Source organism: Manacus candei, unplaced genomic scaffold (assembly GCF_025592945.1).
Source record: "Manacus candei isolate 608988 ecotype Guabito, Panama unplaced genomic scaffold, ASM2559294v1 h1tg000017l, whole genome shotgun sequence".
Lineage (NCBI taxonomy): Eukaryota > Metazoa > Chordata > Aves > Passeriformes > Pipridae > Manacus > Manacus candei.
The window spans coordinates 25,839,132-25,900,079 of NW_026138065.1; the positions used below are offsets into that span (position 1 = coordinate 25,839,132).

Genomic DNA, 60,948 nt, shown 5'->3' on the forward strand with positions numbered 1-60,948 from the left:
GATGTGGACACTGTCTCTGGGACAAGAGTGTTAAAAAACAACCAGAGAGACCAGAAAAGAACAGGACCTGGTGGGCTGGAGAGGTGCTAGTGCATATCGAGGCCTATGAGGGACATAAGAATCAGGAAGAAACCCACAGCTACACTTCCATGGTGAGGGGGTGGATACAGAACAGAGGCGCTGATTAAGGCCACACAAGAACAACTCAGGAAGTTACGACTTCATTAGCGATAATGACTAAATGGAAAATCATATTTAACAAATCTGTTGAGCATGGATTTTCCAGTTTAATTGGACATAAGAAATGCTCTTTTAAATGCAGTGAAATCTAATAAAGAAGTCTGTTCAACGAGGAAGCACAAAGGGGCAAAGGTTCACAAGTAACTAGAGGAAGGGTTTCTTAAGAGAGCAGAAACTTTGAATGTGTACAGACAAAGCACTAGGACACTTAGGGTGAGACCATGGGATTGAATCTCCCAGTCTCTGATGACATGACTGGACAGTTCCCTACAACCACATCATTAATAAGTATTCCAGCTGGCTCAGCCAGCATTCCTATAGAACCCTGGGGAATCATACACTGCAGTGAGATTTTTGCCAGCTATTCATGACACAGAGCCCAGTGTATATTTCCTCAGTGTAGATCCCTAGGCCTCCTTTAGCACAGAGAAATCACTTTGGGATGGAGAGAGCGACAGGCAACTGCAATCTCCCTGGGAAAAGGAAAAAAAAGGTTCAGATTAAATTAGGCAGTTTTATTCAGGAGTAGAAAACTGCAGGCTGTTCTCTCTCCCTCATCCTTTGAAAACCAAAACCAATTATGCTATTCGTTTCTTAAGATCACTATATTCCTCTGTTGAGCTCTGTCTAGCTGCTGCCCCTTTTTGCCTGGAAAAGTCAGAAATGTCTCCACAGTAAGCACTACTTTCAGGGTTTAGGGAATACTTCCTGCCTAGTCCCCATTGCACTTGACTCATCTCTTTAAATTGATGTACCAGGTATAAGCTTCCTGGGGGTGAGAATAACTCACAAAATCAGCAAATGCAACATTAATCCCATGCTAGATTAATAGGAATTCAAGTATGTGTTTTTTTATGCCAGAAAACAATTTAAAGTAATCTTCCAGCTCCAGCAGGAAAAACAGGAAAGAAGTAGATGTATCTCAGGAAGAAAAAACACAAATCTTAGCAAAGAGTGGTTTACTCATAATGCACTGATAGCACAAAAAGTCTTTTACAGCTGGATAAATTGCTAAAACAAATGAGCCAGCTTTCCTTCCCACATGTCCCTGCTTGAGTCCACTTACAACAGGACTTGCAGTTCCTCTGCATGCTGCTAATGTCAGTTCCCATTGCCTTAGCAGCAGCTTCTGTCATTATTACCTTCCTGACTATGACAACCTTCACTTTCACATTCACAGCTCTTGCCAACATTAGTTGGGTGCATTAAGCTTCAAGTCAAGTTTTGCAATTTCTTTTTTTGCTGAACAAGCTTAAAAATATCATTTTTCTCCTATTTTAATTCCTAATAGCTGTGGAACATTGCTACAATCTGTTGTATGTCAATGCAGCATTTACAAAATGAGCGAGTACAGTTTCAGAAAATTAAGTCCCCTACTCGCTCATAAGAGAAAGAGACTTGGCAGCATCAGAGAAAGTTCATATTGCAGTGAGTACTTGACAGTGCATAGCTAAAACTTCTCCCTCTTGAGCATAAAAAAGCCTCCCCCACAGATCACAGTGTGCCTGCTCATAGCCCCATTCCTGCTGGAAATCTTGAAGTCCACTGTGTTATATCTTAAAAAAATCCAACCCTGAGATCCTTACATTTCACAGCCCATCAGCAACCTCAAGAAAGCTGTCCTCAGTCAAAACCCTTCATCTGTTCTCAGCAAGTCTGGTTGAAACTGATAAACTCCTGGTGAGGATCTTTACACCTTGGAACAGACCAGAGACCTGCTGCTGTCCCACAAAGGGCTGGACAAAATCTTCAACAGGGGCAAGAGTCCAAACAGCCATGCGTAAGAGAATATAAAACTTCTTATATTCCATGAGCAGCACTTCCCACCCCACTGAAAATCCCTGAGCTAACCCACAGTGCTTATGGCTTACACCTCATCCAACGTGACCTGTGTCACTGTAGCTGCTGATTTCCATCCAGCTGAGACTACAAAACTATGGGCAAGTGTAGCAGAGAAACAAAGACTGAGTAACTCATACTTTCAGATTTCTAATTTTTAATATCGGTCCCTCTGGATAAGGAGTAGAACAGCATGAGGAAGAGAATGCATTTCTACTGTTCTTGTAATGGTAAACAGAAGATTTCATTGCTCACAGCTGTCAAATAGATGGGTACCTTTCTCCAAGATCAAAATTTTTGTATGCCAGCAAACCAGCCTCTGTGGGCATCGTGATTCAGGCAAGTCTCAAGAAAGGGGAACAGCATATGTTTTCCTATTTCACAGCTTTCCAAAAAGGCTGTCTTACAAAACATAACATTTAATCATGTCTGAACCAGCTTTTATCAAGAAATAAAAAGTATTATACAAATGGCAAAAAATTTGATCTGAGGAGTGATTTCTTTTAAGGCAGAGCATGACAGCTTTGCACTAGTTTACCTGATAGACTGATGTGGTTCTCAAGTCACAGAGCATAATTTGTCTCCCTCAGACATAATCTGAGAGAAACAGACTGTACACGAAAGGTTCCCAACTCATCTCACACCCATACTAGAAAACATGTCGAAGAATAATAACCTCGAGGGGGTCAATCCAAGTGTTCAAAGAAGAGAACCTCATCTGACAAAATATTGCTTTAAGTTGTAACTCAGATACCCCAAACCCACTCAGATCCACCCAGTAATCCATTCCCACTTACTTTTTAGGACTGTTAAATCTCTCAGGCATCAGAATTTAAAGGTGCCAGAAAAAAAGATATTTCCTTTTCACATAATTTTACTTGCTTGCTGCTGCTCATTAGTGTTCCTCCATGGATTTGGTATCTCTCTCCCACCTGCAGCTCTGTAGTGGTTTACTTCAGGCTTTTGAACTCTTCCTGGGTGCCTCAAAGAAACCATGATCAGAGTATGGTAGTAATAGTATTCAGCTTTTAAATAATAGTCTCTGGTAAGACATACTCCCCAGGAAACTGAGCACACAGACGCTTAGTTCTACTTTGTGTGAAGTGTACTAAACCATTACATGTTTGTCCCCCAAAAAGAGAAAAGCGGAAAGGATGCAAAATGGATGAAGATACCTAACTTATTCTGCAGGTTTTTCCCAGGATTAACTGTAAAAATACATGCTCAGCTTAAGTAAACTGAAGATCTGAGGATCTGCCTCTCCACCAATTGCAATATGGAACTTGCACGACTGTGTTAGGTAAAGTAGATTGTTTTGGATGAAGAAGCTTAGATGTGATGGATCAGATTTGTGGCGCTTCTAGACTGCTGTAGATGGACCAGAATATGGCAAAAGAAAAGATAAAATTGAGCCTGTCCTTTCCACATCCTCCTTCTGCACACTATCACACTGTGAGGAGGAAAAAAGTTCTTGAAGAGGAGAAGGAACAGGCTCTCATCTTGGCACACAGCGGGAATCTGGCAGTGCTTAAATAAGGCTGGTGCTGGAAGCTACAAGGCAAGACAGAAAAAGGATTCATTTTGGGGAGATACTGGGACTGGTTGGGCAAGGAGATTCCCCTCAGCAGAAAAGAGGGGGAAACAAGGAGACTGTATTTTGTGAGGTGTAGGAATAGACCTGGAAAATGGAAACAGTTTAAACCAGAAAGCCTTGGGCATTTCCAAGCACAGTAATTGATCCATTGAACCATGGTATAAGAGGACTGCATAATACAGAATACTACGTTGCAAGAGTTAACTCCTAGAAACTTTGTCCTGCCCATACTCACAAAAAGTGAATACCCTGGAGCATTACATAATGCCCGAGATAATAATTAGTTCATGCTGGGGAGAACTGCTCAAATCAAAAATGATGGATGTGCACAGGAATGCTAAATCAATAACAAAGTGCTATGGTATGCTACAAGTTAGAAAGTTTCACGCAGAAAGGTGCTATAAAAGGGGGAAATGGGGTTACGCCAAGAAGAAAACGAAACTTTTCAACAGTTAAAGTGAATCTCCATAAGCTCAAATGGAGACAGAGGCATTCGAGACTACTAAAAAAATATAATCAGCAGCAAAACAAATGGCCAGTGCCACAAGATCACCACCTGTGACACTGGCAGCTGCTGGTGTTTGTAGCCTTCCTGACGTTTTCCATAAGTATGTGTGTTTCAATGACAAAAAAAAAAACAAGGAAAAATATAGAGATAGCATGGAATCAATGGAGTAAGGATCTCCTTTCGTATAGATTGTGGTGAATGTTTGGATGTGAATTAAGATCTGCCTGTAGATTTTGTCATTCAGGTTCATTCCCACCCAAAAGACTTCATGACAGGGAAGAATTAAAGCAAGACTGGGATGAAGAACATTATTTCAGTAGCAGAAAAATATCAACAAGATACAATTCAGAGGAAAGGACTTAAGTTTGGTGTTAGAGGACAAGCAGGGTAGAAATTGATTCTAGTCGGGTTATCTTTATCTTACATGATGCAGCTGCCTGACACTATTGAAGGTTTCAGTGCAGGTTAAATCTTTGTTAACCTGTAACATTCACAGGTAAATTCTAGAATGAATTTCTGAATCTTCAGATGGTTCTAGAGGTGCTGCCAAATCATTTGGACAGATGACGATTGACAATAAGCCTAAGCCATACTAAGCTAATACAGCAACCCACAACTGAACTGAAGACAGACCCAAACCTAAAGCTGGGATGCAATGATCAATAGATTGAGCTCCAGATTTCCATTCATATCCCACATTTCTTGGAAAACATGGAATGCAGGAAGACAGAGACTAGAGAATTTAAAGTACCCACCCTGAGCTAACTGCTCTAGCTTAAGATCACCTCTCTTCTCAAACTCCAAGACAACCAACATCTAACTTGCTGTCAGAAGGCATTTTCCATAACAAGACAGCACTAGACAGGTCTGATGTGCTTATGTGGGAGGAGCCCTTGTGGCTGGCACTGGGCTTCAAAAGTGATGCACAGCAGAGGATAACCACATGCAGTATCACTGCATATTTAATGCATGCAGTTTTGTCTGGGCTCCTTACACAGGGAGTTGCAGCCATTATGAGACTGGGGTATCCACTCTACTTTTTGGTCAAGCGTGCATGACTCAAAAGAGGGGTGGGAAAAAAAAGTTTGGGCTTGCAGAATTGCTTTGGGCCACCACAGAGTGTCTGTGTTTCTCTAGTGCCTGCTCTCTCTCCTCACCTATCTGGTCATTGTTATGATAAGGACAGATTTTCCTGACTATCTTCTCCCAGTTTCTGTGTTGGGAGAATTTACTTACTGTGGGTTTTCCCTCTCTGAGCTATACAATTCACACTGGGCAAGGTTAGGGGATATTACAGAGCCAGGCACAGACACATGGGGTCAATACATAGCAGTCCAATGCTGTTTGGAGGAAGAACAACTGCATGAACACTGAGTCAGGAACAAAGAAAACCAGCTACATGCATTAAAACACGCAGACCATCACGATGAGATCCTCATGTTTCCTAGAAATAACTGCAATTTGTTGTGCACAGGCTGTAAAGATGAAGGGATGCTGTAACTAAAGCCTGGAAAGGAAAGCAGAAGCCAGGGGAACAGATTTGTCCTGGAGTCCTAAGCATTTCTTAGTGATCTTCACAGCATCACATACTCTCAAGACATAGCAGAGTGCAGCTGTAAATACCACCATTAACAGTCTTAATCAAATAGAAATTTATGGGAAGAAGAGGATTTCCTGTTTGTTTTTTCATAAACTCATGTAGCAGAAAATGAATTAATAAATATGAGGCTACTATTGCTCCCACTGAAATCAATGCAGGATTTCCACCAGACTGGACACAAATAATGTTTTTCTTTTTTTAAGTCTGTAATAAAACTAGTCTGGAGTCTTGTGTGGTCAGGATATACCCACGTACCGTGCCAGCTATAAGTGTAGCTCTCATTTGCACCAGAAAAAGCTCCCTGAGTCAAACCCAATCTCATGTGACTGTCTGACATTTATCAGATGAAAACAATTTATGAGGTCTCAGTGCCATGACCGTCCCAAGACTCTATTCTGACATGGGCCACAGGTGGCACTTAACAAATAAGCCATTCCTCTGCACAGAGCTGCATTTGTCTCTGTGAAGAGACGGGGCTTAGTCCTGCCCCAATTTCAGGTGATAAGATGGATTTTCTAATAACAGACACCAGCAGTCCAATAACTCTAGTCTCCTGCACATGAACAGAATTAATTGATCTTTTCTGCTAGGAGAAAGCTGTACTCCTTGAACCAAGCTCTGCTTTCAGTCACGATGCATGGAGCCATGCTGGATTTACACTGGTGTACTGGAGTGCAGACTGCAGGGCTCCTCCTGTCCCCCAGGAATTGTTAGTGAGCAGTAGCTCTGCTTGGCTCCTTATTGTCTCTGTTAATAACACTGCTAATGATTTATGTTTGCATCTATTTTTGTATTTCTCTTAACATACTTGTAGGATACTTAAGACTCTTTTGGAAAGGACCCAAGCTTGAGAGTGGGGTTTATTTAAAATAGATGAACCCCTGGTTACTGGAGGTATGTCACTGGTATTCAGCTTGCAGATTTTTTCCCCTTTCCAAAGTCAGAGGCAAACTGTGGTGTGCCCAGTCCTCAGAGCACTGTAACAGGGAAGCACCATCCCTTCCTTTTGCAGGATTTCTAATTCTCCACTGACTGCATAAAAACAACTCAAATACTAGAACCAGCAGGGAAAGAAGAAAACAACTGTAGGGCAAACTCACACAACCAGCTGATCTAAAGTTCTCTTTGACCTGCCAACACTTCCCTTACACTTTAGTGTATAACTCAAAGTGTTCATACCTGCAAAATCTTTGAAATACAGCTTCATTATCCACTGTGGAAACCCAACAAAGGGCGAGACTCCCACTATACAATCTCATATCACAGCTCCTTGAAAGTCAGCTAGTGACCATAACAAATACCTTCTGCTCTCAGCTGGGAGATTAGCCTCCTCTGACTGGGTGGTTTGGTGGCCATGAGCCACACATTGCAGGCCTGACTCATATGGAAGTCCAGCATCTACTTCCCACAGCAACATCCACATGCAGTGTAACCAACCACAAGGGCTCCACAGTAAGACCACCAGCTTCTGTCAATCAGAAAGTCCATCTTAAGTCTTGACAGCATTGAGACAGGACTATTTGACAAACAGGTTCTCTGTTGATGCTTGCTTATCAAGGACCTGGAAACTACAGGTGCTCTTTGCAAGACTGGAGGAAGCCAGAGGCCAGACTCCTCTGGGTTTAAGAGCTACAAGATTGTAGAAGGCTCACCCACCTGCAGGAGGTCCTGCAGTCTTTTTGCTACCTGGGCCAACACCAGCTACTCTTTCCCCAGACATCCAGGAGATTAAGGGATCTCATCTTCTCAAGTGCCTGCCCTTGAGGCACAGCAGCAACTGTTGCCTTCAGTTTTACAGCACTTGTGTCCTGAAGTACTTCTCCAGAGAGAAGTCTGGAGGGGGATGTGTACCCACTCTTATGGGTCAGTACATGCTATGCCGGTGTGCCCTGGGAGTTCCATGTTCTGAAACTGCACTTTGGATTCAGGTTTGTTTTGTTTGTAGATTTTTTGAGTTTGTCTTTTTTTAAACCATTTTTTTGTCTCTGCAGACAAATAATGTATATCAGTTCTGTGAGCTGTTTTCATGCTGAGAAGTGAAATGAAAATGTTAAAGATCAAATCTGAAGAAATATGAGTTTTCTTAATAGTCATGCGTTTTTATAAATACTCATACCTTTTTTATAAATACTCATACCTTTTTATAAATACTCATACTGCTTTTTATAAATGATAACCTTATTTTCATTAAAAAAAAATAGTCAGCCCTGGGTCACATTTTTTGCCTAGGTCCCAGCACACCTTTCATTAATGATTGTCTTTCCCCATTTAAGCTCCCCAGCACATAGAGTCCTGTCTCCTCAGTCACAGTGAAGCATGCAGCACACGAGATGGTTTCCATGTCTCTCACGCACCGCTTGGGGAGTGTGGAACAATCTAAGCAGAGTAACATTGCCACCAATTCGCTTGTTTAAGAAAAGGTTGGAAATGTCACAACTTGTTACATGATGGCATCCTTAATATACTCTGAGGCAGTCATAACTTTTGCCTTAGGCGCCTGAGAACTTCCATGAGCACTGGCAGGGCAGAATTAATGATGCGGTTCAGTCTAGAAGCGGTTGCACTTTAATAGTGGGTAGAGGAAGACTCACATGTTGCCAGCTAATCTTAAAGAAGCAAATGAATTAAGTCACATTTGTCAAATGCTTTGAGATATTCCAAGGAAATGTTCCATAAAAGCACAACCTGTTATTAAGCATTTCTGACAAAATATTGTTTTAATTGATCTTAGTCTTTGATCTTCTATTTGGGCTACTCTCACAATGGCCTTTTGCTTGCTTTTACTGTAGGTAATGTGGGCTCACCCACACACGATTTTGAGAACCTATGGAGAATGATATCACTACGAATTATTGGATAGTGTTCCAACTGTGGATTCTGCTTTGTACAGGCTCTAATTAGCCCATATTCATACCACAAAGATTTCTCATCTGACTGTGGTTTGATCCAACAGCACAGAAGGTTAGACTTCATAACAGTTACATCAGATCTTACCAAGGGAAAGGTGCAGCCCTCCAATAGCTTTGTGTCTAGGGGATATAATAGGCTGTCATGAACTATTTTGGTAGAAATAAATGTCACCATAAATAAAAAACCACCAAGAAAAAAAAAACGGGTTGGTTAACATGCTCTGGGAACCTGTCTAAACTGTGTGGTTAATCAAAAAAGTCAGAAGATTTTTTTGGATAAAAGGCAGTCTGAAAATAAGCAAAGAAAACTTGTTAAAAATATGAGATTTTTACATGGTGTGTCTATGTTTTTATGGTTCAAAACCCAGTCAATAGAAAAATAAAAAATGTAATCTAGAAAGAGGATTCTGGATCTCTGTCATTTAGTTTACCTAATTTTTTCTTTGTACTAATTTGTATTGGAATCTATTAAACTGTTGAATCATGTATATGCCAGGTGGCATCCCAGTGGCATATATGAAGTAGTTCAAGATTTCCTTTGGAATCGAAATTCCTAGCAGGAATTCCTCAGCAAAACCACAGCTTCGAAATGCGCAATAAGACATAGACTATCCTCTCTCTCATGCAAAGACCCTGTATACGTGTCACACTTACATTTTATATCGAGATTAATGCCTTTAATATTTTTCCTGTTTTCTCTGCTGAACCGTATCTGCAATGACCAGCCTTGTCATCTTTTTTAGCTACAGACAAGCTCAAGTTCTGTTACTATTTCAGCCTGTGAACTGAAAAATAATTACCAGCTCTACAAAGGCCTGTTTTCCCTCGTGGCGCCGGGGAAATAAGATAGATTTTCACACCGTCCCAAGCTGCGATTAGCTCTCCAGGGATGTATTTTCCTTTACCTTCCAATTCTTGTGGCTCTCCTCCCCTTTCCTCCTTACCACAGGGACTTTTAAACAATAAACGTGCGGGTTTAATTTACACCTTTTCTCACACCTTCTATTTTTAAAAAGCGCACGAGGCGTTAATTCACACCTCTCCTGCGCTCCCTAACACGGAGCTGTTTCCCTTCCCAGAGGGAGAACGGGACAGCTCCTTGCCCTCTCTCCTCCCTGCCCAGGCGGGACAGGGTGATCCGCAGCCTGGCGCGGGGCGCGCAGCTCCAGCCTCCCGCTCCTCAGGAAGCGATCCGTGAAAGAGCACAGATCGGAACGCTCCCGGGATCCATCCCAGCGAGGGGCGGGAGGAGAGAGGGGAGGGGTCCGCGCGGGGGGCGCGCAGGCGGGGCCGCGCGGCGGCGGCGGGAGCGCGCAGGGCGGCGGGAGCTGTGATCCCGCCGGGCTCCGCCGCGCCGGCCATGGATCCCTCGCCCAAGGACGGCGAGAGCGCGGCGGCCGCGGAGCCCAGCCGGGGCGGCGCGGCCCCTTCCAGCGGGGTGGTGGTGCAGGTCCGGGAGAAGAAGGGCCCCCTGCGCGCCGCCATCCCCTACATGCCGTTCCCCGTGGCTGTCATCTGCCTCTTCCTCAACACCTTCGTGCCGGGGCTGGGTAAGGAGCGCGGCGGGAGGAATTGGAGGGAGGGCGGCCGGGACAAGGGGTCCCTCTCCCCACCTGCCACTGCTTCGTCCGGTGCCGGACCCCGCCGCGCCGGCAACTTTCCCCGACGGCGTCGCGGGAAGGGATGGATGGATGGATGGAGGCAGGCAGGCAGGCAGGCAGGCAAACAGGCAGCGAGTCTCTGCGCCCCGGCGGAAAGTTTTGGGTCGAGGGCCGGGGCAGCGCCCTGCGGGGTCCTCGGGGAGCCGCGGCCGCGAGAGTCGGGCTTCTCCCCGACGGCAGTCGGGGACCGGGGCTGGGGCACCCGCCCGACCCCGCTCCGTTCTCGCCCGCAGGGCAGCGCTCCGTGACTCTGCGAGGCAGGGGAAATGAATTCCCCGGCCCCGGGGGCTGAGCATCCCCCGCGCGTTCCGGCCGCTCCGTTCTCGCCAGGCGGGGAATTGTGCGCTTTAGGAGAAGGGCTTCGGCTGTTCGGGCTCTCCCGAACTGTGATTTTAGTCAGAGAGGACCAAGGCTCGTAGTGACCGCATCGCTCGCCAGCTAAGGCGAGCTTTCAGAGCCCACCTTCCCGCGTTTCCTAAGGAGATCTCTGAAAAATGTTGGAACTGTTTCCCCAGAGAAACTGTGGATGCACGGCTTCTCAATACTAAATCACTGGTGAGCGGCTCAGGTAACACGTCCCTAAGCTGTGGCTACAGTTCCCTCTATATTTCCCTTTCCTCCTTTTTAATTAGGAAATGCTTGCTGCAACAGGAGCTTAGAGTTTGAACACTACAAAGGCACCTGGAACACAAGGCTAAATACAAGTATTCTAGCTGCAAGCAAAGCAATCACATTTACAAAACTCCAGACAAAATAAAGCCCTCATTAATCCGTACCTTGAGTCTCTCATAGTCTATTCCCGGCTGCTATTTCTGCTCCTGTGGCCACTGCAGAAGCCTTCCTTGTGATAGGGGAGTATCCCCCACCTAGACCTGCTTTTGAAGAGCTACTGCCCTGCCTTTATTTGCTTCATGTGTTTCAGGTGGCCTAATTCTGTAACAAATACGAAATTCTAAAAGTTCTTCTTAAGTAATTCTAAAGTATTACCTAAGTGTGAGTGGTACACTATGTGCAACATATAAAAACCATTGCTGTTCCAGTGTGCTTGCTCTTAACCTGTGGATGTATTCCAGAGGAAAGCTTGTACCTTTTGAAATACCTCCAGAGTTTTGCTGTGGAAGGACTGGCATTGCTGTATGTGCTTCCAGATGCAATGCATTGTGCTCGGATTTGTTGTTTGCACACCCCTTGTGTGCAGCCACCTGAAGAACCCGGAGTGATGAATCAAAGAGAAACTCTCGAGTTGAGTGCTTTCATGGGGTTTTAGGTTGTTGTTATTTAGCACTTACTTTCCCACCATCTTCAGATAGAGATGTTCAAAGCCAGAGTTTTCAAAGTGAATGTACTTTTCTGTTGGCATTGAAGGCGCTACATCTTCACTGTAGACGTACAGGAAAAAAACTGACTTACCATGCCCTTTTCCTCCTTTGAATGATCTTATACTTCATACTGTGTGGCTTTTAACAGCACACTAGAAAACCCTCAATGTTCTTCCTTCAGCCCAGTAGGGTAGGTGCTCATGAGACATCCTCATGTCAGAATTGGCTGGAAGTGTGGTTATCTGCCCAGAGCTCTGCTCTGGCTGCTGCTGCAGCTCTGCTGGAAGTAGCAGTGTTGTGCCTTCCCTCACACAGAAGGGGTCTAAACACATGCAGATAGCATGTCCTTGCTACAGGTGAGCATGTAGGGTCCCAGTCCATGCTGGCTTGAAGAATTGAGAGTTGAATCTGGACTTTGCAGCCATGTGGTTGTGCTGTCACTGACTGGCTGGATCACCCTAAAATGGTTTTAATTCCTTTTTCGTTTTTTTTAACTGGTGGAGATTTTTATTAAACTTAGTTTGTGTTTGGTACGCTGATTTCAGTAGCACTTTCTGGCTGTCTGTACCACTGTTTCTAGTTATACCCTGTTGAAAAAGTAGCAAAACAAACAAACTACAAATCAAAAGAAATCCTTCCATGTGGCATTCCCACAGGCTGGCAAAATGCAGTGTTTTGGGGATGCATCCTGAGCTCTGTATGCAAAGCATGGCACTTAGTTCATGCATAAATGAACCATTCTCTTAAAGAAGCTGCTAATAGCGTATGCATTTTGATAGAAAATTTACTCTGAGGTAATACACCTGCTTAGAATGAAGCTGTTTACAATCTCAGCCATATCCTGTCGTATATCACGTAGCCTACACACAAGGGGAAACAGGAGGAACACAAATCTACTGGCAGGAATATTCAAGGTAAAAAGAGATCTTGTGCCATTTGTTGCATTTCAGCAATCTCAATGAACTGAGCAACATTTATAAAAATAAATAAGATTTGCAGTGGTGGGAATTATTCACATCAAGGTTATGAGCCTGTTCTCTGTGAGGTAAATGACAAAATTCCCATCAATTCCAGATTTATAACATGTCAAAATGATGTTTCACTGGTTGCTGTATATTCTGCCTGCTGAAGTAGAGAGCGTGATTGTGTTTAGGTGGTAATGGAAGTTCTCTATTTTTCAGTCCCTGAATTCATCCCTTATCATTTTGCCTGTAGTTGTCATTCATGTGTAGACTCTGCAGTGCGATTGCAATGAAGGGTCAGAAACCATAGAAATAAGGCAAGAATGTGGTCAGCACTGAATAAACCAAGTTTTCCACTGCTTGGAGACAGGTGCATTTGAGGTTTCATTAGTGCCCAGTACCTCGGACCAGTGATATCCAAATAGAAATTGTGCTCTGATTCAGGCTACCAAATCCTCAGGCACTCTTCTCAGAATCTGAAAGTCTCTACTTTTTTTAGTTAATTTATCTTTCCTATTTTATGGAAGTCATCTATGAGGGTGAAATCTGAGAATTTTTAAATATCCGGTTTATTTTTCCTTTTTGCAGTAGTGCTCCATTTGGACAGGAAACATAACACTTTTTCTTTGTTTATAGTAATTTTATTTTTTCAGTTGGTTAATTTTCAGAGTTTTATGTAGTAACCCAGAATGGCAGTTTTTGAGATGCATTGTAAACTGGGTTTTAACTACTCTTTCCATATATGTTACTAAAGACTCATAGGAATTTGTTCATACCCAGAGGATATGTTAACTTTTGCCTTGCCAAAACTTAAAATTCAGACTAAATACAATGTAAAAAAGCTTGATTAGCCCATCTACTTGTAATCTGTTTTGCAGAACAGCCTTGAAATTACGCTGTGCTTCCATTCACTGCGATAGAAGCAAGCCCTTGGAGATGTTCTGGATCAGTTTTCCGTGGTCCAATGTGGTTTTTCTCATCTGTGTCTTACAGGGCTGTAGGGCTGAGCTGTAATGAAGGTGTCCCTAGCTCAGGTTCATGAAAAGAGCAGATAGTACAAAAGGAAGAAGAGGCAGGACTCAGCGAGTCCTGTGGCAAAAGCCATCGTGCCTTGGCTACCAGCGTTCCAGCTCTGCCAGAGGCACCCTGAGCCACAGACACTGTAACCTCTGCTTTGGCTTTGGGCTTCTGGACTCTGAAGCATCAGGGCCAAATCATGCCATGATGAACTCTGGAGAATGGAAGATGATGATCTCAGCAGCGATAAATGGTGGTGTACCCGGTTCCCGCAGGACTGAGCAGTGTGCACCTCCAGCCGGTACGTGCTGCAGATGGCAGCTGAGAGAAGGGGCTGGCCATGCCCTTTAGCTGGCAGACTGTGTTCCCTTGGAACTGCCGTGTGCCAGTCAGCGTGGGAGAAGATCTGGCTCCCTGTCGTTCCCTGAGCTGATACATGGGAATCTTGCCCTCCTTCCTATCTGTTTTTCCTTCTCTCGACATCACGTGTGTGGGAGGGGGTAAACGAAGGGGGAGAACTTGAGGGAAATGTGAGAAGGGAGTGAAATTGTCTGAAAGTATGAGGTATTCTCCAAGATTAATCCCTCCTGTCAGGAAGGGGGTGGACTTTTGGATCACAGCCTGAATTATACATGTGTACTATTTTTATGCAGGGAGTAATTGAAATACGTAGCATGAAATTATGTTAGTGCAAGATAGGAGAGCAGCCACCCATGTGCCATGAAATAGCCGGTGGAGGAGATCATGAGTGACAGCTCCTCACAGCAGCTAGAGAAAGAAGGGGTGATTCCCAGCCCACTGAACTTTTTTCTTCCACGGTTCCACAGTGCAACTCTCCCTGTCCCTGAGTATGTCAGCTCCCTGTCACGAGTCTTCTGCCATCTGTTTATTCTACTTTGGTCTCGATAGAGTTCAAGGACTGTACCTTCAGCTCTGTGAATATGGCTCTAATGTTCGATTCATGGAAGCCAAGCATCTTCTCATTAGGCACCATTCCTCTCTCGAGCAGAATGAGCTCTCCAAAGAGCTGAACAGAAGTGCAGAACACAACAGTTGAGAAAGTTGCAGGGATAAGGTCTGCATAAAATTATCAATACCCATTTTATTTTTGTGGTTGGAATGGTAAATAGATGCCTCAAGCAAACATCCATCGCTTTCATTACTGAAACAAAGAATTTCAAGGGAAAAAATAGATTTTCTTATCTACAGTAGGAAAACACTGCAAAAAGAAATTGGAGCTTTCAGACATCTGTGCATTAAAATCTCAAACTTGCTTTGGTATTTATGATCCTTTTCAATTATTTTTTTCTTATAGACATGCAAACCAATGAATCTGTGTGATTTACAAGCTCATCTGAGGAAAACAAAGGTTTTTCTCAAGTCTTTATATGAATTTGTGTTTGTGAACTTTACTGCTGCAATTCTTTAGCTAACATTGCCCTTTCAGCCTGTGATGTATAGACTGCTGGTAATCTGCAGAAACAAGCTATTTATTCGTGGAACATAATTAAACAAAGCAAACCTATCTACCAGTAGACTTCACTCTGTTGGGTTTTGTATTTTCCACTGAAAAGGTCAAGAAGTTCTTTATGGTAATTTGTTCATCTGCTTGTGCAAGGTGGAAAATGAGACCTGTGTTAAAATGTGTGTATCCAGGTTACTGCTCCATTGGTGGTAGCAGTGTTATCAGCTGTGCAGGAGATGATCCTCAGTGAGGTAAAGCTGGGCACAGGAACAACTGGATCTCAGGTTTCTGCACCTGCAGGGCCTTGTTCTTGTCAGTATGTTGAAGGCCATTGACTTCCTCTTTTTTTTTTTTTTATTAACAACAGAGATTTAAGCAAGAAATCTGAATGTCTTCTATAACTTACTTGGCTGATGGTGTTGAACAGTCACTCAACGAACTTGCCAGTACAGGGTAGTCTGGAATATTTTTGTGCCATGAAGTGTCTGGACCATCTAGAATGATAAAGAAGCTTGGAAAACTCAAAAGAGATTCACAGATAATTTGTGATCTCAATAAATGCCGAAGTATTTCAAGTTTGTAGCTCCTTGGTAGAGACAACTCCAGCCAGTGTACTTGATCAGCAGAAAACACCCCCAAAACCAGGTACTATCTCTGCTGAGGGACCTGATCTGGCCCCTCGGTTTTAATCCAGCATCCAATGGCATGCCCTGATGTATTTTTGTAAGAAAGCTGCTTTCTGCTTTGCCCACACTTGCCTGAATACTTAATATAATCTTATTCCTCCCTCTCCTTTGTGTAACTGTGGATTCCTTCCTTGAGTTTATCTGCTTAGCCACAGTGGTCACACAAGTATGTGCTGTCATACTCATCATCCTCCAGTGAGCCTTGCTTTACAAATGCATACACAGCAAAAGCACAGCAGGGCCTTGTTCGTGACCACAGCCTCAAGTCACACTCCAAATATTTAGCACTGTTTATTTCCTTTGGTTAGTTTTTGCTCTTCACTTGTTACAGTTGGTAAAAGTCAGCTGTTGAGCTCCACTTGCATTTAAAATGACTTTTTGGTTCGTTTCACTGTCAATCTGTACACTAACCTAGTGCTGCTGCCTTTGAATTGCTGTCAGTGCCAGACCAGCTAAAATGCAAAGAAGTTTATCTTACCTCCCTCGTGCCTTCTGTTTCCATGAAAATAGAAGACAAAAGAGATGGCCAGGGACATTTTTGTTCAGTGCTTTTTGTTCACTGCTGTGGTTGAAGCAGCTCTGTGGAGGAATTCATTACTTAATGAACACGTAAGGAGACAGGGTTTGCTCAGCATCTTGTAATCGTGTTTGTCATTTAATGCAATTTGGACAGATGTACTTGAAGATTAAGAGTGAAGGTGAGAGCAGACAGCAGAGAAGAGCTGTTAAATGGCCAAGTAAACCAACTGAATTTTAAGTCTAGAAAGCTGTTCCAGATGAAGGGTGTGACATGGGGGAAAATAGAGAATCAAGTCCAGGAGGAGAAAAGCACATTCACAGAGATATGGTGAGAAGGCAAAAGAACTGGAACTTCTTGCAGCAAGAGAGTAAATGAATGAAAGGATTTAAAGACAAAAGTAACTTGAATGAGGAGAGTGCTTTTACCAGGTGAATTTTGGCTACTCTGGGTTGCAGGATAGAGGTGAATTGTTCTCCTCCTCTGAATCAGTGGGTGTGATTTACGAAGTCTGATAAAGCACCATTGCCTGCAGCATTTTGCTGCCATTTATTCTCTGCACCATGAAAAGAGCATTCAGAGTTTGTGGAGCTGTTCAAGATCATCCATGGATGAGTGGGAAGCAGAAACCAGGTTCCTCAGGCTCTTTCTTACCCATCAAATTGTGTGCAGTGCCCTGAGCACAAACACACCCGTAGGTGGCAGTGGCTGGCACAAAGCACAAAGGTGAATTTTAGAATCTCTATCCAGTTTTGAATTTTGTGGAGAAACAAATGATTGGATGGTAATGGGATTCTAAAACAGGCCTAAAGTTTTTCAAAGGGACTGGAGTTTGCAATTGATTTATGAAAACTTATATTTAGAGGTAACCTGGAAAGGAAAACAGGAAAAGAGCTTCTTTTCTTACTTTCTATGAGATATAAAATCAAGCTGATATATAACATTCCTTCAGAATTTGGAATTCTGAATTCCTTCAGTTTTTGGACTGACTTCATTTCAGAACTTTACAGCTTTAAAGTTATACAGTTGCAGCACTGCAGTGGATGCCTGTGAACTTGGTTGGAGCGCTGTGCAAAGATGATGGTCACAGAATCACAGAAGAGACTTTCAGTTCTAAGTGATGTGAAATGATCATCTTGTCCAACTGCCTGACTGACTCAGGGCTGACCAAGTTAGAGCATGTTATTAAGGCCGTTATCCAAATGCCTTTTAAACGCTGACAGGCTTGGGGCATCAACCAACTCTATAGCAAGCCTGTTCCAGTATTCGACCACCCTCTTGGTAAAGAAATGCTTCCTAATGTCCGGTCTGAACCTACCCTGGTGCAGCTTTGAATCATTCCCATGCATCCTATCGCAGGATCTCAGGGAGAAGAGATCAGGATCTCCCTCCCCACTTCCCTTCCTCAGGAAGCTGTAGAGAGCAATGAGGTCACCCCTTAGCCTCCTTTTCCCCAAACTAGACAAGCCCAGAGTCCTCAGCTGCTCCTCACAGGACATTCCTTCCAGACCATATCTGAAAGAAGGTAAACCAGTTTAGAGTGTTGTACCCATGTCCAGTTTTTGGGATTTTATTAGTATAAAAGTTCTGGCATCTGGCAAACCTTACGGGCAATTAAAAACATCTGTGCCTTACACAACTTCTGCTGGAAGTTACAGCTCCAGCAGCAAGGGAAGCAGGAGGGAGTGCCCACCTCTGCTGCAGCTACTCCAGGTCAGTCCAACATCTTACTTGAAGCTGCAGTTAGAGCTCATTTGCCTTTCAGATATTGATCTGTGACCTGGAGCAGTTGTGGTGCTATGCACATGTAGGAAAACTGGTGTGGCAGCAGCTCCTTAGCAAGGAGCTGGAGAGAGCATCACACAGCAACCTTAGGCATCACTGAGTGCAAGTCAGACCCAGGACATGGCATCAGCACGGGCCCAGCCTCACCTGAGAAAGAAACGTTTGTGTTCATTGAGCTTGCTTTAGGGATTGCAGGAATGTGAAACCTCAGTTTCCCTGGTTCTGCTGAAGGTTGGGAGCTTTTTTCATTAAAGGAAGGAATTAACCCCTCTTCCTCTTCACAGGGTTTTTGAGCATTTATATTAACTAGGGAGCCCCAAAATGAAAATACTGTCAGAACTTGAGAACAATCACATGCTGTTCTACCTAGCTGTATTTCACTTGTTGATTTCTGATGTTATAAACTTAGGTTTCATTCTGTGTAGAGTCAAGGAAAAAATAAGTGGACAGAACTTGAATAGTTGATTTAAAATACTCATTTCCACGGTTTGTTTTCTCTCCATTTTACCACTTAAAAGCTGTTCTCACGCTCCTTCCTCCAACAATGTAGTCCTTGTAATAAAGGCAGTTCAAAGCTCAATGTTTCCATTCCAAAGGAGTTACAGACCAAACAAATTCTAATTACTTGACAGCCCCTCAAAAGGCCTTGCAGTGCAATCCTGAATAACACAATATTTGGTGTTTCCTTAGAACCCTGTCCCCTGAGGGTCTTGATTAGATGAGAATCTCTGCTTTCAGGAAAAGAAAAAAATGTAACTCCTATGGCTTTGGAGCAGGAAGATAATGATCCTGTCTCAAAAAAAAACCAAAAAAAACAACCAAAAAACCAAAAAAGGGAAGGCTGGGGGAAGAAAGAATGAATTGACTTTTTTTTTTAATGATCTCAGTTTTGGAAAACCTGAGTCATGATTTTTCAGCACTGAAGGATGCCAATATTATATCGAGCTTTTAAATTAAAAAAAAAGGATACGTTGTTAAGTAACTTACAATTCTGCCCAACTAGACAAAACCATGGACACCCATGTCTTTGAGCATATGATCATGAAATATCCAGACTAGTAAATACAAATGAGATGCGTGATGAAAACTGATGGGCAATACACTAACTTAAATTAAAAATTCCAGTATCAACATACCCAAAGGATATGCCTGGAGTGGATCATGGTCAAATCTTGTTAGAGGAAAGGGTGAATACAATCGATAGAGGAACTCTTGGAAACATAATCACATTCTCTGCAGGGGTTCATCCTGTACATTTCCAACTTCAGTAATAATGCTTATAGAAGGAACTTTGCAGGGGTCTAAGGCTGCCATCCTTTAGAACATGAATTTAAACAAATGACAGATCATGATCCAGCATCTCACCAGCTTGTCATTTGTCTAGGCTGAACTCTTAGTTTGCCACAAGCATTGAAGAATATCCACACAAAACTTACAAATTGTGGATAACAATTTTATTTCAGTTAAAACACAAGTAAGTGCTAGTGTCAATAAGCCTTTGAAGAACGAAGATTTATTGAAGAATAAGAGGTAGATTATAATGAGCCATTGTTTGAAGTTCACTGTGTTAAAAAGTTGAGTCATTTTACAAAATATGAATCATTAGGTTTTTATGAAAATATTTTACCTGAAATAAGCCCCAGTGATCACATTAGTATGGCACTGTCCAGCTGAAACAGTTTTGCTGTTTAAGTCTAAAATATAATGCATATCTACTCCATGTGCCAATATGGTGAAGTGAGATGACAGCTTTAAAGGAAAGCCTTATGTAGGTAGAAAACTCTTTGTTGTATCTGTTTAAGTACATTCATAAAAGAATGGGGTTTAGATTTTATAAATTGGTTTTGTTAATTTGCTATTTTTAAAATACTTGCAAGACCTCTTCTGTTGCCATGACAATTTGATTTCCATAAACATGATATTTTGTATATGACTATACAACATTGTATTTGCTATGCTGTGTGGGGAAAGGAGATGGCAACTTGACACCACAGAAATCAATATGCAGAGAGGCCCATAAAGTCAGACATCTCACCAGTAGTGGTCTGGACTGGGTTCTTTATACTGTGATAAAATAAGCTCTTGGATCAAGGTATATGTATTTATATTTCCTGTATTTTTTTTTTTTATGTCTTCTTGCAAACACTGTTTTGGATTCAGGTAGCTTTAAGTTTCCTTTCCACTGAAAATTGGTTCCAAGAATCTGAAGACTAAATTCCAGTTAAAAGTAGAGCTGGACCTCCTTGGATCTACATGTACAAAAGAGCTGTAAGGACATACAACTCTCATAGCTCTGCAACACACTCTGGAGTTGCTGTCTTAGTGGGAGGGGTTCACAAAGGATTTAGAACTGTGAGAAAGGACTGGTCAAAAATTGAGACATTTGTGAGGTGTAGCCAGAAGAAAATTCCTTTCTAGCTCTGGCACTGTCATGGTTCTCCATACTTTCCTTCTGTCTTTGTGAAATGATTGCAACAAATCTGACCCGTTTCCAAACTCATTTGCACCAGGCCAGTTACCAAGTAACCCATCGAAGGAGTTGGAACATTGATTCTGATGTAGTTAGACAATTTGATTAGTGTGGATTCTCTGGATTGGCCATCAAATTACCTCTCTAGATCTATTTAATTGTGAAAGCATTGCCAGATCTTCCGACCTGTAGTGCAAGGATGATAACGCTTTTTTGCTGCATGTCTTTCTTCATTAGCTCTTCACCCGACAAACTAATCAATACCAGGGAAGGCTTAGCAAGGCTTTTACAAAACAAGCACTAAACTTTTTTAAAAACAATGTTTTAGACTCAGCATCACGAGATTTTTTTTCCCCTCCTACTGAAATTTCATTGTGGCTGCAGAGAGCTGGTGGGATGGTTCCTTGTCTCATGTTAAAGAGAGAAAAGAGCACAGGGACTACAGTCATTGTCAATTGTGAGTACAAAAACACTCTCTCATTTTCTCTTTTAAAAGCCAGAATGTAATTTCATACATTGACTTGCATCTGAGTACTTATCTCACTCAGTCCCCCTGCTCCTCCCACAAAACCAATGTGGAAATGGGTTCTCCTGACACTCCTTTGGAGCTGACTCCCCGTGGTGATTTAACTTGCTTTTTGTTTACAATGGTCAGCTGTACAGGTGACCTGTTTTTTTTGCCTTGAGGCTTAGCCCCTCACGTCTGTGCATTGCCACAAAAGGTCAGCCTCCTTTTACACCCACACTGCAGAGGTGTAGCCAGCTGCACACGTGCAGAGCAGAGCAGGAACCAAGCCGTGAGTGTGGACAGCACAATGGGGAGGACTCTGTGCTCACCAACCCATCTTGATCCAAATAACACCTTATGCACAAGGGTGCCCAGAAGCAAATGCTTGTTTCCAACAGAGTTAAGCCTCAGTATTTCCGCTTTGGATGGCAGATTCAAGGCAATGCAGTTAAAATTAGGATCTGTCTCCTTGTGCCGTGTGCAGCTGACGCTTAGAAGAAACCCGTGGTGGAGCTGGGAATGGAATTTAGACCAAGCATTAGTTCCCAGGAACCACTCTTGCTCAGAAGCTACGCAGGGAATCCTTCTTTCACTGAAGCTGTGATGAATAAATGGTAACAGTCTACTCTTAGTATTACTGACAAGGAACCAAAGATTTTTCTTCTGCATATTAACTAAAACATGGTGTATGTTGCACAAGAGAAAATCTGTCCCATATGTGTATATGTTCTGCTCTTACATCAGTGCTTTCAATCCACTAGATGTTCTTCCTGTGCTTGTTTACTCTGTGTGCCAAGGCAGAACCTGGACAGAGAGGGTGTCCCCTTTCTAGTTGCTCCGTAGATCCCAGGTCGCATTGCTTGGAACACCAAGCAGTCATTTGAACCAGTGCAAAACAGGTATAAAATGTTCCCATTGCAAGCTTAACTCACTTGTCAGAACTGAGAATCCACAATATGCAGAGCAATGTGGTGTTGAGCCTCTAGAACTATTTTGTCTCACCTCTGCTCACCATTTTTGCTTCTTGTAACATTGAGCTGGCCCCTTGAGGTTGCTCCTGTGAATAAGTATTACTTACTGTAAAGAAGAGTTGCAGAGCTGAGCTCTTACATTGCCCTTTAAGCCAGAGAAGACTCTTGCCAAGTTGCAGTACCAAGCAGGACACCCGTTGAGAATTGTATTTCCCAAATTAGCCAGCAAACAAAGCTAAAAATAAATTAGCTTGCATCCTAAAACTTAATCTGCTTTCTCCCCTACAAATGTGGGTTTGTTTTAAATATTTATGACACTTCATCGCAGACCAGTAAATGTTCTTTAGTACATTTTGTAAAAGGAATGATAGGTAAATGACATGATAGACTTAAATCACAGTCACTGGAATAAGTTTTCTCAAGAAGTCCACTATTTACTGGTGTGAGAAATGCCAGGAAGGTAGTCAAGCAGGGCTTTGCTGATTATTTCAGTAGCACTGTGGAGTGCTGACGACACTAGATCTATTATGATATAGAAGGGAACGTTAAGATATGAATGTTATGTCACACACTTAGACTCTTTGCAGTCTGAATGGAGAATTCAGAGGAGATAAGCAGCTGAAGGTTGTCTGGGAAGTTGGTGGCAGAACTGGCAAGAGAATCTCCATGGACTTCTTGCAGTTCAGTGCCTCAAATAATGCAGCCATACTTTAGTTTCCATTAATCTCTTCCAAGAAAATTGTTATTAAAGAATTACCCCTTGGACTTTGTGTTCTTCAAGAAGCAAAGTGTTGTCTGTGCCATGCATTAATGAGAACATGGTAAACACATAGGATGGACAAGACAGTTTTTAGTTTGGGTGTGCTGGTTACTCCCTGGCATGTTTCTATGATCTGATTTATGCCTGTGAAAGCTACACACTATCTTGTATGCACAGAAGGGACTTCAGCATGTTTTAGTTAGTATATGGCAAAAAAGAAAACCCACACCAAAACCCCAAGCCAAGCAAGCACAGATACACCCCAGATTCACCATTTGAAAGAACACTGATTTATACTATGCTATAGTTTAGTATTAACCAATATTTGCTCCACTGTATTCCTTCTTGTTTGCACCACAGTTGTGCACAAAATGGGGCCTTATTGTGGTCTTTAAAAAGTAGTTTTAAAATATATTATTTATACAACTATGTACGTGACCATGGCACTGTACAGATGATGGGAAAAGAATAAGTCCTATCCCAGAAGGCTGTGATAATAATTTAACCTCAAGAGTCAGAGCCTAGTTAAAAGAAATCCTAATAAAAACACACAATACAGTGTAATAAAAAGAAAAATATTTCCTTGAGTTGTATGTTTAAAGGCAGTGTTTTAAAGGCACAGTTGGGACTTGTTTCTTAGCAACAGGGCTCATCTGAGCCCTACAAACACTGTCAAGTTGGAAAAAGATACCCTCAAGAAGAAAAGCAATATGAAAGGAGCTAGAAACATCAAATTTAGACATCTTTCTGCTGTTGCAGCAGGAGCATTTCATCAGCATTGCAAGAGCCTCCAGGCAACGACAAGGTCATTTTGATACACTGTAATGATCAGAACTAAGAACTCATCTGTACTTCTCTTTATCATCAGGGAAGAACAGTAGAAATATTATTTAAAAATAGGTGCACTGGTATTACCATAAACCACAGTTTAAGTCCTGTGATCCTTCTGTATCCATAGTAACATGGCTGTATTCTACCCTGAGGGCATAGGAGTCCTGCAGAACAAAGTCCTTGCTCTCTTTTACCTCATGCTGTGTCCAGTACTAGAAGTTTCAGAGGAAGATCTGTAATGAACAGAGTTAAAAGCACTAACTGGCCTGTAGCAAAAGCTCCTCCTAAAGGAGTTGATTAGCTGGCTGATACACCAAAGCAGGAGATAATTTTTAATAGTATTATTTACCCAAAATAGCTTAACAGCAAACATCATTTTTATTGGATGTATCAGATAGGATCCATCTATCTACCTGTGCATCTGAGTTGGTTGGCGTTGTAGTTTGTAGGGAGGAATTAGGCACTACCAGCATGTGACTCATCTCTTTAAAATAGGTTAAGTGAATCACACCCTCTGGGGGCCTCTGTCTCTTTTTTTCTTTTGGTTTTTTTTTTTTTTTTTGCCTGCAAAGGGTAACTGGCTCAGATTGAGACACTTCCCTTGCAGATATCTGAAGTTAGATCAGATCAAAGCTACCCATTAACTGTTTGGCAAAACAAGGCATTTGCTTTAATAGTTTCAAAACACATCATGCACTGCCCACACATCCTTTTGGATCTCATCTTGTCCCTACAAGAACTCAAGTAGTTCTGACCTCCACGCTGTTTCTTAGTGCATGTGCATCTACCATGTCTCATGTAAGTTGTACATTTTTGAAGCTTAGACCTCCTCTCTTTCTCTTGAGTCTGTAATTTCCATCATTGCCCTTCCCCATAGCTCTCTGCTAGCTCTTTTTCAAAGTATATGAGTGTTGGGTGTTTGTAGCAGGGTTTGGACAGCAGAGCACTGCAGGGAAGGAGGGGGACACATCTTTGAGAACATGCAAGAGAGACATGCATGGAGAACCCATGCTGGACCATAACTCCTGACAGGAACTGCAACTTGTGGAGAGCCCATGCTAGAGCAGATTTATCCCAAAGGACTGCAGCCTGTGGAACAATTGGCACCAGACCTGGGGAAAAGCATCGAGAAAGGAGTGGGAGAGAGGAACTGCAGAGAACTGACCACAAGTCCTGGCATTCCCCATGCATCCTGCTCTGTTCAGAGTGGGGCAGAGGTAGAGGAATCAGGAATAGAAGAGTGAAGCTGAACCTAGGAGCAGGGGGAAAATAAGGGGTGAGGGTGGTATTTCGTTTCTCACTATCCAAACTTATTTTAATTGACAGTAAATTGACTTTCCCCAAGTCCAGTCTGTTTCACCTCTGGCAGTAATGGTAAGTGATCTTGTTATTTCTCTCAACACACAAACTTTTTTTAATCTTATTTTCCCCCTCTGTCCTATAGAGGGGAAGGGGAGTGAGAGAGTGGCTGGGTGGGTGTCTGGTAGCCAGTCAGCTCACCATAGCACATCATTGATTTCTGTCCTGCTCTTCCATAGCATTCCTTCTTAGCAATCTAAAAATCTCAACAGCTTTGCTGACTGTGGAACACCTTCAGCACATGTTCTCACTGCAGAATGTTTTTTGGGTTTTTTTGCAAATAATATTTGCAAATTTAAATAACCATTGCAAAATGGTGCTTTTAGATCCCTTCTTTGAAGGATGTGCTGAATGTTCACAATGTTTCTTCCTTTTTGCGTTATCTGAGGAATATAAAATATGAGAGAGGTCCTTTCATGCTCTGTAGCATTGAGAGCTGCTATATTTGGGAATGGGGCTGACAGGTGAAGTCAGATGAATCTTGAGAACTGGCTGCTGCCTCTCCTCACTTTTCCCCAGTCAACCATGATGATGCCTGGCAGCAATTTCTGGTTGTGATGACTAATGTAGAGAGGTTTCCCTTCTCACTTTTCTGGCTTCTGGGACATTGACATCTCCATCAGAAAATTGATTGTGGCAGTTTAAGCAGCTACAGCTGAAGTAACAGTATCTGTCCCTTGATCTTAGCTGGAGATTGCATACCTCCAATCAAGAGATGGCAGAGGGAACCATCTGCTAATAACTCAGTGCAAAGGCATGCTTAAAGCTAACTTTAAATATAGGAAAGCTTTGGTAAGACTTTGCACTGAATTTGTTGTGACTCAGATATGTGTTCCCTTCTGTTGACTCCGATACAGGCTTATAACCTGTACTAAGAAGAGATTAATTGCCTGGCCACTGTTCCTCTTCAGCCTGTAAGCCCTCATATAGTTGCTTTCCTCAAGTCGTAAAAAACTCAGCCAATATCATTCACACTGCTTAAACAGGAAGGAATATAAACTATGACAGCACAGGAAAGACATTTCAGATGAACATTCTTTACTATCCTGTAAATATACTCATTTTCTGATACATACTCATAATCCTAATCTGTATATTTCACTTTCAGTATAGCCAAAAGCCATGGAGGGCAGTGAGGCTAAACTGGGAAAGCCAGAATGGGATTAAATATCCTGATAGCTCTTTCACTATGGCTGGAGGCATGATTTAGCCTGGAATTCTTTGATTTCACTGGGAATTTGGTGGCTAAGTGTTTTCAAAAGTCCATGCTTTAGCTTCTTTGCCTTCCTTCTATCATTCTTCAACAGAAGGAAGAGAACATTAGCATACGTAATTACAGACATGCACTGGGGTATCATTAGTACTTATAAGATGCTAAAATAAAGAGAACTAGATGAAGTGCTGTTCTTGGTCAGTATGGACATTAGGAGAGAAGAGACAGTATGTTCGAAGCAGAGTAAGTAGAAAAATAGATGCAGTTACTTGCATATGTTAAATAAAATACTGAAGGATTATAAATAGTTTAGGGCCAGACGTTTGAGAAGGATAAGAACTATGTTTGTGTTCTCTCCCTGCTGAGCAGTTTGGCTCAGCTGTTAATTTTCACTAACTGGAAAATAAAAAGCACTTTTCTAATAGACTTGTATTGCTTTAATCCCAGATCTAGAAACGTGATGTGTCACATGGATCCCACGGATAGTGCAGACTGCCTGCCTTGTATGTTTGCCACTCAGCTAGCAATGATGAGGCTGAACTTTCCCACAGCACCAGGCAGGTTCTTCTTTGTATAGCCAATGTGTCAGCAAATGCACCAGCACCTTCTCCAGATACTCCTTTCTTCCTCAAGGTATTCTATGATTTAGGAACTTCCTACCCCACAAGTTGTAGTTGCATCCCAGTGTTGTAGTAGCCTTCAACTGACCTTTCTTCTGTGTGTATTTTGATCAGTATTAGTTTAATTAATACTGAGGAGAATTAACCACAATTTTTACTCCATCCAGTCCTCTTACCACCCCAAATCTGGTCTTGCTTTCTGTCAGATGCAACAGTTGAGAAGAATACAGAGCAAATTGCAAAGGCAAATGCAAAGATTTCCAGAGTCCCTGCGCTGCCTCTAGTTTCTTGCAGGGGAACACAGTAGAAACTGCCAGGGGAGCACTGCAGCCTTGAGCTCACTGTGCTTAGTGATCCTTCATGAATCATACATTTAGGATGGTTTGTTCCACCTACACCCCAGGTCCACCCAGGATCCCAATTTTGCCCAATTTTCTACTTGAGAAATATTTTCTGGGCGAGACCTCAGGCAGTCTGCACAACCCTGAGGAACCTAAGGAGTTCGATCTATGCATTCTGAACTTAAACTTCCCTTCTGCCCTGCTGTCCTGTGTACCAACTTGCTATTGCTTTTCCCTGCAAGGAGCTGCTGTAGGACAGTGGTTCCCTTTGTAGAGCACAGTGTAATCATTATGGATGTGAGATCCTACAATAAACCCTTCTTCGAGTATTGCGCTGTCTTAATCGCCCTCGTACCTGAGATGGAGATGTGTGCCTTGCTGTGGATGGCTCTGATGTCCCAAAATGTTGGTCCTGTTACAATCTGTCTTCAAGAAAAGGAATAAAGTGCAGTCTGTGATGTGGTCTTAATGCATTGACATATTTGGATTTTGCGTGGAACAGCGCTAGAAAATACGAATTGTAAAATTTAAGGTAATTTTTCATGACTGCATCTGGTTAAACAAATGTTCCTTTGAATGACAATAACAGGCTTCTGCTATCAGATCGTTCTGTGTAGCACAGTCACCTGGAAATACATGCTTATTTTTTTTCATTGCAGGCACAATAAAAGATGGCAGAATAGCTCTAATGTGTCAGATTGTTGCTTTTGTACAATACTGTACTAGAAATCTTATTCCGTAAAATGTGAGGGAAGGAAAAAATGCTACGTTTTTATCACTAAAATTAAAAGAAAAATGAATTATTTTAGCTAGAAACATGGGGTTATTTAATGCTCAAGTGTAGGAAGCTATAATGACTGTAGAAATACACTTCAGACACCTGTAAGGATTAGCATAGAAAAGTAAGGAATTCCTAAGTGGGAGGAGAACACTGAGGTGTAGAGCAATATATCAGTGGTCCATGCTTTCAGAGAGCACATAGTAGCCCATGCTTTAAGGAGGAGTGTGGGGCGACTCACCATAGTTTGTGTTAGTGAACAGCTGTCTCTCTGCCCCTACTTACTGAACTTTGGGCAGGAGAAAGTATAGCTGCCTGTCATTTTGGTAGTTAGAACTGCAGATATCTATGTGTGCAAGAGAATTATCAGACCTATTGGTTAGTCTTAAAAAGATAAATAAAAAACCAAAGTTACGCAACAATGGTTTAACTGATCTAACCTTTGCAGATTCCTACTACGAATGGGGACATTTATTAACTACGGAAATAAATTGTTGCAGCAAGTAACCTTCTGTCACACAGGAACTAGGACAAACCCCTAATTCAAGGTAGGGGGTTTGTGTTGCAGGGTGTATGTAAATGAGAACAGCAGTAGGTGTTCACCAGATCTGAAAGCCTTAGAGTGAAAAGCATTTGATGTGACCTGTGAAGGGGAACTCTGGCTGGAGAGTAAGCTCTAGTGATTGGTGATATAAGGAAGGAAAAAACATTTAAGTTTGTAAGAGAGAGAAAAAGAAATAGTAGTTGCAGTGACCTGAGTGCATGTGAAAAGGAGAGGGAGGAATTAAATACATAATTATCCTCCTTTTCTCTTTACTTGCAAACCAGATTGATGGAAAGGTGGTTGGTGGTGTCATCAGTAAGAAACATTCACTATGCAAAGAAATGGAGTTTAACTTTGCCATCTTCATTAAGACGAGAGGATGTCCAAGCAGAGATACCAGGAAGAGCAGGCAAGATGTGGGAGAAATGTCCTGAAGAGGTACAGGAGTTTGAGTCACCGGCACAGAAACAAAGGCTTGTATGCAGATGAAGTTTAAAGGGAGCATGGTATGGAGGAAACAGAAGACAGGGAGAAGGGAATTGCAGAGATTCAATCTGTCTCTGTGAAACAGGAGGAGAAAGATGGCAATGTAGAGTGAGAGATGTTGGAGATATGGTAGGAGAGAGAAGTAAGACAGATGGCAAGACATCGAAGAGCAGAGAGCCCCTAATGTAGTCCAGAGCTAGAAATTCTGCAGATGGAGCAGAGGTCCTGACACTTATCCAACTATTTGCAGGCCTTTGTGAGAACTATTTCATCAGAGAGGACAAAAACTTCATTTGTGAAAGAAAACTGAGGCAACATTGCAACATTTCCAAGACAAAGGGAGATAGGAAGGGGCAGCTCGAGAGACAAGTGGAGCTGCACAACTTACACAACTCTGCTACCTAGGAGACTTACAAGAGACCTTTTTCTGTAGTGAGGTAAAGTGTAGATCTCACTTTAGTTTCAGCTATGCAGTCCCATAAACTGAATTCACATTGTAGTGTGAATGCTGATACAGTAAATCCAAGCCAGATACAAGCTTAAACCACAGGCAGCTACTAGAAGCTGCAGGGTGACAGGAGCTGGACAATTAGTCTCCCAGCTATAGGGCTTCTGGGCACAACACAAGCCCAAAGAGCCTGCCAGGATCACCAGGCACTGTGGTCCTGCTCAGCTAAGGAGCAAGGAGAGCAACACCATGTGCTGTATGGAGCCCTACCTGATCCTTGTGCAGCACAACAGAACTGATAAAAAGTTAGGAAAGTGCAGTATGCATATAGAATCAATTTTCTACAATTTCTAATTCTGCTTGAGTATGTATCCATGCTATTCATGTTAGCCCTCTTAAGTTCACATTTGAATTTGAGTTATCAACCTCATACTGAGCAGCAGGCATATACTGTTTGCCATGGCCTGTTACTATTATTTAAAAGTACTGTCTTTCTGCTGTTTGCACTTCTGAATTGCTGCCAAGATCAGGTTAGACCTCATGTGCCAAATTAATCCCCAGTGTAACTCTGGCAGTCAACTGATCTGTGTCAGAGATGAATCTGGGTCCAATATAGACGTATTTTTTGGCAGAAGGAAAAGAAAAACAATGGGGGAATGAATAAACGTTAGATAGATGGTCCCTCAGTTGTGCCTGCCCTTCTTGAAAGAAGTGTTTTCCTTCTATGCCCACTCCTTCTTTCCAAGAAAATGCATTCCTCTGCTTTCCTTGCTGCTTGCTCCAGTGTTCTGAACCAGGAGCCATGCAAGGTGGAAAAGGCAAAACTTGGTGAGTGGGAGGTTATGAAGCTTTTTGAGCTGCTCCAGAGAGCCATAGGCTCTTCAGAGACACAGTACACAACACCAGTTACCAAGAGGAATAAGGGAGGAGTAGCTTTGGGGATATTAAAAAACTGCAGTAAGAGCTCTTTGGCACAGGGAGAGTCTTCTGGGGTGCACACATTGCCTACCACACGAAGGTGCTGGCTCTGGCTGGCACATAAGTAGCAAATATGAAATCCCTTTCTTCTGCAGGACTGGTACTCCCCCAAACCCAGCCTTGTCTACAAGATACTGTGGAAAACTGGGTAAAAACTGACCCTAGTGAATTCCAGTTAGTCAAACTGGAGGACATACAGAAGCAGAGAAACAACATCTTTGTTTAGGTTGTGAAGTCTTGTGTTGCAATGTCACTGTCAGGGTTGGTCCCCTGCCCCCAGTCTAACAGCATCTCAGCAAGGCAGGAAAGGATGTTTAAAAGTCTGAATCTCTTCTCAGCTGCCCCCTTTAACAGCGAGATAAGTGCTTCCAGCGTGGGAGTGTTAAACCATGTTACCATTGTCCCTAACCTCATTATAACCTATTCAACATGAGAATTAGAAAAAAAAGCACAGAGAGGATGAAACCATGATAATTTCCAGTTTTTCTGTATAACTCTTTCCCTTATATGTCTCACTCTATATGAATCTTCTCTAAGCTCTGAAGAACGGTGTCTTCCAATCATTATATGATATAGGTATTGCTTTCCATATTTCATTCAGAATAATTATGTGCTATACTGTGATGTTGGTAACTCAGTTCTTTGTGATATGTACAAACCAATGCACATGCATTTTTATCTAATGCTGACCAGTAGCTAGGTGGCAGATACTGGAAATTATTCGGTCAAGGGAAAATTTGCCTTTTGACAGAAATATATGTAAATCAAATGCTATTTCCTGCAAATTGGGAACACAGGAACTCCTAGTGATGAGGTAGGGGGGTGCATTCAGATAAAATGACCATATATAAAATCTCACAGGCACACTTAAAGGGCTGTGCCTCTGCAGGCCTTGCTGGACACAGCTCAGATGGCCAAGAGCCATTAACTGTTTGTGGATGACCTGGCACCCAAACATGACCGAGTGTTCATCTGTGTTTGTGGCCTGCTCAACTAAGCTGTGGCATTTCCTTTAGCTTTGCTTTAGACAGAAGAGGACTAGTCTCTGCAGAAATGATGATTATATCCCAGTAAACATTTCTTTTAAAGAAAGACCACACTTCTGTATAAAGCAGTAATTCCTTTTAGCATGAAGGCATCTCTCTCAGAGGCTGGCTGAGCTGTTTGATATGAGCATGCACAGATCAGGAGGGGCCATGTCAAAGCAGGGAGGCTGTTGACTCGAAGTTCACCTGTTTTGGTGTGATCAGCAACTCACAGGCACGCTTCCTGCTTGCTATGAGAGTAATTGCACCTGACATTTTAGAAACAGAACAGCTCTTCAAAAATAAATTGAAAAATCATGAAGAGCCCTGTGTTCAAGAGCTGTCAGTTGTGTAGTGGCAGAAGGATGTGGCTCTGGGAAAAGAAACCAAGAGATCAGCTAAGCTTTGCATGGAATAGATAAAGTTACTGAAATACCACAGAATAGCTGGGACTGGAAGAGACTTTTGGAGGCTACTTAGTCCTTCCTCCAAGTGGGTTAAACTAGAGCAGGTTGCTCAGGTTCTCATCCACAATATCACAGGTTACCTGCTTATGCTGATACATGTATTAGCCTCCATAATATCCACATTTTCTCCACCTTAATAAGAAATCTTCCTTTTAGAAAACCGTTTTATCTGGCTGGATTAATTTGTGTTGGCTGGTGCTCATATTCACAGAATCTGTAAAGTCAGGGGTCACTCCAGCCTTAACTATTTATGGAGCCTCTGCTGGGGTGATGTCAGGCATAAGGTACCACAGCTCATTTCTCCACTGCCAAAAAAGACTTGCTTTTGTTGATCTGCCTGGGCTCTTTCCATGGGAAGCCAAAAAGGCTCTGGAAGACTCCAAATCTTCTCACCATCTTCCCTGCAGGAGCAAGACTGGTCCTGTGTAGAGGCTCACTCTGGCTTTGTGCTTCACCTCTAGAATGACAGTGCGTGTCCCCCTCACCAAAGGGACTGTAGGTTGTTGCAGCCCAGCTCTGGGTGGATCCTTGTCCTCCTCGTCCCACTCTGCTCTTGTACAGAATCAATCATATTTGAATCTGCTGTTCAGGGATGTTAATGTGGGAAGTTCCAGTTAAAATGAATGCAAGTTAAGATGCTTGTATTGTTAAAAATGTTCCCTACGGTTTTGCTGAAGAAGATAAAACATATTTATATTCTCAATCAAGTAAACTTACCATGAAATGAGATTTTCGTTTGTAAACTGCTTGAATCACTTGGAAGTACCAAAGCCAAGCTTAGAGTGTAAAGCACCATCTCCTAAATATTTCAGATGCTATGCACATGACTAAAACAGCAACTTTGCAGTGGCTTTAGTAAGCAAAGTGTTTTACATTTCATCTAAGAATAGTGTTTTTATGAAAACTGACCTTTAAAAGCAACACCTGGTCACTATTTGACTAATGGTAGCACTGAACAGAACAAGAGGGATATAACCCCCTTGGGTTAGATGCATGAAGGACAGTAAATTTTGTCTCACAGACTATCTATATTAACACCTTAATAATGTTAATTCAGCATTATAAGAATAAAGTTACAGCTTCAGAATTATTTAGCAAGCAGCTATAAATGCAGTACTGAGTTCTGGTCTCAAAAATTGTATTCCAGACTCCTGGGTGCAGCACCACACCTCTGGGCTAGAGTGCAACTCCGTCATGTCCCCTTTAAGTCCCTGCTTGAGAAGCTTTGGCTCATAAAATGCATGCACCGAGTTTTCTGGATTAAAAAAAGGTCTTTTCATTAGTTTCCTGCACACTTATCACTGCAGATCTCCAAACATTATGTCACAGTTTTGGTTTACATTCCTATAGTCCTTAAAAGATAGCTTGTACTTTGGGATGATTTTGGAGGCTGGTGCAATTTATTACACTTCCATTTCAGCTGCCTTGTTCTGTAGAATAAGGTCTAATTGCTCTGCATCCCCATCTGACTTACTAATAAGATTAATTCTGTCTTCTGTCTTGGTAGTCCCTAATTAACATGATTTGTCTTCACAGCGAAGGGCTCCAGGGTATCACAGCAAGCTCAGAATCACTGCTCAGTGAATCTTAGAAGTAGTTAATCTGTCCTTCCATGAGCAGAGCAAATGCAGTTAGGTAGCTTCAAAGGGCAAAACTCATTGCAAGGCATTGATCAGAAAGACAGATGAGGCAGTGCAGCCCTGGACCTCACCTTGAGCTGTGGCTGCCGGGCGGGTGCATTCTAACCTGGCATTGCCCCAGCCTGCTGCTTTCCTTCTGCTCAATTAGAGCATCCTGAGATGGGCACTAATGGCACTTAATTAACCTCTGAGAGGGCAGAGGCAGGAAGACAAATGAGCATTTGATGTGGCTTCACCCAGTAAAACATCGGGAGCCAGTCAGAGCCCTTACAGTGGTGCGGAAGCTGGAGGGTCATGCATGCCCGCCTCCTGCTCTGTGCCTGACAAGAAAGAGCTTTCCCTGGCACAGACAATTATGAATAAACTTCAGTTCATCACTGCATAATTGGCAAGAGCCTTTGTGAAAGCTTCTGAGAATCCATAGCCTTTTCCTCATTATTTTTCTACTGTTACACAGCTCTTACTGCCGTCAGCCTTTAGAAATTGGAGGTATCAGAAAGCCAGAAAGCTTTTCATGGCCACTGTGAAATAAGGAGGCACTCTCTCCAGACATTCTGCTGTTGAAGCTTCCAGGTTTGTCAAGTTTGGGTGAAAAGCCACATTCAAATTACTTCAATATCATCAGTAGCATGAAACAGAATGGCTTGACATTTGTTTCTGTATGTGCATCAAGAAAACAGAAAATTCATTTCTGGAGGTGCTTGAGAATTGTGAATAGGATTGTAGTCTTAAAAATAAGAGATAGTTTAGTGGACAGTTATTTTGTGCTCCTTGGTTCCTCTCTCGCTCCTGCAGCAGGTGAGTGCAGAGCAGTCTGGGACTAGGAGAGCTGTGGCAGAGCTAGCTGGTGTTCCTGGGCAGCTGGAAGGAGGACAAGGGAGCACAAGGTGGAGCAAGCACCTGTTTTAATAGTAGACAATATGAATACAGAAAGTTCTGCATGGCAGGAGACAGCAGAGAGAAACCAGCAATAGAGCCGATTCCATGAAACGGAGCTTTTAAGTTGATAAGCTGATAAAATTACAGAGCACCAGGAATGCGTCCACTTAGGTCAGATGAGCTTTTAGCAAAGTGCCCTGAGCTGTAAACAGTGGTCTTGCCTTTTGTTTTACTTTACGTTTGTTATAATTGGAAGCAAATGACATTATTTCTCTGAACGCTGGCATACTTAATAAGGATGCAAATTAATTAAAATCCTCTCTTCATTCCATTAGCAAAGAAGAAAGTAAGCATTGAGCAGAAACACGGCTGCAGTGCCTCAGTTCTTTTCATAGCAGTGCCCCTGGCTAGCAGCAGAACCAGTGACATGTCATTTACCCTCCCTGGCTCTTTGTTCCCTGTCTGTAATGTGCAGACAGCCTGTTGTCCACTTCATAGCAAACATCTGCCTGACAGGCTGCACAGTACTAGTGGGGAACCGTATCAGATTTAACTAAGCCAGTCTAGCTGCCAGCAAGAAGCAAGCCAGATGAGTCTATGCAAGCTCAAGCTGCTGGAAAGCTTGCTGTGCCCAGAGGTGACTTCTTTACACCCAGCAAAGCATCCCTCTGTACCACCACAGTCAGCAGGACAGGTGTAGTGATTAGCTACAGTGTGACTTGGACAGGCAGGAATACCCAAGTGACTCAACCAGGAGCCAGGAGAGGTTGGGAAGGAATATGTCTGTCAGTGAGGTACTAGTGTTATGTTGGGAAGAAGCTAGGAGTAAGCAACAGGTCACTGTTGTGTTCAGAGAGTTGACCTGAATGTCAGCTAAGTATCTCAGTATCTTTACTGTGAGAAGCAGCAAAGAATCTCTCCTTGTGGAATATTACCTTGGAAGTAGGACAAGAGATGATACTTCTAGTGTGGATGGGCTTATCTTCAGCAATTAATTTTCTCTGACTGTAGGTGGTAGGTATTATTTGTTGCAACTTTCCCATTTTCTATGTCTAGGTGTCTGTGTAGCAATATTCCTCCCCCACCTCCCCTTTTACTTCTGGGAAATTACATGTTCTCTGCAGTGGTTCATAATATTGTAAAGCATGATGCAAAATGTCAGTCGTGGTTCTGGGATCACGTCATTTATACAAGAGGGAAAGAAATCAGTTTGGGAATCAGGCAGGTACAACTTGCAAAGATAATTCAGCAAGTCTTGGCAGAAGTCCGAGGTCTGCACCATCACCATGGATCATCCAATGTGGCCTTGCATTTGCTCTTCAGCAGAAATTCTCCAGTCTCAAATACTTCTAGCACACCCTTTAATTTTAAGCATCAAGTCAACAGAATTAAACTGTAGGACTGGATTGGAAAACTTCACCCAAGGATTGTGGAATGTCTGGCAGTGGAACAAGTTGTACTGCAATCTCACTATTTATGGGTGGCTGCTTTTAAGTGTTCAAAACATTGCAGTGCTGCAGAGTAAAAATAATATTGATGGGTCCGTGTATAATTAAAGCTTTAGTAAGTCAGTTCACCTTCATGCAGCCCCCCCTTCCGTGTAATTTAAGATTTTGCTGTGTATTTTTAGCCTTGGAACTCTGTGAAAGTTTGTTACAGTCAAGTTTTGAAGTTTTTGTTAAAAAACTGCATTTTTAGAAGAGTTAACTTTTTCTAAAGCATTACATATGATAAAAATCTCATTTTTGATGCAAAGGCTCTGCTGTCTTACTTACACGTGGGCTGTCTTCTGTGGATGCTACATAAACACTGTCAAGCCTGTTCTGACCACATGACACAGACCTACTAATAACAAACAGATGCAGAGCCCCGTGCTGCAGCTACAGTGAGGTACTGGGACAGTTGGGATCAGTCATGGGCCAATAATGCTTCGGGACATGCTGGTCATTTTTCACATACATAGGGAAACCAGAAAGCTAAGGCTATATACAGCCTGCCTTCTGCAGACTTGGGAGTTGGAACAAACCCTATGGAGACAAGAACTGCAAGTGCCAGCTCTCACTTGTCAAGTGACTGTGTATTTTTGTCTGTAGTGAGGCCAAAAGGACCAGAGAGGGCCAGAATTCCCTTTGAATGTCCTTCTGATATGGAAGAGGAAAATAAAAACAATGTGCTGGCAGAAGCTAAACAAAACATTTTTAATAGCAGGCCACAGAGGAAAAATTCATGAGCTCCTCTCCATGGCAACGTCTAGGTTCTGTCACGTTTGCTGCCTCCACTCTCTCCTCCTTCCTTTTCTCCTCTCCCTCTCCTACCCTTCTGCTCCTGCTGTTCCTGCCTGAGTCCTGCCCACACAGCTGTCCACGAGACCTGGCATTCGCAGGCAATCACTTTACCACCAAGGTGTCTGCACGTCATTCATGTCCCTCCCAGCAGATTGGAACCTGTGGGGTTCAGGTTTTTGATTCCAAGAGGTGCTACCTGGGACCAAGTAAGCCTCCTGTTTCCTAAGCTGTCCACTGCTCCTGCTGTTCTTCCCCCTGAAATCATTAAAGCCACCTCTCCTCCCTAGTGCCCTTGCACTGTATTTGGCAGGGGCAGACTTCAGTCTGTATGGATACTGGAAAGGGGAAAAAGGCTTGCCCATGGCTGTTTAATTAAACTCTAACCTAAAACTCCAGGCTTTTAAGATGTTGATCTAAAACAGGATTATTTCTAGAAAAAAAACCCAGGTAATTGCACTCAGTCTTGACTTACTTCCGTGGCTGAAATGAACTACAAGGGGAAGGATGTAGGGGATGCCACTGACAGGTTGCATGTTTTCTTGGGTAGGACACCTAAAACTTGCTGATGCTGCAGCATTGTGTTGCAGTCTTGCCATCTCTGTGTTCTTGATATTTCAAGAGAAAGAAGTCCAGCACCCACTACCTGGTGAAGAATTGCTGTGTAAATGACAGCCTCCAATATCCTGGACTAAGCACTGGCCCCAGCCCAGAGCAGCAGCAGCACAAGTTCTTCAGCACTCCCAAGCTGCTGCTCGGTGTGAGAAGGCCACAGACTGTTCAGCTGAATGCTCCTCTCCAGGAGCGCAGCTGTAACTGTGTGCACTTATTTTCATCTATTTCAGCTGAATAGCAAGTGGCTTGGTGCCTTCCATTGCTTGCTTTGAGTGCCTCCAAGGAAACTGGGTGGGAATATGACTCCGGGCAAGGTACATCTGGCCACGAAGCCAGGCTCAGGTACTCAGGAAAGGTTAGCTCCCTCAGGACACCCCACAGCCTCCACTCCTCTACTTTTGCTGCAAACCAAAGAGATTCACTGTATGCCCCCTGCCTGCAGTCACAGCTCTCTGGGGAAGCCATGCGAATAAGAGGTGTGGTGGAGACCCTGACAAGAGCTCTGCACTCACAAGCTGCAAGAGCCACAGTAGACACAGAAGTACACCAGTTGTTCTTCTGAACCAACCTTTTCTGTTCAAAGAGCTGCAATAAGCCTGGAAAGAAAGCACTCTTATTTCAGAGGGTTTAGGTGACACACCTGCACTGGCAGGTTCTCTCTCAGGCAGTCTAAGCCCTAGTGAGTTCCAGCCAGGTGGAGACAGGGGACACTGGTGAGGATTCACACTTCTAGGGGGTTTTACTTTGCATCTGTTTTCTTTATAAAACACACAAACAGTTCTCTGCTTTAGGAAACTTCAGCAGATAGTCATCCTGAGAGTTAATGCTTTGCAACTGCATTTTATTGTCTTGTTAATAATGTCCTTTCCACAGCCCATCTCTATTTAAGCAAAAGGCAAAGGTTCTCAGCATCAGCAGACACTGCTTTAGCCCTTTCTTGGGCAAGTTTTAGCAGTTCTCTTTCCCTCATCATAACCCAAAGGGCTACAGCTTAGTTTACAGATTAATGCCAAGGATGAGAGGCCTCCACATGAAACAACTCTTTACAGCTCAAACTAGAGTATAAAAACAAGTTCATGACACTAAGGAGCTGAGGATGCCTTGACCAATAGATACCATATTCACTGTTATACCAAGGAAACTAGTGCAATCCTTTTTACCATTCTCACACAGCTTCTTCTGACTCACACAAGCAAGAACCAACACATCTCATGAATTTTCAGCACATCCACAACATCTGCCTTACATACCTGCCAACACTGTTTAATGACAGCTAATAATCATTTTACTTAAGGAAATTCAAAGTCACATCAGACGTGTCCCCACACAGAACGCTCCCCTGACACAATACAGCTACACAGGTATGTCTCATCCCCACAAAACACACACTCTTTAATTACATCTCCCGGTGTCGATCCAACAGCCTTGCTCCCACAGACACCTCAAATTTCTTTCCCATCTTTGCCTGTACCTACCTGCAGCTGTGTGCTTCCTGCAGCTTTGTTCCAACTCCTGAATCATGACATGGCCCTCTTTTTTCCCCTTTGGGAGCAGGAAAAAAGGCACCATACTACTGCCTTATTAACTCCCAGCACTATAAGAGAATGTCTCATATGATGTCCAGGCCTGCAGGAAGAGGAAGGAGTATTTCCCATCCCCTCCCTAGCTCCAGGCTTTTGTAGGATAGGGATCATCATCACAGAATCATCATCATCTCCACATGCTGCCCCTGATTGCAGCAATTTGGGTTTTTGCTGTGCCTCCCACCTGTACCAGAACAGTTCATCAGATGTGATTTCTTGCAGCAGAGATGCTTTGTGTTGGGAAATTTGAGATACCTGGCAGTCAGTGGGAAGCCCACTAGTAAATTGTCTGCATGCTCTAAGTAGTTGCACTTACACTGTGGTCATCAGTGTCTCATCTCCTTCTGGTTTGCACCCTGGCTTCAAGCAGGTTCCCTCTTCTGATATTTCTGGGAAGATGCCATCAGAAGTTTGCTCACAGCCGGGTCCTCCACATGAAACCTGCCAAGCTCCATGTCAGACTAAAGCTCTTGCAGGAGTGCCCAGGATAGGCATTCTTGCAAAAACAGGAGAGAAAAACTTCTCTCATACAGCTTAAGATATTCCATTATGCAGTCCCTGCTGCACTCAGATAACACAGAGGAGACTGTTCAGGACAGGCCATGGTCTTGCCCTCATGCCTTTCTCCAGCCTGGATGAGCGACTCAGATGATACTAAACCGAGGGAACCCTTTCCAGAGTTTTCGCTCTGAGAGAAAAAACCCCAAACTATTCCTGTCACACTATTTTGGTGTGCTCTGTGAGGCCAGGAACCAGCAGGCGATGCTCTTGGGAAGGCCGTGGCTGCCGCAGTACCAGCACACACCGGAGTGGGGACTTTATCCTGAATGACCAGAGAGGAGAGAAAGGGCAAAACCCGCTCCTTTGCTGTGCCATTTATAGTGTTGTTCTACCAAAAACGCTTCCACTTCATGTTCAATGGGTTAAAGTGTTGAAAACAAAAAGCATTCTATATTTACTAGTGTAATCTAAAAATACCCCAATTCTGCTGGCAGCCAAAGCAAGCACAGGCCTCCAGGGGCTCTCTTTCTAACCTATTACCACACTAGTGCCCCAGCTGGCTGATGCTGCCCCAAGTGAAAGAGCAAGATCGGTGTCACATCTCACACCCTCACTGCACAGGGCACTTTCACCCTGTGCCTCCCAGCTGCTCCAGAAGAGCAATCCTCAGCTCCCACCCATCCCTCTGCCCAGCCCCTGGTACTTGCTGGCTCCAGGTGCCACAGGGGCTGTATGGCTTAGCCAGATGATTGCAGTGGGCCCCAGTGGCCCACGGGGCTGAATGAACAGACTTGTTAAGTAACATAGGACATCTTCTCTTCGCCGCCTCCCCTCTGTCCCCAAAGAGGCTGTATTAATTAATGATTTAGAATAATCCCAGATTTTACTGCAGCTTTGGTGCTTTTCATTGGGAAGATAGAAGTGCTTACTATATTTTACTTATGTTATAGTGGCATAACTGTGTGGGCTTTTAGTTGACATCCGCTTGTGAAGTTAGCAGTTTGTTTGCTGGTTACACTCACAGCCTGAGACCTTTTTGGACAGCTGATTTACTTGGCCAACACCACCCCAACTGCAGCTGGCATACCAAGTTTATGATTTCTGGGCTGTAGGTATTCAAGTGTCTGAATGTTTGGTCAGGAAGGGAAATGGTTCAGTGCCCCAGCTCTGATGCAGCCAGGAGGTATCCAGCTTGCTTGCCTTCCTTCTCCTCCTGCTCCTCTCCACCTCTTTGCTTCCAGATGCAAATACTTCCATATTTGGCAATGTGTAACTATGATGGCTTCTTAAGGGGAAAACATCTACCTTGGCAAGTGCGTTTAAGACGCTTACTTCTGCTTCACATTTTCAAGCATATGTGGACTAGAGGAAAAATACTTCCATCTTGTGCCTGCTGGCATGGCTCAAGACTTGAATTCAAAAATGCCAGCAAGTTCCCAAAGGTTGGCTAATCATAATTAATAACAAAAATGCATTGGCAGTGGAAAAATGAATTGGCTCCCATGAGTAGGAAAGTGGCCTGAAGAGGCAATCAGAAGCCAAGGTTCATGAGATTTTAATCCTAGTTCCTGTATCAATTCCCAGTCCAGAGGGGGACACTTAACTGCTTTGTTTGCTTTATTCCTTTCTGAATAGGACTACACATTAGCTTAGTCATTGTGGTGTTTAGGGGATTAATTAGCTAATTCAGCACCTTCCTCTAATGACGTCAAAATCTTAAAAGCTTCACTGGAAGGATTTGAAGCTGTAGTTGAAGACTTACTGCTCATTTATGACCTTTCTTTGTAACATATCTTGGAAGAGTTAAATGTAAGGCAAGAGGGGAAGATTTTAATTTAAAAAAGAGACAGGCATTTCCATTTGGCAAGATTTTTCATCTTGATGAGAAAACATAAACACCCAGTCTCTGATCTTGCCTCAATCCATATTTAATCTCAGAGAGTGCAGTGGTGTAATTTTGAAGACAACAGTTTCAGGAAGCATGGGGGAGATATTCCATGCTTCCTTCTGCTTTAAAAAAAAACTATGAAGGAAAAAAAAGGGGTGGGTGAAGCAGGGCAGAGATGTCACATAATCCCACATGGAGGACATAAAAGACATGGAAAACAAAGCCACAGAGCAAAAGACAGGTTTCTTTTAAAAAGCAACGGGGAGAATTACACAACATCCCTTGGGATTAAAATGACTTCCCCTTTTTCTCTCTGCAGACCCTTTAGTTTTGGTTGATAAGGGGATGAAACCCTGCCTGTGAAAGCCAAGCAGAGGACAAATTCCAGGGGTCATTTCTCAAGCAGAAGATGGTACCCCGGTCCCCTCCAGTGATGCTCTGCCTTAGGGCTGCCTCCCACCACCCCAGCAGTGCTCACCCATTCCCCTGCACTGTAGTGCTGCTCCATGCCTGCTCCATGCCCAGCTTCAGTGTGCAGCAAAGGGAGCAGGTGGGAGTACAAAATCGGATAGAGCCAGCGGCAGGAATACGAGCAGGGTTTTAGGAGCTGGTGGAGTGTTAGGAAGATGCTGGAATTGAAGCTTGCAGAGGATGGTAAGACTAAAAATAGGCTGTAGCCAGCCTTTCCCAGTGGGTTTTGGCACCTCAACTGCCTGTTTTGCTTGTGACCCACTGAAGAAGTGGCAACAATCAAAGAGATTATGTTTTCCACCACCCTGGCAGTGCAGGACAAAATGGCATTTTGCTTCTAACCAGATCGTTCCGCTCTCTTGATCTGATGGGTTTTTCTGGAAGGATGTAAACTGAGTGTTTCCTCCCCGTCTTCAGTCAAACCAAGGGGCTCCCACCTTCTCCTCAGTTCAACAAAGCACTCATGTGCATTGAAGATGTGCTCATTCTCACAGGCTGTTTGCAGGCTTCCATCCTTTGAGAGGAAAACGGGAAGTTTTTGTAGAAACCATCATTTTAATTCAACAAAATTGATTAAAGAAAACATCCCACAGAACTATGTTATCCAGTACAATAAACATTGCACCTTTTTTCCTACCTTAGCAATGCTGTATTTATATTAGAAAAAACCCAAAGACAATTCATGATGCTAAGAGGTGTTGAAATGCATACATAGATAAGATGCCCGAATGTTGTGGCCAACAGCTTGGTCAAAAGCTGTTTCTTCTGCTTTTTGCCTGTGCTGTGTATTTCAGCAGGTTGGTTGTGGGACAGACAAGGCTTCCCCGAGCTGTGGGTTTCAGCCAGCCATGAGCCCAGGACATCAGCTGTGACTAAGTGATCCTGCTTGTCCAACGGGGTAAATTTAGGAAGAATCTTTGTGAAAGGCTGCTGTGGTGTAATTTTTTTCTCCCAGCTTTAACTTTCATACATCAAGATGATCCTCCATTTGAAACATTTTAGGAAGTCTGAAGGGTGGCTGCAAGATTTGTAAGCTGGTGTCAAGCAGAGCCAAGGGCTGCATTACCAGGTTTCCTGGCTCCAGCACTTAAAGTTTAGCTACTTCTGCTTTGTTCAAACATGACCTCAGGTTACAACTTGTGACTGGGGAAAGCATTGTGCAAAGATGCAGTGCCACATTAGCACCTCTTCTTTGTGTGTGTGTGCTCATTCTAGAGCACTATTTGGAAATAGTAACAGACTGCCAGACCTGTACAGCTTTCTAGAGCCAGTCCTGCTCTAACTCGGGATGCAGTTTTCCCTTTTAGACCTACTGTATATTAAGTGTTTCTCCCCAAGAGAGCCACCAAGCAGAAAAAAGGTAGACTGGTATCTCCACAGACACAGCATTCCCTTGTAAACTGCCTATAGTGCATAAACAGTTACTGCTGGGTGTGGGGGAAAAGGAGCCAAAACCCAAAGAGTGCTTTTTCCATCCCAGTCTCCAAATATATGTGTCGGTGTAATTCAGTGGGAGACAGCGGTATGTTCAAGTAAGAATGTGCCTCCATTTGTCCTCCCAGGTTTTCAGCACTGCAATGGGAGCACAAGAAGTGGGACACTATGAGAAGTGGGTCTGAGGGGAGGGATCTGGCACGAAGCCGTGGCTCTCACTGGGTGTTGTGTTGCTGCTCTCTCCCTAGGAACGTTTGTATCCGCTTTCACCGTGCTGTGCGGAGCCCGGACTGACCTCCCTGACAGGCACATGTGTTGTGTCTTCTGGCTGAACATTGCTGCTGCTCTGATTCAGATCCTGACAGCGATCGTGATGGTTGGCTGGATTATGAGTATATTTTGGGGGATGGACATGGTCATTCTTGCAAGTAAGTACAGCACACTCACCACCCTGACTTCTCTCCATGGCCGTGTTACCGAGTCCCACCTAATGTCCTTCCAAGCCACTGGACTGTACTGTAGGGAAGAAGAGCCACGTGATGGGCTCTGCAAGTCCATGAGAAACACATTAGGCAGAGAAATGGCTAAGAGTGTTTGAATGGGCCCTGTGACATATTTGGTAGAGCCTCCCATCCCACCACATGGGTTACATGTTGCATCTGTTTGAACGAGAAAGACCTTCCTCCCTTGTGACTCCGGCTGCATCTCTGCTGTTAGAGAGACCTTTCTGAGAGGCTGGTTCTGCTCCCAGGGCCAGCTGTCCCCAGAAAAGCCCTGGGGACTCTCCTGGACCCTCCCTTTCCTCCCCAGAATACATTTACCCAAGGCATTTTTATTTTTTTTTATGTTTCACACCAAGTCCTTAGGTGAGCAGAAGTGTTTAGCTGCTCCTAGCTGCTGGATGTACTTCCCATACACCCCTTGAGAAGCCTCTAAAACATTAGCCTAGGTGAAGAGGAATCCTTTTTTTAAATTTACATAATTTAGATCACCCAGTTAGTATAAATCACCAACCCAGAATACTGCCAACTTTTATCTGCCAAAGGCTTTTGCTGGTGTAAAAGTTGTATCATATCTCCTGTATCGTATTGCAGAGAATTGAGATGACACTCTCATCTCACCTCCAAAGCCAGAAACAACACACAGTTCAGGCTGCTGATGGCATCTCCAAGACCCTGCTCCCTTTACAGGGGCTGGCAGAGGCTGATGGGCATTGCCCCAAACCACCCAGGTCTCAGATCTTTCAGGCTGACAGGACAGGCAGTTCCCCAAGCAAGCCCTTCTCCCATCTTACCAGCACCTATTGCCTTTTGGTTTGGACGGGCTCCACTTTGTCATCTCTGCTGATGACATCTGTGGCTGCGTGACAGAGGAGGAGAGAGGATCTCGGGAAGTTGCCAGGAACCTGCCTAAAGTTGAAATGGATGAAACTGAAAAAAAAAAAGGCAGAAGACCCGTACACATTTTCAGCTGCCAAACCCAGGGGTTAAACCCTCTCACCAAACCACCTTTTAATTTCTGAGCCAGCTTCAATTTGCAGGCTGAGTTAAGGGCAATCCCCACACAGAGCAAACAATGGATATTAAAAACCTGAACATATGCAAGGCAAAAGGCAAGGGTGAAGGCAGCACTGCCCTTTGGTTTTCCCTGCAAACCACCTGCCACATTTCCTTCCAGATGAACCTGCAGAGCAGGGGTAGCCCAGGTTATTTCTGAGGATAAACTGTGAATGGGTGTACATCTGTGATGTGTCTTTAATAATCTGCCCAATTTGTGTGTAATCCCATAATTGTGTTCATAGTCATATGCTCTTCTGCTCTTCCTCTGCTGGACAGCCTCCGTGTGCAGTTTGCTGTCTGGCAGGACCCCATTCTGCAGTTGTGGGGAGTCAGGAAAGCATCTGTCCTGATAAAGAGCTACATCTGAAATCATGACTTGCTTTTCTGCATAGTCCTGTTCTCCAGGTAGAGGGTTTTTGGCTTAGGAGGCTTGTATTGGTTTTCCAGTTTGATTGTTGGGGAAAACCATACAGATTGGAAGCTATTTCTCACATCTGGCTGGACCCCACTAGTCTGAAAGGCAGAGTGTGAGTGAGCAGCATGTAGTGGGAATGCTCAGGTCAAGAGGTTCCCAACCACGGCACAATATTTCACCCCTCTGGTGGTAGTAGAGAATGGTGAGAGGAGACAACACGTCTTATGTTCACCAGCATCATCTGACAAGTTGCAGCCCTGGGCAGTTTCTTACTGTCTCATTAAATAGCTGGTTTTAAGTTTACTTGCCATGCAGAGAAAATAATGGCTAAATAAAGCAGCTCTAGGTTGATGGAGAATAAAAAAAAAAAATCAATTTCAATTGAAACAAAGAACAGAAGTGATCAGTTGCTGCTGGCTGGATCAAACAGCCCTGTCAGACCAAGAGGGGTTCTTATTTTCATGTTAAAAAAAAAAAAGGTACTAACTTAAAAAGGAAGCCATGTTTGAAATGCAAGAAATAAGGTATTTCATCTAAGAACACTGCCAGGAAACAGTTTGCTTTGGCTGGGTTTTGCTTGTGCACAAGCAATTTGATGCAGTGGACAGAAATCATACACCATTGCAATTTGAATCTGCAGATGGAAAATAGTTAAAAAAATACAAAACTACTGGCCACCTCTAGTCTCCCTTGCCTTGCAATGGTCTATTCCATGCATCCCTGTGAGGGTGCCATACTATTTGGATGGGCTAGAGGCTGGACACAGCAGGTGGTGTCTAAGCTGGAGGGGGCTAGCAGTGAGGAGAAGGGTGGGAAACAGCTAAGGCTTAGGGACTCCACTCAGGCTCTCCCTAAGGGATGAGTGCCTCACTCCCTGGATTTGGGCCTGCCTGTCTGTTAGCTGGTAGATAGTTGGGAGAGAATTAGAATCATAGATCACTAAGGTTGGAAAAGACCTCCAAGATCACAGTCCAACTGTTAACCCATCACCATCGTGTTCGCTACTAAACCATGTCCCCGAGTGCCACATCCACATGCCTTTTGAACAGGAGGCTCGTTGCAGCTTTTCATCTTCTAGTGCTAATTCTCAGCCATGGAAAGGGGGAGCCTGCTCTGAGGATAATGTCATACTGTCTGTAATGAGGGGAAAAGGAGAAGAATTATAGGCCAACCAGGTATACTTCAATTCCTGGAAGAAGTAATCAAGTAAGTGACTTGCATGCATTTAGAAAATATAAAACATCCCCACAAAGTCAACCTGGGCTTGTCCAGAGCAAGCTGTGTCAGACTGATTCCTTTTTGTGGCAGAGAGATTCATTTTGTCTGTGGTGGCAGCAGTCAGCCATCCCTTCTAACCTTCAGGTGCTGACGCCATCTCACACAGCACTCCTACCAGCAAGCCAGGGAGACGTGGCCTGAGTGAAAATGCACTTGAGAACTCGACTCTAAATGGATTTTCCTGAACTAGAAAGATACAAAGAGAGATGTGTTGAAAGGTCCCTCCTGAATCCAGCTCTGCTCATTATTTTAATTTGTGGCTTGATGATGGACCAGAGAAGGGGATCACCAGCCCCGCACCAGCAGTGGCTGGGGGGACAGCTGGCACAGCACAGGCAGTGTCCAGATTTAAGTAATTTGAAGAAATGGCTGGAAAACAGTAAGTGCTACTCAGTAGAGACAAGCCCAAGACTCTACAGAAGAATTAATTGACTCCATAAATACAGGGAACTACTTGTTTTTCAGCAAAGGATGTGGTGGCTGTAGGGAGTCACAAGTGGCACAGGAGTACGTTGCTGTGGAGGGAACAAACACTGCCCAGGCAGGTAGGAGCAGAGCCTGTAGGGAATTAACTGATCCCCTCACCTTTCTCTGCACACATGAAGCTGCTGTGAGGCTTGTGGCCAGCTTTGGAGTCTGTACTTCATGTGGAAAACCTTAAGAGAGTCCAGAAGACCGTAAGACAGCAGGCATGTTGATGACCAAGATGTTCAGCAGGCTAGTAAAAACTGAGGGCAGCAGTTCAGCCTAAGACAGACTTAAATAACAGCAGGGAAGATCTGTGTGGAAATTAGGAGACATTTTCCCTCCAGTAAGGTCAAAATGCTGCAGAGGTGGGATGGCAGGATCTGCCCTCTCTGTTCCTAGGAGACCGCAAGAATGAGTAGATTGACTTCTGTCAGGAGCAAGGTGGGACACGGGAAGAGAACAACTGACCTCAGAGGGTCCCATCCAGCCCTCATCTCATGTATGGTGCCCTTTAGCAGAATAATATCCCAGAAGGAAGATTAATTGAATGCAGTTTTGCTGTCACACTTAATTACTTTTGGCAGCACCATGGCATGGGGCATTTTCTCTGCTAATTTAAATGAATTGCCAGCTGTCCCCATTTGACGCCACAGATATCTTCTTAGAGCAGCCATATGGCTTTGGGAACTGTCCTTCGCTGTACCGCTGTCTGAAGGCAAAGGTAGGTTAAAAGGAAGAACTTAATTATTGTGCAAAAAAAAATAAAATATCTGGACTCTCCCCTGGCTGCTGCAGATATCCAGCTGTCCTCAGTGATGGCTGGGCAGCGCTGCCACACTGTGCTATCTTCAAACCCCTCATCATGTCTCCAGGGATGAGGCATGGAGCTGAGGCAAAACAGAGCTAATTAGCTGCCAAGGCCAGTTGGAAAACAAACCTCCCAAGGCTTTCTGGGCAAAGTTCCTTCTGCTGTAGGCACACCTTGTCCCCAGCCCACGCAGCACACATATTCATTGGCCACATTGTGCAGAATGACCACAGTGGAATGGCCTTTCCAGGAACTCCCTAGCTGCTCAGAGCCCATTATAACAGGTTGTGTACCATTTCTTGACAGAAATGCCAGAGAAATAATATAGCAATGTCACACTGAGGTGGCACAGGGGACACAAGTCAGGGACTGTTTGTCCAGGCATTGTTTTGCCTCTAGTGAACACAGCCAAGAAGTCAGGCCTGCCTTCTGAAGGAAGCCCTCAAAAGCTCAGCTTTTGGCCTCTGAATGAACAACTGCCTCTGAATGCTTGGCTGCACCATCGCTCATGGCTTCACTTCAGCTGACTCCCAGGGGCTGATTGCCAGCCAGTAGTGAGAACTTACCTGTAATCATGCTGTCCACTTGTCACTCCTTTGCTAATTACAGTGCTCAGACCCTGCTAGGAGCAGCAGCAGATGATTGCACAGTTACTGTAGTCCTGGGCTCTGAGGGACTTTGGAAAGCATCACTGAGTCCCTCTGTTCTTCAGGGCCCCTGCTAGGGCAGGTAACACGGCTGCCCTGGGAAGGAAAGGGGAACAGAAGGCACTTAAGAGACTCAGAGGATAACAGCTGGAAGAGAGAAGGAAATGATGAAGGAAAATCCGAGGAAAAATTGCTAGCTTAGACCTATTATGTTTTTCGTAAAAAATCTAAATAAAGCTGTCCCCCAAACTATGGCTGAGGAAAATAAATACCCTTTTTTGCTGTTTCCTACCAAATGCTGTGGTGGGGCAAGTTCTTAAAATATTGTAGGAATGTTAAATACCACCAGGGTTTGCAGCACCCAGACATGCTGAGGCACGCTGTGGTTGTGAGTTACCTGCAGGCACAAGCAAACTCATCAACAAAACTGCCAAAGGCTTTGGGTGTAGTTTTCCAAGCTCTCAGACTGTGAACAGCACACCATGTGCCCTCTGGTACACCGTAATGTCTTGTTTGCTGCCATCCTTCAGTCAGACCCATGAAATACCAGTGTCACCGAGGAAAGTGTGTGAGCATTGCTTAGAGGTGTTACTCCAGCCAGCCTGTCCAGCTCAGAGCCAGTGAACTGGAAAGCAGATGAAAATTTTCCCATCGTCTTTAAACAGGAGTCCTAAATGAAATGATCCACTTCAAGTACAAAGATTTTAAATAATGTTTAGCCCTGGTGTGAATGTCTGATGGTAGAGCAGCTGTTCTCTGTTTATTCTGCAGCCCCAACTTGTTCATTCTTTTCTGGTTCTCCATGTGTTTCAGATATATCATCTACAGTTACATTTCTCCCTCTCTCTTTCTTTCATGTTCCTTTGCCTCCTTTTGTTCACCATCAAAGTCTCACAAGGTAAGTTTGTTTCTGTTCTTCTTCTTCCTCCTCCTCGCACCCTGTGGCAGCTCCCCATGGAGAGCAGCGAGCATCAGCCAGGGCAAGCCATCAGGAATTCCCTTTGGCCAGTGCTGCCTGCTCCCAGCCCAAGTCCAGCCTTGTGCCTCTACGTGTGTGTATCCGCCTGTCTCTGTGTCTGTCCTGTGGCTGCAGAGCCCCAGGGATGTTGAAAATCTTCGCACACCATTGAAATGTCCCTCAGGCTGCCCCAAGGGCACCCTTGGAGCACAGCAGGAACCCGGTTCAGCCTTGAGAGCATCCTGAAGCCACCCTCTGCATGAACCCAGTCCTGGTAGGACAGGCTGTGCACAGACTGGGTTCTTTTTGCCTCAGTCTTACATGCAGTGGTTTACAGAAGAAGTGCAATTTCAAGTAAACTTGATTAAATCAGTGACTTTGTGCACAGACCAAGTTAATCATGACCCCAGAGCTGTCTGCCCTACAGACCTGCACCTCAGCTGGATTGCAGGTGTACTAATGTGAAGCTGCTTCGTACAGAATAGCTGCTTCTATGCAAGAAATGCAATAACTATTTTGATATATAAACTATTTAATAAGTTAAGTCTGAAGTATCGTAATAAATAGGTTTAGTATAGGACAGGTAATTTTTTGGCTTACTTTGGTCACATAAAGAGAGACACAAGCTTGGCCACTATAACTGTCTTCCAGCCAGTTTCAAAACTGATAGCAGGACTGAAAGGATTTCTTAATCCTAATTTTCTTATGTCTCAATAAAAGGCATGGCTGTGTAAGCAAGTTACTGTAACCATAACTCAGCTGCTTACTTGAGATAAAGATTTATGGCAGACCCCAACTTTCTGGTCCATGGGGTTGTTTTGGGTTTTTTTTTAACTATGCTCCCTAAACAAATTAAACCCATGCTGTAGACAAGCCTATATTACAGGTTTCCAGCCAGCTCATCTTGCCTTCAGAGCTGACACACTTAGAACATAAATGCATGAGAAATCTCATTTTGCCCCCTAGAAAAAGCTCTTTGAAAGAGATGAGAGTCTTTCTGTTCAGCTGCACACAATGGGCAGCGATGCAGTTAAGTGTCATTAATCTGCCCCTTGTGCCTGTTTAACAGCAGGAGATCCAGACTGCCAAGGCTGGGTGAATGTGTGGATTTTTTTTCTAAAGTACAGCAAAGTTCATATGCTGGAGTCAGTTCTTAGTTCAGCAAAAAGTCCTTAAAGATATGGGTTCTGGCACCTGCTGGTATTTTGTGTTCAGTTTTTTTAAGGGACTTAAAACAGTCTAACATAAGGGTTGGAAAGAAATATTAAAAAAGCATCAATGGAAAAGTGTTTGAAGAGTTAAGCATTCTTCTGAGATGTGAAATTTCAGACTTCTTTGAAATTCAAAATATAAAAATGACAGGCTACTTACGTTATTTAATGTAAGAAAAAAAGCCTCTCCAGATCTTTAAAGTTGAAAGATCTTTTCTGTGGCAGGCAGTGCAAGTAAGGACAGTTGGTTTGCTTCTTTAATAAGGAGATCGTTTGCATTGATACTATCATAAAAACAGTCCCAGCTTCTCTTAAAAGAAAAGCAGGTAAAGCTTCTGGTGCAGTCACTGCAACCATCTAAGAAAGTGTTAAAAAATTCAGTATTTTTCTGATTATCCTCCATCAGCACAAGAGCTTGTGTGCTCTCCTATTGCCCTTCCCTGCCCTAGCTCCCTCCAGGGAGAAGAAGCTGTGTCCTATGGGATTTGCAGCCTCCCCTCAACAACTATATGCAGGATAGTAAATAAGCTTGGGAGGAGCTGTGATGGGCAGCAGGACAAGCTGCTTTGGGCTTTGCAACATCCATGTGGCTGCAACACAGCAGGGATCCCAAGGGCTTCGCTACCTTGGTTGGGAGGTGCAGCAAACCTCGTGGCCGCAGGAAGAGGAGAGGCTGTGGAGGAACAGGGATCCAGGCAGTTCCCAGTGCAATTGGTTTTGCCGCTGAAAAGCTCAGTTTTCTCCAGGCCTGCTGGACAGCCACTGTGCCCTAACAAAAACACCTGTAATGCTGCTGGGCTGGAGAAAAGCAAGTGCATAATAAGGCAGTGAGAATATCAATAGGGGAAGTGCTCACAGAGGGATCTTGAGGTCTGTGTTTGAAATTTGACATGTCAGCCTTGACATGTCAAGGCTTCTTCTCCAAGAGGTGTTTGTTCACCTCTGCAAAGTGCAGTGCAATTGGTTGCTGCTGGAGAGCTCTGTTAGCAAAAGCCAGCACAGGAACAAAAAGATGGACAGAGGAAGCCAGCCTCCTGCTCTGGAAGGACAAGGTTCAAGCATAGATCACAAGTAGAGATGTGTCGGATGCACAGCCAGCAAAGTGCCAGGTCAGCACTTGGGAAAAGAGCATCTCTGGAGCAGGATATAAGGGCATTCATTTCCCCTACACTGCAAAAAAAAACATGCTCTGTAGAAGTTTTAGGTTATTGTATAAGTTGTACTGGAATTGGTGACTACTGGTACCTGCTGTGCTTTTATAATCTCCTCAGGCAGATGTGTCCCTGCCACTGCTGGGGCCAGGTGGGTGCTGCAGCAGCAGGGCTGGCTGCCAGCATCCACATGACCATGCCTAGGAAGGTGGCTGCACCAGGCAGGTGTTGGCTAGAGCAGGGCAGGGTGGCTTGCTGGGCTGAGGCTGCCCAGGGCAGCCTGGCCACAAGGGGGGCTGTGGCAGCCCCCCTATTTTTCCACATGGTTTGCTACTCCTGGTAAACTAGGCTGGTGGCTTTCTCACCGAGTGTCCTCATTAGGAATTAACTCTAATCATGTTCCCTTCCCCTCCCTCCTCACAGGCTACAAGGAACAGGGGATCCCACAGCAGCTGTAGTGGCTGGCACAAGTATGGTCAGAGAAACACGGCGAGAGATTTCCTTTGGCAGCTGTGGGCCATGGAACTTTTTATTACCCTTTGTCTCTCTTCTTCTTCCTTTTGTTTTGTTTCCTTCTGTTTGAACCTGGTTCATCTGCTCGTCCAGCGGAGCGGAGATGCAGAGCAGCTGGTGGAGACTTGCACTGATCCCACTGAGCAGCGGAGATGAGGCAAGCACAGCTTGGGTTGGGACTGGTCCTGGCCAGCACGTGGTGGGCAGCAGACGAGGAGGAGGAGGAGGAGGACGGTACCAGGAAAAGGAAACACCCTTGGTGAAGGATGCACCTGGGCAGGCAGCTGAACCGAGGCAGTGGGAGATGCTGCTTTCCCTCTCCTCCCAGGGGGAGGTCACTGAAGACGTTTTGCCTCCTTTCTATGCTCACTGTTAAGGGAAACTGGCTGTGAACATCAGCTGCCAAGGAGCTGTTCATAGATACATGTACAGTGTGTAAAAGCCAACCAGTGGTACTTTTTTCCCGCCCCAAGATTCCATCTTTGACTGCTTTGCAGTAGTGGAGGGTTCAGCACAGCCTCCTCTGCTGTCTGTATATACGATACTCAATGAAGTTCTGTCCTCACAGATGTCTTGAGAAACGTGCTTGCTGTAAGTCGTATTGTACTGCTGAAGTGATCTGGGGGCGTCCCCTGCTTCCATCTGCTGCCACCATGCAAAGACCAGACCTCCCACCAGCCCTGGGGAGACTTTATCCAGCAAGGGACCGGTGCCCCGCAGCTCCTCTAGGGTGGCGGGTGCAGCCACGTGCTGCCAAAAGCTTCTAGTGTGAAACAATACTGGGGGAGCCAAAACCCGAGGCTTTTCCTCCCTCTGAAAGAGACTTGCTGGCAGTGTCTCCATGATTTGGAAATGGATCCCCTTACAGCGTGACGTGTGCTCCTGGCTCAAGCAGTGCCCCAGCTCCGCTTCCCCGGGGTAAGTGCCCAAAGCTCAAGTATCACGACCTGCTAACCAGGTGCTCAGCAGCTGTTGTGGTTGGAAGGCCCATGGCCAAATGGGGTAGGGCAGTGTTTTCCTGGTTGGAACACGTGGTGTGCAGTGACATTAGTCATCCAGGTGGAGTGACCCCTCTGATCCTGGCTGGTATTTAAGCAGGGCGAGAGGAGCTCAGCTTGGTGGGAGTACCTGGCTGCTTTTCTGCTTTGGCAGGAGGATCCCTGCTGAAACAGGGCAAAACCAGGCCTCTGCTCGCACCTAGGTAGGGTCCTTCCATCCAGAGGAGCTTCATACAAACCCACTGCCAAAACTGGGAGCCACCTGACCCACTTCCAGCCCACTGCTCCTGCCGAGAGACAGTGGGCAAGGGGGTGACAGCAAACCCCACTGCCCTACAAGCTCCTGGCCTCTCCTGGTATGATGGTTTGCTTTTAACACAGGTCTTGATTTTTCATGCAGAGCAGATCCCGTGACCTAAAACAGCTCCTGTTGCAAAGAGAGCTTGGGGTGTCAAACAGCAGCAAGTGTCCCTGAGCATGGGTGTCCTCTTGCTAGGCAGAAAGCGCTGTTCTCCCCACGCTGTGTGTTTAATCCTCAGAGGCATGGCAGGGGTGCACTGGGCAGGACAGCTGCCCACCAAGGCTGGAGGAGAGCCCTGCACTGGGCAGGGCACATGTCGGTGATGGCCCCAAGGAGCTGGTGGCATAAGAAGCTCCTTTGGTGTTTTAGTGTAAACCTATGGCTTAGCCTCCCTACAGCCGCAGGTGCTCTCCTGAAGGATGGAGATGCAAGACCTTTCTTCCCAGAAAGTTTTCTACCTGCCCAATGCCCACACTTCACTGTGAGCCCACAGCCTGTGGAAAGCAGGCAGCAGTACCTCTCTGCTCTCCCAGCTCAGGAGGTCCTCCTCCAGGGTTAATGATAAAGCATCATCCATAGTCCCAACTAACGTGTAGCAGGACAGGACCCCTAAGCTGGAAAACACCTTCACAAGCTGCTGCTGTCATCAGTGGGAACACTTGAGAAGCCACCCAAAAAGCTTGCCAGCTCAGCTGCAGCGAACATAAGGACAAAGAGCAATGGTTACCCCTCAATTTTGCCAAAACAGAATGGCTGGTTCAAGAGCAAATGCCAAATGTTGCCTAAGCATCGAGTTAGCTGTCCTGCAGTGTCAGGATGGGTGTGCAGGAGCCTCTGCAGGTAGGTCATAGATAAAAGAAACCAGGCAAAGCCTTTGGGTGCAGAGTCTCTGAAATAGGAGCAGCCAAGTGCAGCTTAAGAACAATTTCTTCTGGCGCCTGTGAGTTTGGATTCACTTTTAGAAGATAGATTTAAACATGAAGTGGACAGGCAGTGCAGGAAACCTCAGTCTGGGCAGGATTAAACAAGCTGACATTTTCACTGGGCATTAAACTGCCAAAAGTCACATCTTGTGTGGCATCAGATGTCAGAGCAGCAGCTGATGCCCCAACCCAGACACCCAGCACCTGTACAAAAGCTCCCCTGGGAACAAAAGGGCAGAATTAGCTCCTCTTCAGCATCACCAGGGTTTTGCTGGCCTTCCAGGTCACAACTGGTGCTGTCGATCTCTGAGCTCTAGTGAGGATGGGAGAATTGGCTTACTTCAGGAAGGACTTGTATGGAAATGCTGCCCTCCCTGGGATGGCTGCTGGTCTCCAGAGAGCATTGCTTCAGTTAGGTCTGTGTGCTGTCTGCATTTATTGCATGAAGGAGTTTGGTACCGCAGTGCAGCACTGTGCAGGAGAGGTGAGGGATTTATAATTTACTTTCAGGTTTTGCTCTATAATTTTCTTATTTTTGACCTTCCTATCAAATTGGTGAAGCCAAGAAAACACCCAGCGCACCATTTAGGAGACTCTGAAATCTGCAAATGACACCTAGGACAAAAGGCCTTATTTCTGCCTGTTGTGGTGATTTGCCTAATTTATTTTAAATTAGAAGCAGACAGATTCCCACTCTTTACTTTAGGACAGGAGCAACTTTATAGATGGGCCTTGCTATCAGACAGCAGGCATCAAATTGCATTTTCCCCAGAGCTGCCCCGCAGCAGTAATGACGGTGATAAAAACCTCTGCTTTTTTCAGTAGTCCTGATTAAAACTAGCACTGCCAAGCTCCCCCCAGCCCAGGTGTGAACAGCAGCCTCAGGCTGTGGTGAGCCCCTCACCCTGGTTTCAGGTCTCCCCATGGCAAGTACTGGGGAGCTGCAGTGAGCTCGGAGGCTGAGCCCAGGGCAGGGCTGGGGAAGCTGGAGGGGAGGACCCTGGTGGTCACAAGGGGGTTCTGCTCAGTCCCATCTTTTATATCACACCCTCCACCGTGACTTGTTTTTCCTCCTCTCATAAAAGGCCAGAGCTTTGTGCCAGGGACAGGCCCAGCAGACCCATCCTCTTGAGGGGCTCCTGGTAAGCCCATGGTGGGGAAGCTGGCAGCAAGCTGGAGGGGTGTGTGTGGTGCCCACAGATCACGCACTGATGAGAAGAGCCACACAGTGAAGACACAGGTATGAGTGCCAGTTCGGAGCTTTCCCCCATCAGCAATTATTTTCTTTCTCTTTAGGGTCAAATTAGTCACCCAGCACTTTTACACCTCTTTCCGAAGCACTGCAGAGGGAGGCCACCTCTTCTGGGACAACACCTCCACCAACACCAGGGCTGGATAACTCTCATCCTGATTGCAGGAGCTGTGCCATGAGGTGCCACACCACTACTGCCAACCAGCCCTGCCTCCTTGCCAGCGCAGCCAGAGGTCACAGCCCCGAACACTTCATCTGGTCCAAAGTGCATGGCACCCAGCTATCCCAATGCCATCACCTGCTTTAGATGTTTTAGATGCAAATTTTACAGCTAAAGAGTGATAGTGGGTAACAACGAATAAATGCAGTTGCTTCACTCCCATCTGTCAGCAACACAGAATTTTCTGCTGCTCTTTTCTGATTGTGAAAACCAGGTTTCTCAAAAAACCAAAAAAAAGGGCTTTAATGAAATAGTTCTATGGTACTTGAACCCAGCCGGGCTGAACAGCTGATTCACTAGTCACTGGAAAGCAATTCCAGGTAGGACCAAACCAAATGTGTGTTTGAAATGTGTGGCCAGTCGAAAACCAGTTTCATCACTCTGGGCCAGCCCAACCATTGCAACACAGAGCACATTAACATTTTTTCCCAGTTTGTTGGTGTTGCCAAATCCATCTTTACCATGGAAAAGGTGCTATGGCAGATGATCCCCACTCTCCTAGCCCTTTGCCTGACTAGCTCAGCATCGCTCTCAGCCATGGCACACATGCCTGGAAATTGCAGCTGGGAAGGTCAGCTGGGAATGGCTCTGGCATGCAGCCATGTGGTAGGGAGTGTTTAGATGTGCTAGGTAACCCCATCTGTGCCACATCCTGTGCTTCCCAAGACACAAAGCTGCATGGTCCTCCCTACGTCCGTTTACTGTCACACATTTTATTAAAGATCTTTCAGTTCTACTGGAAATTGCCCCTTGTCATAGTCTTGCCTTGAGTATTGTGCCAAGCTCTGTGGACAAGAGAGTCACAGTCCCAGTATTCTTTAGGGGGACTGTTTTATTCCACCCTTGCCTTGCCTCCTGCTTGTTTTGGGATGACCCTGCAGTTCACATACATGCACATACTCCAGCCAGGGTGTAATTTATTGCTATTCAACCCAAACTGCATCCACTGCAATACACCACCAAGAGTTCATTTAAAGCCCAGATACAAGGAGACCTATAAGCTTGGCTAGATCTGATATTCCTCCCAGTTAAAAGCAGTGGCTTCTCCCACATGCTTGCTAACCGTGGTGTGGTAACACGGCCCTGTACGTTCTAGCAGACTTCACTTCACACTCGCACACACTTTGAGGCAGTGCTACAATTTATTTCCCAAACTGGCACTCAGCATTTCCATCCCCCTGTGGGAGCAGCATGCTGCGAAACCCCAGGTCACAGTGGCACCAGCTGAACCAGGCTTAATTACAGTGAATCCCACTAGAGCCCATGCCACCTACAAGCTATTCTTCCTCCTCTTGTCATCCCTAAGCCAAGATAAAATTCAAATCCTCCTCTTGCACCCACCCACTGACTAGAGGAAAGCGGAAACACCCAATCCTCACTGCTGGAATGGTGCAGTGGGAAGTGGAAGGCTTCACTTAAGCTCCAGGAGTGGCAAGGCGAGAGTAGCTGAATCCATCTTCCAGCTCTAAGGTTGCTTTCAGCAGGCAGGTGAGAGGGAATGGAACATTTTGGCTTGGGATAAAAACAGGGGCTCAGCATTACCAGCACTGCCTGGAGGTGATGGCAGCTCTCTCCCAAATACCCAACAGGCGATCTCACCCAGACCACAGCCCCGCTTCCACTCACCACACGCAGACACAGGCGCTGCTCCAGAGGCTGGGAGGGGGATAAGTTTTCCACTGCTGGCTCAAGTCCATGTTCTCCTTGGTTTTGGCCATGCATGGGTACATCAGATTTTTCCACCCTAGGAAGGAGGGAGCAAGGGCCTGCCCACCTGTGTCATTTGCACCCTGCTGGTGAGCCCACCTTTTGTTTTCGTACTGAAGCCCAAACTAAGGGGTTGCCGAGGACCATTTGTATGCCTGTTTATATCACCAAGTATTGGATTGTGACTTCTCGTGTTTTGATACTGTGGATATTTTTTTTTTTAAAGTTAAATATATTCTATTGCTGGACAGCTGGAATGAAATGCAGAGTCTTTTTATGTAGCCTGGAGAAACCCCATCAAACCCTGACTCACAATGGGTCCTGGTCCTCCTCTTCCCACCAGCAGACATCAGCCCACACCCACATCACTTGAGGAGAGGAGGTAGGGACCAGGGCATGACTTTCTTAAGCAATTTAGGACCCAGAGTCTTCCAGGGGAGCAGAAGGTTAGTGAGGAGCCTCACCTGCACCTCTGGAGTGGAGACAAGGGAGGGAGGAAAAGGTACCCTAAGTTCCCCTCTGCACATGCCTACCAGCAATCCCTCTTGACTATGTTTTCTTTGCTGTTTTAACACTTTAATATGACTCCAGGCATATTATCCCTGCTCTCCATGAAGAACAGCCCCTGTGCTGCTGGTGGCTTGGCCACACACACCTGAGCAGAGCAGACCTCGGCAGGCGGCAGAGCCGTCGCAGGGGAGCTTTCCCAGGAAAGGCAGCTCTGCTGTGAGGGCCAGCAGCTTGTCAAAACACACCTGTACATTTGAACAATCCATACTTCATGCTCCCTGCTCCTCCTGTGATGTGCAATGCCCCGAAGTGCTGCTGCTCTTTGCTCCCTCCCCAAAGCCACTGTGGGTGGGGAAACAGATGGGAGATCCCAGCTGGACTCATCAGGCCTTGGTTGTTGCTGAGACAAGCAACTGTCTAAAGTCTCTAAGCAGTTGTTCATTCATATGAATGTCTACAGCCTAGTAGTTTTGACCTCAAACATTGGCACACAGGTGGTTTCCAGGCTGCCAAGTTTCTCCTGGTCCTGCTTGGATGCCTTACCTTGTAGGAGACTCCTGCAAACACAGGGTTACACAAGCAGCTTGTCCCAGCTGACCCCCCTGCAAGAGACCTCCCAGCCCTTAGGAGGGCCATCTCTAGCCCAGACAGCATTCATGGAGGATGGGTTTCGTCCGCCTTGGATAATACTGCCCGGATGGGATAGGGCAGCCTCTTGTTCCATCAAAACCTCAAATTCTCAGAGGACTGCTACACTGCCAGAGGTGATGTCAGGCTGCAGGGAGTAAGCCCTGAGCACATTTCTCTGTGCCATATGGGGCTACACAGTCCCTCATACACCCTACAACCCATGACTGACCCTCAGCTCTCGCTGCCCGGGGTGGTTTCCTCCCCACTGCAGCGCCTTGGCTCTCCCCATTCCCTGCTCTTAACAGGGAAGGCAACACTGTGGCACAGGGCTTGGTGGCATCTGCTGCCCACCCAGAGCAGGTGCAGGGCTGGCCTCCCTTCCCAGGTTCCCAGCCTTTCTGAGAGGCAGGGCAGGGATGAAGAGGGATCCTGGCAGTGCAGAGGGAAGGGGGCTGGTGGAGAAGGTGAAAGGCGTCTGGGAGAAAATACAACTGTGCCTGTGATAGTCACCCTCCACAACCCCAAACACAAGGGCAGATGTTGGGAGATGCTGCTTGAGAGATTAAAATGTGGGTATCCCTGTCTCCAAATTGCCAGTGCAGTACAGTGCTCCCCATTTGCACAGGCTCGGGGAGGAGGAGTGGCAGGAGGCCAAAGCCAAGTGTGGCCCTGGAGAAGGGGCCCTGGAGGGGACACCCACCCATTGAGGGTGGGGGAAGGTGACAGCACAGATCCCACTTCACCCGCCCTGGCAAGCAGTGCCCAGCAGAGACCTTCAGTGACCTCTTGACCCGGCATCATCAAGGGACACCCCATGGCACCCCACTGCTGGGCTGAGGGGACAGCCAGTCCCACAGCACCTGTCCTTAACGAGAAGAAGAGGGAAGGGGGAAGGATGCAGACTGCTGTTTGCAGCTCAGCAAGGCAACTGGCTGCAGCAAGAGCATTGGAAGCGTGGAGCCCACCAAGAACCAGGAATAGAGCAGTGCAGAGCATGAGACAGGTCGAACCGGGTGGCAGGTCCAGCCTGGAGGGCTGCCACAGGACTCAGTGGGCCATCACAGGACTCAGTGGACCAAACTCAGATTTGGTGCAAGACCATCAAGAAGATTCTTCTTGCACCCCATGGCTTTGAGAGGTCTGGCAGGTGAGACAGAAACTTTCTTTCCCTTTCCACGTCTTTCTATTTAAGCTTCACTCCTCAGCATGTGAAGCACTTCGGGATGAAAACTGATATATAGTATTATGATACTATTAATACACCCATGCAGACATGCTATCATGTGGCAAATCCACTAGAGAGATCTATAATAATTATCTCAAAGAGATTTCTTTGACACCCTGCTAATGGAACCATTTCAGAAGGGGAGAGCGAAAGATAAAAAGCACACAAATGGAATGTCAAAAATTGGAGCTTAGTGAAGATAAGCCATGGGGAAAACCTCCATGCCTTATCCTCATCCAAGCACCACCATGGGAACAGGTCTCTCCCTCGCCCCAAGGAAAAGGCATCTCCAGCAGTTTCTCAGCCCTGCAAGCTGTTGACACCAGTGTTCCAGGGAGTGCTCTGGCATCAGGAAGCAGAAACCCAGGAGGTTTTCAGGGGTTTAGAAGAAGCAGAGAGGCAAGAGGTAATGAGCACAGCCTGCAGCTTCTGCTGGCTCCTCAAACAGGCAGCAGGACCAGCTTTGCTGCAGCAGACACCCAAATCCCTGTTCTGAAACCAGACAGTACCATCACCCAGAAACCCACGGAATGGGGTGACTGGCAGGTTCCTGGGGCGCTTACCCCACAGTATGCTGGCCCTTACCAGAGACAGTAACCAGCAAACGCTGAGCTCCTGAAGAACTGGAAATGCCCAACACAGCCCTGCTCTGTGCTTCTCTGTGCTTCTCCTGTGGGTAGGCAGAAGCCAGATGAGAGCTGCTCCTGTCCCCCCAGCCAGAGGGGGTACAGCCAAAGCCCATGGCTGCCCTGCCCCAAGTCCCACACTGCATTCCTGGGCACCCACCTCCTCCACCCAGCCCGTGGCCCCAGGGGAGGCACACAGCCACCACACACATCTCACCCTGACTTCAGGGGCACTGGCTCAGTCCCCAGCCCAAGAGCAGAGCCGGCCCAGGTGCCCTCAAAGCACAGCACAGCCCTTAGGGGTCACTCCTCTGTGCACTCACTTGGTGCAGCACAGCAATGGTGGGCCCAAGG

At 45.0% G+C, this 60,948-nt stretch overlaps 1 protein-coding gene across 5 annotated transcripts; it reads left to right on the plus strand.

Moving 5' to 3' along the window:
- The first annotated feature begins 10,006 nt into the window (after positions 1–10,006).
- STUM (stum, mechanosensory transduction mediator homolog) lies at positions 10,007–57,853 on the plus strand. 5 transcript variants are annotated; one of them, XM_051783433.1, is made up of 4 exons: positions 10,011–10,240; positions 43,443–43,622; positions 52,113–53,120; positions 55,721–57,853. In XM_051783433.1, the coding sequence occupies exons 1-3, from the start codon at positions 10,051–10,053 to the stop codon at positions 52,145–52,147; spliced, it is 405 nt and encodes a 134-aa protein (XP_051639393.1). In that variant the 5' UTR covers positions 10,011–10,050; the 3' UTR covers positions 52,148–53,120; positions 55,721–57,853. The 5 variants fall into 5 exon arrangements, with proteins under 5 accessions (XP_051639389.1, XP_051639390.1, XP_051639391.1 ...); XM_051783432.1 differs by having other exon boundaries at positions 10,012–10,240; positions 43,443–43,636; positions 52,118–53,120; XM_051783429.1 differs by lacking the exons at positions 52,113–53,120; positions 55,721–57,853 and adding an exon at positions 46,912–49,171 and having other exon boundaries at positions 10,007–10,240.
- Positions 57,854–60,948: the final 3,095 nt, after the last annotated feature.

What these genes read in the sequence shown, in the direction of transcription:
- STUM (XM_051783429.1), top strand. Translation starts at nt 10,051, where the DNA reads ATGGATCCCTCGCCCAAGGACGGCGAGAGCGCGGCGGCCGCGGAGCCC. An exon ending in CACCTTCGTGCCGGGGCTGG is followed by an intron (nt 10,241 to 43,442) that starts GTAAGGAGCGCG and finishes CTCTCTCCCTAG; the next exon opens with GAACGTTTGTATCCGCTTTC. An exon ending in GGACATGGTCATTCTTGCAA is followed by an intron (nt 43,623 to 46,911) that starts GTAAGTACAGCA and finishes CTTGTTTTTCAG; the next exon opens with CAAAGGATGTGGTGGCTGTA.